The sequence below is a fragment of the Strongylocentrotus purpuratus genome, unplaced genomic scaffold (assembly GCF_000002235.5).
Source record: "Strongylocentrotus purpuratus isolate Spur 01 unplaced genomic scaffold, Spur_5.0 spur5_scaffold_14, whole genome shotgun sequence".
Classification (NCBI taxonomy): Eukaryota; Metazoa; Echinodermata; class Echinoidea; order Camarodonta; family Strongylocentrotidae; genus Strongylocentrotus; species Strongylocentrotus purpuratus.
Genome location: NW_022145599.1, coordinates 18,248,119 through 18,320,207, shown reverse-complemented (window position 1 = coordinate 18,320,207; position 72,089 = coordinate 18,248,119). Strand labels below are relative to the sequence as shown.

The window sequence follows — 72,089 nt, the reverse complement described above, 5'->3', positions numbered from 1 at the left end:
AATAGGAGGGGAAACGAGGGATGCATTGGTATCAGTGTTTAAGTAAGGGATCAACGATTTTAAAGATGAAGTTGAGTTCTGGTCATGCGATTGCATTGTGAAATAAACGGTGTGGAACCGACCAGAAAAGGTTGATCATCTAGCATATAAGAATTTGTGTGTATTGCAAGGTTGTGGAATCATCAAAATGATAAGAAATGTGGCCAAGTCTTGGTAAAGTTACAAACACTTGCACAGAAAGATGTATATGGGACTACACGAACACGTGGCGTAAAAAGCCGGCCCCCCGATTTTTACGATGTTACATGCATATTTAGAATATGAAGGCATTTGAAGAGCCAAGCTTTGTCTTAACTGATGTTCTTCCACACTTGCATAATAAGAATGAGTAATGCTCACAAATTATTTTTCACCTCTTCCCAGAACCCAAACTTTTCTTTAAACCCACAACATGCATGAACAATGAAAGAAGAACCCTGAAGAATGCGAACTTTAATTGATGTGGTTGGATCGGTATGTGTCGGCATTGTGAAAATGGCTCCTGGCCGGAATACTCCAAAGGGAGTGGAGCGTGTTAGCACTATAATCTGCGATTCAACAATTTAATCGAACGACTGACTGAGGTAATATTATTTGAAATGTTAAACGTTTAGAAACGTAGAATTAGCTTCTACGGAAGTGTGGTTACTATTGGTATTATCATGGAGGTACCAAACCTTTAGTTACTCCATGGTATTATTGTTATTAATTTGATTTATAGTATTTTAGTTATTACTATTATTATTATTATTATTATCATTATTACTACTACTATTATTATTATAATCTTGTTTTCTAAGCGTAAGAGTCCCATAGACACTAAACAAACTTGTGTTAATCAGTAACTACATAATGAAGTCAGCTCATGCTTAACATCTTTTTAGAAAATCTACGAATGAATACATTCGGAAGACAATACCATCCACTGCAATTAGCTAGCTCACACTAGAATATATTCATCCGCTGACAGATCATTGTCAAGATCGCCCTCCCCCCCCCCCCTCTCTCTCTCTCCCTTGCTTTCTCTCTCTATCCCTCTCTCTCTCCCTTGCTTTTTCTCTCTCTCTCTGTCTCCCTCTTGCTTTCTCTCTCTCTCTTGCTTTCTCTCTCTCTATCTCTCTTTCTCTCTTGCTTCCTATTTCTCTATCTATCTATCTCTCTCTATCGCTCTTTCTCCCTCTCTCTTGCTTTCTCTCTCTATCTCTCTCTCTCTCTTGCTTCCTCTCTCTCTATCTATCTCTCTTTCTCTCTCTCTCTTTCTCTCTTGCTCTCTCCCTCTCTCTATCTATCTCTTTTCTCTCTCTCTTGCTCTCCCCTCTCTCCCTCTCTCTCTCCTCTCTCTCTCTCTCTCTATCGCTCCCTCTCTATCTCTCTATCTACCTCTCTTTCTCTCTCTCTCTCTCTCTTGCTCTCCCTCTCTCTCTATCTATCTCTTTTTCTCTCTCTCTCTTGCTCTCCCCTCTCTTCCTCTCTCTCTCTCTCTATCGCTCCCTCTCTATCTCTCTATCTATCTCTCTTTCTCTCTCTCTTGCTCTCCCTCTTTCTCTATCTAACTCTTTTTCTCTCTCTCTTGCTCTCCCCTCTCTCCCTCTCTCTCTCCCTCTCTCTCTCTCTCTATCGCTCCCTCTCTATCTCTCTATCTACCTCTCTTTCTCTCTCTCTCTCTCTTGCTCTCCCTCTCTCTCTATCGCTCCCTCTCTATCTCTCTATGTATCTCTCTTTCTCTCTCTCTTGCTCTCCCTCTTTCTCTATCTCTTGTTCTCTCTCTCTTGCTCTCCCCCTCTTTCCCTCTCTCTCCCTCTCTTCCCTTTTCTCTCTTTCTCTCCTGCTATCTCTCCCTTTATATCCCTCACTCTCTCCCTCTCTCTTGCTCTTTTGCTCTCTTTCAATGCGACGCTCTTAAAATTTCATATAATTTGATCACAGGCAGTATTCATTGTTATTACTACATTAAGTATTCATGAAAGCAATATACCTTAAGATTCATGTGAGTATCTGACGCCAGGCTTAAACAATGACTATCATAAACATAATCATCGTAAATTACAAACTGCGACACCATGACGTTCTACAAAGAACACAATAGCAACTGCTTCTGAAAAATCAACCTTTAATCAGGCAATTTCGATAGCCTTGTGCGTCACCTATTGAAAGGTGTGTGTATTTCTAATACGAATCACGTATAGCGAAATTGATTTCTATACAATAGGGCATTCAAACTGCCCTTGAGTTGATTTTTCGAAGTTATTGGCTACCCTCATAGAGTGTTTCCTTGTCGGAGCACTGTTATGTTTAGAGATATATTCAGATTGTTATCAAATAGTCGAAGGTTCGAATCTCTGACCCCCTTTTGCCCTTAGACTAGGCATGTTACCCACATTTATCACATGTTTGCGCATCGATCCACAAGGGTTAGAATAATGATTTCCAAACTAAGATGCGAGCGTTTCGGGAAATTATATCACAATATGCTATGCACCATGTGTTTTCTTCATTTCATTTTTTTAAATATCCAAACATAAGATTTTAAAAATGTAAAATGAAAACATGTGCATGGCATGGTTGATAATTACAAAATATAAACATTACAATGAATAAATGTACAATATTACATGGATCATAAAGAATCAACGATTACGTAAATCTTCAATAATGTAAAACAATTTGCATAATTCGATTTTTTTTTTTAAAATCACCAAACACCTGAACAAAACAAGGCAAGAAAACAAGAAAAGATGATTGGAAACGCAAAGGCCGACATGGAAGCCAGAGTAATGTACTTTGATGACCCCTGACAAAATAACAAACTTTCTCGCAACACACACCCACACGAACCATTATAAACATAATACATGATGCAAAAGCACTGTACGGCGGAGAAAGAGGAACTGGAAAGGAGAAACAGGGTGAGGGGCGTGGGGTGGGGCGGTGGGGTTGCCTGGCATGTCTCGCTCATTCCGGTCGATCCGCACATAAGTGAATAGAGGATGTATAATACAAAAGAAAAACAGTAAAGAAATAGTCGTTTCCTTATGTAAACATTGTTTATTCTACTCCCCTAATTATTTTTCTTTACACTTCAGTATTTTGTCAATGACCTCTTATCACTCTCGTTTGGAGTAACATCAATGTCGTTTTGTTGGTTTGAGGTCACTCAATATTAAATTGTCATACTATTCAAGTGCTGGCTATTTAAAGGCAACACATTAAAGTCACGTGTTTCAGTTGTTGACGATGGTCATAATAAAGAGATCGAAATTGTGAGAACTCGCAAACAAGGCTATTGTCGGAGTTTTCTGTTCGGTACTGTATGTATGTCTGTATGAAACATCAGTGGCAACATAGGAAACATTCATCTTTCATATTCATGTTTGCTTGAATGTTTATCAATAAAAGTTGAAGAAAACGCTTACATTGCATGTTAGTAATTTTCAAGTAGTGTAAGTAAAAACCATCACTTGGGATAGTTTGACCAACGGCTATATTTGTTCGATAAATTTGTAAAAATAGTGATGAAATAGTTCAATCATATTAGTGCGGTATGGTATGAAATCCCGTAGGATTTTTGTGCCAAAGTTGATTTTTTTTGTTGCTGTTTTGGCTTCAAAAGGGTCCCAATTGGCCAAAAATGATGGGGTTCAAATTTTCAGACCCCTCTTTCATTTCCATGGGGGTCCATATTGGGCCTCAAAATGGCTTATATAACGCGCAATAGGGAGATTTGGTGTCTTCGGGAAAATTTAAACCCCATCAATTTCTGATAGCTTGGACACCAATGGATCCAAAAATGCAAAAAAAAAAGATCAACTTTGGCACAAAAATCCTACGGGAGCTGTTTCAGTGACATACCGTACCACACTATGTCAAAACGCTGATATATAAACAAACGTTCAGTAAATGGGGGCAGGAAGGTGAACAGAACTCCCGGAGCATCAAGAATATTTATTGGACTAAATTAAGGGATTTATTCGTGATTCAAAAGAGAAGCTTTATTGACGACAACATGAAGTGGAAACTTCATGTAATATGCTGAGAGTGAGAAAAGTGTTCGGATGAAGAAGGCATCACAGTTGTAGGGGCTACCTTGAAAATTAAGGACCGAATCTCCCCGTCTCCAACAAACCACAAAGATATTTTTTTTTAGTTTCAGCCTATTTTATCTTATTCATGCATGTTTTGTTTTGTTTTTGTCAAAAAGAGGGGAAAAGGGCAGAATATGGAATATACCCTTTAAACTTTTCTTCGCCCCTTGACAAGAAGTAGATTATTTTTCAAATACCATAACTACTTCATGAAATGTGATGAAATAAAGCGATGAAGAGGGTTAGTTATATTTATGCTTAGATTGGTATTTACCAGGGTGTCTGCAAACTCTGTAGGTGTGAGGTCTTCCTGGTGTACCCTCTCTTGAAGGGCATCTAGCACTGATGTTTAGAGATATGAGCTTCGGGATGGTCTGTACCATGCTGCCATTAGAGTGCTTTCTTTCCCTACACTCTTTAAACATTGGTAGTGTGTAGTTCAAGCCAAGTCCTTCCGTACAAGATGAATTTGCCCTGTCGATCCCTTCAGATGACACCAGTAAGACTGCGAGTGAGATTTTTCAAAAAGAAAAGAAAATAGTAAAATCATTCGTAACTGTGAACATCTGATAAGAAATAAGGAGGTTAATAGCATGATTTAAGTTTTATTCAAGCGAAATCAAATCAACAACCCCCTGAAGCACCTTTCATTATTATAGGTTTTCCCGCCCAATTTCATCAGAGTTGCATCCGATTTAACGATGCGATCATTCAATTTCGAGCGAATTTGAATGATTACCGAGATCAACATTCAAAAAGCTAATTAGTTCATTCAATTTGATTGTATAAGCATGCGATTTCATGATTTTCTCACATAAACGTGTAAAAAGCGCGTTCAAATTAAAAAAGCAAGTTAATGCATTCAAATTCGCACCTGCACCGCCGTGATGAACGTTAAGGTATTCAAATTCACGAAAAGGCAATCATTTATAGCATTTGGGAAGTCTTTTTTGTTTAATGTATATGTTCTTTGCAATCTGCATCTTTTTGAATAAATTATGCAAACTTTATGTACCTTGAAATGGGACCTTTGGCTTATATTGAAATAGCTCATTCCTCTGACAAACCGTATTCGAAGCAAGAGCTCGTATAACTCCACTTTCATATTATACGCATACATTCATTTATACATGACTATAATATTATGGCTGTGGCTCAAGGAGCGTACATGAATTTCTCGAATACGGACAGAGCTACCTCAGCTAGGTATATAAAATATGATTAAAATAAACATTATGAAACTTTAAAAATGAAAATGAAATTATATAATTAAAAACAATGAAAAAGGGTAAATATGATGTGACAATATTGCGGTAAGAATTACATAGAACTACAGAACTTGTTTATGTTAATTTAATTCGAACTTTCAAAGTTCGAAGGTGTGTGCCTATAAATGAAATTGAAAGTGGTATTAAGGACGAAATTGAACGTCTATCCAGCTGGCGCGAAATTGAATGACAACTTCGCGTCATTAAATTGAATGGATTTCTCTCTAAATTGAATGAAATAAAATTCAAAAGGAATGATAAAAAACGAAATTGAAAGCTCAAAGAATGAAAATGAACCATGAGAGCAGAGAGTTGACGAAAATCGTTCGAACTTGAACGCTTATTCATAAAATTCGAATGCAACTCTGATGAAATTGGGCGGGAAAACCTATATTATTATTACTATTGATATTATTATTATCATCATCATCATCATCATCATCATCATTATCATTAATCCTATCCGAGTCATTATTATATATTATCATCATCATACGTGGTATCAAATGTGATTTCTTCCATACAGAATGTATGTTATACCACAACAGACATGAGATTTTCAAGCATGCGAAGGACCGAAACACTGTTCAAAACTTATCAGGGGCAAAAACCCCGAAATAGTTTATTTTATAGTAAAGTAGTACGTACCGATTAACAAACACGTTGTAATACGGTTTAATATCTTCAAACTAGTCATCTGTTCCATATTCTGTATGTAAAAGGAAAAAAATAAAAGTAATGATCAAATCATGATTATTGTCAGTCTTTTTTGTATCATTGAAAATGTCGTAGCATCCACTGTTTGTTTTTATCTTTACTTCGACAAGATTGGCCCCTTTTCAAGTTCGATGTATTATAGGAACTTTAACAATTTTCAGAGCCTAATACAAGCTTCAATACGAGACGGAAGACGGAATTCTTAAAAAGCATAGGCTTCTGTCGGGTATATTCTCACCATTCTCCTGTAAGCCCAAATTTCAAAAGATGTGGTTTTCTTTTCCATAACCTTGGTTAATGTCCATGGTTCTGCTCCATGCAATCGAACAGACATAGCAGTTTATCAGTTTCATTCCAAGTTTAAATTTCACTTTTCTTGCTGTAAATAACTTTAAGCATTCACTATTTGAATTAAATTGTTGAAAGTTAATTGTTTAGGTTTTTTTTTTTAGGGTGGGGGGGGGGGGTAATTGTATTTGATTAAAGCTGGCAGTCTGCTATAACTCACCATTTTGGTCAAGCTAAACAAAAATCATTAGGAGTCTTCGATGAGATCCAATAGCGATCAGTCCTCCCGGATATTTTCCTTTCTTCAATCGATAGGAAAAATGATGAAAATACAAAATAGTGTTGCTTTCTGATATACACGAGGATGTCGACATGAAAAGTTGGCAATACAAAATATCATTGCTATCCAATATACTCGAGGAAAATAAGCTCATTATTGAAAAATGAAATCATTCTTCAAAAATATCCGAACGCACTCATGATGTTCAATTTATTAATCGAAATGAATCGCTCGAATGTTAGTGAAGCAATTTTGGTAAGTAAATATCTTTGCCTTCACTCAGAGACAATCTTCAATGAGAGTCAGATTACCATAAGCAAATATAACGGGCCAAACAGGCCAATGATTCGTACACCTATACAGTGCGTCCCAATAAAAACTATACACTTTTGAAATGGCTGCTGAATAAATAATATATGATTCTGGGGGGAAAAGTTTTATATGTATGGAAAGCTCATAAACTCAACTTTTATATGACACCAAAAGGTCCGAAAATAATTCATGCTTGGGTGAACACTGCTCACTTTTGCAAAGGGTATGAAAATTAGGTTGCGCAGGAAGTAGCCTTCCAATTTGTGAGAGGTAAATCCTTTGGAGCCTACGGAATTGAGGATGATATGACCAATTTATGATCAATTGTGATGAGTTTGGGATTGCTGAATGAAATTTGTGGTTTATGGGATTAACATTTTATGCATGAGTGAACAGGAATTGCATTTGTTATTACCGTATAACAATGTAAGTTTCCATGGTAGACTCAGTGGTGTGTTCATGGAAGTCAGGACGGGGTGATGGTACATGGTGCAGGGGAGGTGAAATGTAGGGTAGGACTTTGTTGGGTAGATGGGATAAGGGTCAAGAGGACATGTATGCCCCCTCTCTTTCTCTCTCTCTCTCTCTCTCTGACTGGGTGTGCTTGTGCATATCTTGACAATTCATTAGACAATCAACATTCAGCTACCAATCTAATCAACAATGTATCACTCAATCTATCACCCATCTAACCTGAAGAATAAGTAGCCAACATCTGCGACATTCTTTTTGTCAACAAACCGTATTTGAAAAATCAATTTACATAATCCCCATCTGGTTATTAAGTAAATCAATGAGATGTTCAACTAATCTTACAATAACTTAAATGTGGGGTGAAGGTTTTTATTCAAGTCACAGATGTAAAAAAAAAAAAAAAAAAAAGTTGGTAACATGGAAATTACAACATGTACCATCACCCCCAACCTGAATCCCATGAACACACCACTGAGTCTACCAGGGAAAGTTACATTGCTATACGGTAATAACAAATGCAATTCATGTTCACTCATGCATAAAAGTTTGGTTAATAAACCATGAAATTCACTCAGCAAATCATGAACGTATCACAATTGATCATAAATTGGTCATATCATCCTCAATTCCGTAGGCTCCAAAGGATTTACCTCTCACAAATAGGAAGGCTAATTCCTGCGCGACCTAATTTTCATACCCTTTGCAAAAGTGAGCAGTGTTCACCCAAGCATGAATTATTTTCGGACCTTTTGGTGTCATATAAAAGTTGAGTTTATGAGCTTTCCATACATATAAAACTTTTCCCCCCAGAATCATATATTATTTATTCAGCAGCCATTTCAAAAGTGTATAGTTTTTTTTGGGACGCACTGTACAACTATACAGCTATCGAATGTATGTATAGTTTTAACCAATCAGAACGAAAGAAACTGTACGTCTATAACGGGCGGAAAATGCGATATTCATAATAGTCTATAATAGTAATACGCTAAGGCTCCGCGGGGGGCGCGACGTCTCCGCCAGCCTTTGTATTCTATCGTTTTTTAATGAGATCGCCGACCCAAGTTGGTGCGGCTATCTCCTCCTGAACCCTCCCCTCGGGGTACCGGTGACCGGTGCCGTCGTCCGCGGGAGAGTCTACTCTAGCGAATTGGCTATACTCCGCCCGAGGTCCTCCTCCGTGTCGACGTCCAGGGCGAAAACAGACGCGACATGCATAATGCAGGATATGCGTGACGACAGAGATACCTCATGCATATTCAACATGACATCCGTAGACACACGACCGATGACCATCCACTCACATTAAGTTGCGTATTAAATGCACTATGCACAGGGTCGGGCACAAGCCACAGAGATACACACGAAGCTTCCCGTCCACGTCCAAACTTAGAGACCTATTTCCATCATTATTGCCGCGATTTGTATATAGTTTTCGTGAATGTAGGTATGAAATGAAAGCTTATTTTGTGATTATTACGGCAATGTATACTAAAATTTGATTATCATTTTCTAAAGGAAAGTTTTCACAAGAAAACCATTGGACTGACAGTTCCGTCGCAAGCTGCCTTCAGTCAACACAAAGTGCAGTGCTGATGTGTAGTGTGTGTGAGTTGCGATGAGCTTGCAGTAAGCTCCAACACCGCGCACCGTAGGCGTCCGACGCCTGCGGCGCCGGTGTTGAGCTCAAGGAGTTACGCTGCAGTGTGTGTGAGTTCACCTAAGCTTGAGTCGAAGAGATTTGACACTTTGAAATTGTTATCTGTTGGTTTGCATCATTATTGCCGCGATTTTAATATAGTTTCGTGAATAGATTTACGAAACCTGAGCTTAGAATTAGTAAAAGTATTACTAATGTCTACGTTTTTAAACGACTGTCAGATTTTCTTGTGAAAATTTTACTTTGAAAAATGATTATCGAAATTAATGGTCAGAAATATTCACAATCTAGGTTCTATTAGGGTATGTTAAAGTTCTTGCATCACATCAATGCATGAAAACTTAGTTATTGAACTAGAAAAATGTTTTTTTTTTTAAATAGGCAATTATGAAGAAGGAAGCCTGAAACCTTAGCCTACTGAACAAATCTCAACAAAGTATAGGCCTATCGTTTTTTATGAATTAATGAAAAAGTAGCCCCAGAAAAAAGAGCCCCCGAAAGTTGAAAAAGTAGCCCCCGAAAATTTCCCAAAAATTTGAAATGGAGCCCCCGAAATGAAAAACTTAATTTTTTGCCTGCGCCCCCCTCTAGAATCCCGCGGATTTCCACGGGTCCTGAGTTGCGTGTATATATAATATAGGCGTGGGGTCCACGGGTTTCAAGGGGCCATAAACCCCCAAAAGCTCGGAGGTTACGTTCTTCAAAAATGGGGGGGGGGGGGGGGAGAGATCAGATCGCAGCGAGTTGAGTATATATATAATATAGGCGTGGGGTCCACGGGTTTCAAGGGGCCATAAACCCCCAAAAGCTCGGGGGTTTTAGGCGTTTAATTAGGGTCAGATGAGCATATTTTTAATACTTTATTTGTGACACTTGCGGGTCACTAATTGGCGTGGGGTCAATACGTAGAGTTGCGTAGTGTTGCGTACCAACTACGCTGGCCTACGTCACTATATGCTGAGGGACGGAAAGGGGTACGCAAGGTGAACGAAAACAATTCAACATGTTTAATTTTTTTTGCGTACTTTCGGCGTAGAAACTTGACGCAGAAAGTACGCCTTTTTACGCAACACTACGCTACATGCCTACGCAACAGTACGCTACCCTACGCCAGATCGACTAAGCAGTAAAAGCTTTCCACACAGTAAGCAACCATAAGCAAACCTGTACGCCAGCCTACGCATAACCTACGCAGGGACTATTTTCCCATTAATACGCAGCCTAATTTCTGCGTAGTCGGTACGCCACACTACGGAACTCTACGCAGTTCCAGTGGCTTAAAGAATAAATACCGGTACAGTTGGATTGTTTTTTTAAATTTAATGTAAGGCCAAATTTAAAAAAAAACATGCTTATAGCGTCCTGCTTTTTTTAAAAATGGGAAGGAGGAGGAGGCGCTTTTTTTTTTTTTCTTTCTTTCAAAATGGCCGCTCCGTACATTTTCCCTAGCATTCGGGCTATTTTTCAAGATGGCGGCCGACAATTTTTTTTTTTTTTTTTTAAAAATCAAAAATACATTTTAGCAGTGCTTTTCATGTTTTTTTTCTTTCAAAACAAATTAAAAAAAAAAAAAAAAAAAAAAAAAAAAAAAAAAATAGGAGGCGGCCCCCAAAAAGGAAGCAGGCGGGGACGCTAAACATGTATATTTTTTAATGGCCTGAATGGCAAATAACGTTCTTGGTGGTTTTAATTTAGACATTCTCTATATATCTATTTACACCGCCCTCCCCCTCTAGAATCCCGCGGATTTCCGCGGGTCCTGCTAGTCTATATAAGTAATACGCTAAGGCTCCGCGGGGGGCGCGACGTCTCCGCGAGTCTTTGTATTCTATTGTTTTTTAATGAGATCGCCGACCCAAGTTGGTAGAGCTATCTCCTCCTGAACCCTGCCCTCGGGGTACCCGTGCCCGGTGCCATCGTCCGCGGGAGAGTCTACTCTGTGGAATTGGCTATACTCCGCCCGAGGTCCTCCTCCGTGTCGACGTCCAGGGCGAAAACAGACGCGACATGCATAATGCAGGATATGCGTGACGACAGAGATACCTCATGGATATTCAACATAACATCCGTAGACACACGACCGATGACCATCCACTCACATTAAGTTGCGTATTAAATGCACGACGCACAGGCTCGGGCTTACCCGAGTAAAGCATCTTTCTATAGGATATCCTTTGTATAGTAGCTGCACAAGCCACAGAGATGCACATAAAGCTTCCCGTCCACATCCAAACTTAGGGACCTATTTCCATCATGATTGCCGCGATTTGTATATAGTTTTCGTGAATGGAGGTATGACATCAAAGCTTATTTTGTGATTATTACGGCCATGCTACTACATTTTGATTATCATTTTCTAAAGGAAAGTTTTCACAAGAAAACCATTGGACTGACAGTTCTGTCGCAAGCTGCCTTCCATCCTCACACATACAGAACACACAGTGCAGTGTAACACCGGCACCACGCACCGCAGGCGTCCGAGGCCGGCGGCGTCGGTGTTCGAGCTGTCTGGAGTTACGCTGGAGTGTGTGTGAGTTGAGCTGAGCTCGAGTCGAAGAGATTTGACACTTTGAAATTGTTATCTGTTGGTTTGCATCATTATTGCCGCGATTTCAATATAGTTTCGTGAATAGATTTACGAAACCTGAGCTTAGAATTAGTAAAAGTATTACTAATGTCTACGTTTTTAAACGACTGTCTGATTTTCTTGTGAAAATTTTACTTTGAAAAATGATTATCGAAATTCATGGTCAGAAATAATCACAATCTAGGGTCTATTAATTATGTTACAGTTCTTGCATCAAATCAATGCATGAAAACTTAGTTATTGAACTAGAAAAATGTTTTTTTTTTTAAATAGGCAATTAGACCTAGGTCTATGAAGTATTAAGCCTGAAACCTTCGCCTACTAAACAAATCTCAACAAAGTGTAGGCCTATCCTTTTATGAATTAATGAAAAAGTAGCCCCAGAAAAAAGAGCCCCCGAAAGTTGAAAAAGTAGCCCTCGAAAATTTCCCAAAAATTTGAAATTGAGCCCCCGAAATGAAAAAACTTAATTTTTTGCCTGCGCCCCCCCCCCCTCTAGAATCCCGCGGATTTCCGCGGGTCCTGAGTTGAGTGTATATATAATATAGATCTAGGCGTGGGGTCCACGGGTTTCAAGGGGCCAAAAACCCCAAAAAGCTCGGGGGTTACGTTCTTCAAAGTTGGGGGGGGGGGGGAGAGATCAGATCACGGCGAGTTGAGTGTATATACAATATAGGCGTGGGGTCCACAGGTTTCAAGGGGCCATAAACCCCCGAAAGCTTGGGGGGTTTAGGCGTTTAATTAGGGTCAGATGAGCATAGTTTTAATACTTTATTTGTGACACTTGCGGGTCACTAATTGGCGTGGGGTCAATATGTAGAGTTGCGTAGTGTTGCGTACCAACTACGCTGGCCTACGTTACTATATGCTGAGGGACGGAAAGAGGTACGCAAGATGAACGAAAACAATTCAACATGTTTAATTTTTTTCGCGTAGTTTCGGCGTAGAAACTTGACGCAGAAAGTACGCCTTTTTACGCAACACTACGCTACTTGACTACACAACAGTACGCTACCCTACGCCAGATCGTCAAAGCAGTAAAAGCTTTCTACACAGTAAGCAACCATAAGCAAACCTGTACGCCAGCCTACGCATAACCTACGCAGGGACTATTTTCCCATTAATACGCAGCCTAATTTCTGCGTAGTCGGTACGCCACACTACGGAACTCTACGCAGTTCCAGTGGCTTATAGAATAACTACAGGTACAGTTGGATCGTTTTTTTGTTTTTTTTATATAAGGCCAAATTAAAAAAAAAACATGTTTAGCGTCCTGTTTTTTCGAAAAATGGGAAGGAGGAGGCCCTTTTTTTTTTTTTTTTTTCTTTCAAAATGGCCGCTCCGTACATTTTCCCTGACAGTCTGGCTATTTTTCAAGATGGCGGCCGACAATTTTTTTTTTCTTTTTTAAAATCAGAAATAAATTTTAGCAGTGCTTTTCATGTTTTTTTTCTTTCAAAAAATAAAAAAATAAAAATGAAAAAAAAAAAAAAAAAAAAATAATAATAGGAGGCGGCCCCCAAAAGGAAGCAGGCGGGGACGCTGTTTTTTTTCCTTGCAAAAAAAAAATAAATAATAATATTCAACAATTCCAAATTTTTTTAAAAATTAAAAAAAAAATAAAAAAAATAAAAAAAAAATAAAAAAAAATAGGAAGCGGCTTCCAAAAAGGAAGCAGGCGGGGACGCTGTTTTTTTTTTCTTTCAAAAAAAAAAAAAAAAAAAAATTCAAAAAAAATTCAAAAAAATTTCAAAAAAAAAAAAATAGGAGGCGGCCCCCAAAAAGGAAGCGGGCGGGGACGCTAAACATGTATATTTTTATAATGGCCTGAATGGCAAATAAAGTTCTTGGTGGTTTTAATTTAGGCAGTCTCTATATATCTATTTACCCCCCCGCCCCCCTCTAGAATCCCGCGGATTTCCGCGGGTCCTGCTAGTCTTCTATAATAGTAATACGCTAAGGCTCCGCGGGGGCGCGACGTCTCCGCCGGCCTTTGTATTCTATTGTTTTTTAATGAGATCGCCGACCCAAGTTGGTGCGGCTATCTCCTCCTGAACCCTCCCCTCGGGGTACCGGTGCCCGGTGCCGTCGTCCGCGGGAGAGTCTACTCTAGCGAATTGGCTATACTCCGCCCGAGGTCCTCCTCCGTGTCGACGTCCAGGGCGAAAACAGACGCGACATGCATAATGCAGGATATGCGTGACGACAGAGATACCTCATGGATATTCAACATGACATCCGTAGACACACGACCGATGACCATCCACTCACATTAAGTTGCGTATTAAATGCACGATGTACAGGGTCGGGGATATCCTTTGTAGTAGCGCTGCACAAGCCAGAGAGATACCATGATACACGGGGCTTCCCGTCGACGTCCAAACTTAGAGACATATTTCCATCATGATTGCCGCGATTTGTATATAGTTTTTGTGAATGGAGGTATGAAATCAAAGCTTATTTTGTGAATATTACGGCCATGCTTACTGAATTTTGATCATCATTTTCTAAAGGAAAGTTTTCACAAGAAAACCAGTGGACTGACAGTTCAGTCGCAAGCTGCCTTCAGTCTACACACACATACATACAGTACACACAGTGCTGCTGCGCTGTGTCGGCCGTGGGTAGCGTACGAAGGTGCGAAGTAACGCTAGGCTAGCGGCCTCATGAATAAACATGAGCACTTTGGCTGAGTGAGGTAGAGTCGAAGAGTATGGGGGGCCAAGCAGGCCAATAATCGTACAACTATACAATTACACATACGTACGTCTATCCATCCATCGAAGAACCCGTCAACACAACAGCGTGCGGGCCGAAGTGCCATAATTTTGTACACCTATACAGCTATACAACTATACGACTCTCAGCTATACAACTATACGACTCTACGCCTACTCAGCCATCGGAGAATAATATCTACAGTAAATTAAAAGAAAATTTAAACAAGGTTATGAATTGTACATTTACATATTAATAGTTCAATATCAACCAGACAGAAGTATGTGACTTCATGCATTGCAAAACAGTCTGTTGCGTAATGAGTAAAATCGTTTGAGTGAGGGGGGGGGGGGGGAGTGCTGAAAAAAAATCTGCATCACCTTGCACCATTCTTACATGTTACATGCAGACTCCAAGAAACGTTTTTCAAAGTGGGGGGGGGGGGGGTCAGTTAGATCGCAGCGAGTTGAGTGTTTATAGGTGTGGGGTCTACGGGTTTCAAGGGGCCATAAACCCCCGAAAGCTCACGGGTTTTAGGCATTCTAGGGTTAGATCGCAGCGAGCTGAGTGTTTATAGGCGTGGGTCCACGGGTTTCAAGGGGCCATAAACCCCCGAAAGCTCACAGCTAGGTTTTAGGCATTTAATTAGGGTCAGACGAGCATATTTTTAATACTTTATTTGTGACACTGGCAGGTCACTAATTGGCGTGGGGTCCATACGTAGATTTGCGTAGTGTTGCGTACCAAATACTCTGGACTACGTTACTACATGCTGATGGACGCAAACAATTCAACATGCTTAATTTTTTCCGCGTACTTTCGGCGTAGAAACTTGACGCAGAAAGTACGCCTTTTTACGCAATACTACGCTACATGCCTACCCAACAGTACGCTACCCTATGCCAGATCGACAAAGCAGTAAAAGCTTTCCACACAGTAAGCAACCATAAGCAAACCTGTACGCCAGCCTACGCATAACCTACGCAGGGACTATTTTCAAATTAATACGCAGCCTAATTTCTTCGTAGACAATACGCCACACTACGGAACTCTACGCAGTTCCAGTTGCTTATAGAATAACTACCGGTACAGTTGGATCGTTTTTTTAATTTTTATATAGGGCCAAATAAAAAAAAAACATGTTTAGCGTCCTGTTTTTTGGAAAAATAGGAAGGAGGCCCTTTTTTTCTTCTTTTTTTTTTCTTTCAAAATGGCCGCTCTGTACATTTTCCCTGACATTTTTCAAGAATTTTTTTTTTTTTTTTTTTTTTTTTTTTAAATTAAAAAAATAAATAAATAGGAGGCGGCCCCCAAAAAGGAAGCGGGCGGGACGCTAAACATGTATATTTTTTTAATGGCCTAAATGGAAAATAAAGTTCTTGGTGGTTTTAAATTAGACAGTCTCTATATATCTATTTACACCCCCGCCCCCCTCTAGAATCCCGCGGATTTCCGCGGGTCCTGCTAGTAATAATAATAAAAGCCTAATAGTCCACTCCAAATTTTATTAAACCGAAACGGAAATTCTTTTTTGCCCAATTGATCGTGAGCCCGGCAGCCACTGAGCAGCGCCAGATCGACGTTGCTCTATCCCTTATTGTTGAACGCCAAACAAGGTAGCAACAACTCCCATCTTTTAACGTCTTTTGGTATGACGCGGCCGGGTTGTGAGGCGGACGCTCTACTGGCTGAGCCAACACTCCGGTACATGACAATCAGAACGCAGGAAACTATAAAACTATACTAGTATACGACTATACAACTATACAGCTACTAGTATACGACTTTACGGCTATGGATGTATATTTGTATAGTTGTCATGAAACTGGCACGTTCCGCCCGCTATTAGCGTCTACCAATGTAACCTTTACTTGATAAAGCAATGGACAAATAGTAATTACTTAACTATATGTCTAGAAACGTGTCTATGCTTAAAATAACCCGGCTCGGGTGTTCTGTGTTGTACCGTTGATCGTTCGCGATTTCTAAATAAGTACTTGGTTTTGAGCTTGAATCTTTATTTTTTTTAGATATTTTTAATGCAGATCGGAAGCATTAGATGTCGTTAAAATTTCAAATACAATATATCCATACCGTTTACAAAGCATTTTTCTCAAAGTAAATTTGAGCAGAAAAATTAGAGAAACCAATCAAAAAAAGTTTGAGCAAAATCGGATAACTAATAAGAAAGTTATGAATTTTTAATGACATGAAAAACTTTGAAAATCACAAGACAAATTGGCAACTCACTCATGAGTCTGTGACGTCATTGCCTCACTATCCACTCATTGTTTTCTTTATATTGATAATATTAATTTCCGATTTTCTCCCTAAAAATCTGATTTCCTCACACCAGCATCCATGTCATATTGATAGTAATATGTTTTTGTGTGGATGCACCAATATAGAATAATTTCTTTCCAGTTAAATCACTTAAAATGTGAATTTTGATAAATTATTTATATAAAAATCAATGATTATGAATATACAGTATTCAGAAGGAAAAAAAAAAATCTTCAAAGTTCATAAAAGATTTTGTGAAATGTCATGCACGCAATATGATACAAATCATATAACATGGGCTAAGGCATATTGGGGAAATATGTGGGGGAACGATTTAAGAATGAGTGACAGCTCTTGATGAAAAAAAATGTGATTTTCAATATGTCACTTTTTTCTTTACAGGTCAGCATAATCCTCACTTTCTGAAGAGTCTTGGATCTCACTTCCCATCAATAAGTAGCTGTGGATCCAAATCAGACTTTAATCGAAACATTAAAAAGGAACGCAGCTGCATGGAGTTCTGATGATAACTCCAAACATAATTGTCAATAGTTCACCGGTCTTCTCTCGTAGTTCTTTTCTAAAAGTCCTTTCGCAATAGGCAAGTACAGTGAAACCTGTCCTTAAAGCGGCACACAAGGGAGACAAAAAGTGGTCTTTATAGGCAGGTAGTCTTTATGTACAGGTTCCTATAGTACACGTTTCAAAGAGAAACCATTTTCAAGGGAAACAAAATATGTGGTCTTTGTAGACAGGTGGTCTTTCTATATAGGTGGTCACTAAAGGTGTGGCTGTACAACCTAATCATGACTAGACATTAAGGTATTTTAATAATGACATTTCAATTTTCATTTTTCATTTTTCATTTTTTAAAGAAGTGTTTCAATATTTCGACGACAACGTAATGAAGAAAATGACCGAGGCATTTCCAACAGACGATCACTTTAATCTTCTTTGCGTGGGTGTAAGGGAAAGTACGTTACCTTTTCATCTGCCATTTCTTTTTTCAGTTCCATAAACTTCCATCAATGACATGCGATGGATGTGAGGGAAATATAAAATAGGCATAAAGTCTGTGTCGTATTCAATTACAATTGACTGGTTTATATCCCCTTTTTTCTTCTGCAAACATATGACTTTATATCGAACATCTTCGTTTGTATCGAACATCTTCGTGTCAAAGAACTTCGTAGCTTCGTAGCGAGCTTCGTAGCGAACTTGGCATTACCTTTAAATGTAATGTTAATTGTTATTGTATAATTGTTTCAAATGGGGGCACGCTACAAGATTTGTTAATTGTTATTGTATAATTGTTTTAAATGGGCGCACGCTACAAGAGTCCTATCTCGCACCCCGGGGCAACGTGTCTGACACGGCCGGTTGTAGCAACTACTCCGAAGATCAAGATTTAATCTTGATTTAAGAAGACATGAACGAACGAACGATGACAACTCAATAAGTTTGATAATATGAGTTCTCTTCATAATTTCACCCTTCCTTTACAGGTCATCATGGACTTCGCTTTCTGAAGAGTTTTGGATCTCACTTCACGTCAATATAAAATGTATCCGTGGAGCCAATTCTTAGCTTACTCGAAACAAATGCAGCTGCATGCAGGGACGTCGCTAGAGCTTTTTCAGTGGGGGGGGGGGGGGGGGGGGGGGGGGGGGGTGTAGTAGAGGCCAACGATTGCCGACAAAACTAGCCACCAATTACCGACAAAATTAAATGTCCCAATATCTACATAATTAACCCTATAAACCCGGGGCCGAAGGCTAAATTGCTTTTCCTATGGACTATCTATAGTACTTGCGTATGCGCAAACTGTCATTTTCCTCGACGACATGAATATACGAATTATTTCGTCAACTTAGTCAGCATCGTAGCTATATATTTTAATGCAGGCGCGGAGATAGGATCTCATTTTAGGGAGGGGCGGTAGTAAGCAAGCGAATCACCGAAAGATCGCGCAAAGCGCGCTCATTAGGGGGTGTGGGGTGACAGGCCCCCGTTCGAAGCGCGGAAGCTTAGACGTTTCCTTAAATTATTAGGAAAAGAAGACGATTTATTGTACCGTTCTGGACTGTTAATCCTTGTCTGAATGAAGTTCCCCCCTTCCACGCGAAGCGCGAAAGCTTTGACGTTTTATTAAATTATTAGAGACAGAAGACGATTTGTTGTACCGTTTTCGACTCTTAATAAGCCCTTATTTTCTGAATTCAGTTCTCCCCTCTCGCGCGAAGCGCGGAAGCTTTGAAGTTTCCTTAAATTATTGGAGAAAGCAGACGATTCGTTGTACCGTTTGCGACTCTTAACCCTAATTTGTCTGAATTCAGTTTTCCTCCTTCCGCGCGAACCGCGGAAGCTTTGACGTTTCCTTAAATTATGAGAAAAAGCAAAACGATTCGTTGATAATCCTCATCTGAATTCAATTCCTCCTCCCCCCCCCCCCCTCCCGCGCGAATCGCGGAAGCTTAGACGTTTCCTTAAAATATTAGAGAAAGAAGACGATTCGTTGTACCGTTCTCGACTCGTATAAATGAAGTTTTGCCCTCCCGCGCGAAGCGCGGAATTTTTGGTGTCTCATCAAAATATAGAGAAAGGAAGACGATTCGTCGCATTGTTGACTCTTAATCCTTTTTTGAATGTAGTTTCCCCGAAAATGTTAAACCTCCGATTTCTTTAGCTGATATCAGGCGCGTACACAGGGGGGGGGGGGGGGGGGGGGGGGATGGGGGGTTAAACCCCCTTTTGGTATTTTTATGTGTGTAACCCCCCCCCCCCCCCAGCACCCCCACTATACCCCCCCCCCCTTATTCAGCCGTCGGCTGAGTCGTTGCAATTTTTTTGGGACCAAAAAAAAAAAAAGTGTCCTCTCTCTTTACTCCAACTCCTCCTCTCTCAGGCTCTTACCTCCCCTCTCTCGCCTCTCTTTCATCCCCCGTTCTTTTGTTTCCCTTTTCTCTTTTTTCTTATCTTTTTCCTCTTCTTTCTTTTCTTTCTCTTCCTTTCTTTCCTTTCTTTTCCTTTTATTTTCTTTCCCTTTCCCTCTCTTTTTTACCCTCCCCCTTTTTCTTTTTTCCCGACAATATCCTGACAGGTGGGGGGGGGGGGGGGGGGGGGGAGGTGTCAAGTTCAATTGCTCGACTGATGAAATGATAGGAGGCAATAAGACAACGATTATTAAAAATATCCCAATTGTTTATTCAAACATCACATAAGCAACTTGGCGCAAGTCGATTTTTGCACTCTCGCAAATGACAATGCCTCCTGTTCATTCAAGCGTGAACACATACCACATAAAAATGGTACCAAATGATTTGGGATAAATCGTTCTTTCATAAGATGTATAATAATTTACTGTTCATAGATGATTTTAAAAAATAATTAGCAAATTTCTAGGTGTAAACTTTTTATTTTACTCACACGGTATATACATTATGTCAGAAGAAGTGATTTAGGAATCGTTCATGGTTTGTATTGTAATTCTATTATGGTTTTTATTCATCACTGTATGGTACAGAATGTGAAAGTAAGGTTGAGAATAGGAAATTATCTTATTTTAGAAAAGAGCAATTTTGATATAAATATACATTGTACAAGGAATACTGATATAGTTCCCCATTATATTTCTAAATTTGTTCATGAATAATTTTGTATCTTTTGTATCAATGTAATTTTAATCGAGAATGAAATAAATGCGAATTCAATTCAATATCAATTTATCTATGTTTTGTAGTAGAATTGTGTGAATATATACACTGTATATCTAATTCTAACACAGGATGCGAGTACATCATTTGATTTTGAAAAAGTGACCCATGTAGCTAAAGGTGTAGAGAGAAGATGGTTATATCTAATAATTACATGTATAATACATGTAATTCATAGATTATAAAGATGAAATCTCTGTGACCTTTCAGCCAAAATTGGCGTGTTTCAAGGATTTTTTTAGTAAAAAGAAAACAAAAGGATAGTAGACTGCAAATAATCATTTGTTGAAAATATTTATGAAGTGCACAGAGGTAATTGTGCTGAGTTTGATTCCCATTTTGTCAGTGTGTTTCAGTTATAGAGCTAAATTCACAAGAGCTATACCGGTATTGAGGAATCGTACATGTAAATACAGAAGAGTATTGAGTATCCAGACAAGAGGATCGGAGTGTGCGATGGAGGCGCGATAGCTCAGTCGGTAGAGCAGTGGTCTTGTAAGCCCGGGTTCGAAACCAAGGCGATGCGCTAGTGCCCTTTGGTAAGGCATTAATCCTCATTACCAGGTCCCTCGGAGAGGACCTAAAGCCGTCGGCCGTCTGGTTGCTTACTTACAAGCATTTATGCTTTCTTAGCATTGAGGTAAAATAACCACCACCACCACCATATAGAAACACATTGCGTTTAAATATATAAAAACAAAGAATGTACAGTGTGTATTGATGAAATAGTATGATTTATATAAAAGAATCATTCGAACGAAGACAAAGAAGACAGAAATTCCTTTAAAGGTAATACACAGTTTTGGGAAATTTGAAAATTGGATGGATAGTGATTCTTTACAATTTTGATATATTTGGATGCCCCTGTGGATGTATTACAAGCACTAGAAAATTTAGCCCCTAAAACACTTCTGCTTTCGAGAAAAATTGAATATAAAAATTTACCAGGGCTCCCGGTAAATTTTGATAAATTTCAAATAGCACCTACGGCCGTACAATAGTGAGCTGCAACCATTACAATCTCTGAACATGTAGTTGTGATATAGAGTTTCCGAACGGGAATAGCTAGTGGGTCGATTTTAGTCAATAAACATTGTTTTATAGCTGAATTAATATCTTGACCTTCAGAGGGGGCTATACAGCATAAAGACTTAATTATTTATAATTTCATAACTTTAGACTCGATTTCAACCGCGACAACGATCACTGAATATTGTAGGATCGCATATGCTTCCAATATGTTCATTTGAACGAAATTCATGACCCCATACCAAAACTTTGCATTACCTTTAAGATAATAGGAATAGGAATGACTTATTTGCTTTGTATACAGGTGATCGAAATGTTTAGATTATCGGCCTGGTTATTTTTAATTATCGTAGGTGTTTGATGTCTCTACGCCAAAGTAATTTAATTTGTTGTTTTGATAGTAATTTCTATATTAATTGCTGAAATAAGAAGGTTTCTTTATCAAAGGTTGTTATCGATGAATTACATGTCAAAGAATTTACTTTGAAATGATGGGTTTCTTGTAGTAGCTCTGCTATTCTGTCAACTCCTGCACATTTCACGGTTTGTTCTTTTCTTGTCTGTGTAAAATCCTTTAACATGATAATAGTTGTGAAACATATTTGGTGATATAGAATTGTGTGGTCTGATTGATTAGTCTTTGATGTATGTTTTGTTATCTGTATTGAATCTGTGTATGAAATATGAAACCAATAAACTCAAACTCAAAGTCGAACAAAAATATAGGGCATGATTTTACTTGCACGTCACTATTTCATTATATAATGCAATTTCCGTTGTTGTCAACACCATCACCTGTTGTCACAACACATCCCATCCAAGTTTAGCTGAGAGAAGCTGTTTCAGGGATTACCTCATCAAGGTTCACGAGTGATAATAGCGACTTTTAGATTTGCGTGGACTGATACGTGTGACGTCCATTCAAGGCAGTGCATTAAAAGGACGTCGATCGTAGCAATCCACATTGTCTTCGTGCGAATCTAAAAGTCCCTATTGTGATAGGATATGGGTACATGGTTATGGCGCGCTATTTGACCGATAACCCCGATAAACACTGTTTATCGCCGAAAAACAATGTTTATCGAGCGAAAAAACATTGTTTATCGAGCGATAAACATTGTTTATCGTGAGAAACTCTGTATATCGACTGATAAACACAGTTTCTCTCGATAAACACTGTTTATCGACAATAAACACTGTTTTTTGGTGATAAACATAGTTTATCGCTCGCTATTTGCTAAATAATTCAGATAACAATAAACAATGTTAATCAACGATAAACAGTGTTTTTCGGCGATATACAAGGTTAATCGAAAAACACAGTTATTCGTATTTCGTCAGCAGTGGGCGCGTTTTATAAGTTGCACCCAGCTCAGAGCACTGCTCCGCACGTGCGCTTTACACCGTAGAATATACTAACACTTGATCGCGCTCATGACCACGATCGACATTTTCTGAGTGGAGGTATGGCGTAGTATTCTTAATTCCAGGGTTTTTCCCAATTTTTGGAATGTTATGTTTATATATCTCTCTCTAGCTCTCTCTCTCTCTCTCTTTCAAACTTTCTAGGCTTTCCTCTTCTCTTATCTCTCTCACTCTCTATCTCTCCCTCACTCTCCCCCTTTTTTTCTCTCACTCTCTCTTTCTTCTACCCTCTCAATATAACCCTTCTGTCTTTCCTTCTCTTTCTTCTAATTCTCTCTTTCCCTTTCTCTTTCCTTTTTCTTTCTCTGCACTCCCTCTCTGCCTCCTCCCCTTTTATCTATTACCCCCGATATGAGAAATAGGGTAGAGATATATGGTTGGAGAGAGAGGAGAGATAGAGAGATAGAGAGATAGAGCAGGGGAAAAGGAGAGATAGATCTATGTTTATCAGTCAATAAACATAGTTTCTCTCGATGAACAATGTTTATCGCCGAAAAACAGTGTTTATCGAGAGAAACTGTGTTTATCAGTCGATATACAGAGTTTCTCACGATAAACATTGTTTATCGGGGTTATTGGTCAAATGGTACGCCATACATGGTTGCAATGAATTTCTGCAGCGTGGTTATATTTAGGTCATTACATGCTCTGATTCTCGGCTGGTGTAAGTAGGGCATGTAATAGTAGTCGGCCAAGAGAAAAGTCCATGTATTAAAGTTGTTTTTTTAGATCTCACCTCGATGGGTGGTGTGAATCAAATGTTATCATCATAAAAAGTTAAATTTTCAGAAAGACTAGTTGTGAAGAAGACTTGTATAATGTTGAATTTCATTACTTTTAATAGAAAGCTAAATTGGTTCAAGGACAACATGGTTGATTACCTAAGGCGAAATATTTTCAAGAAAATTTAGATATAGGTGCATATTTGCAACTTCATATTATCTTCGTAAAGTATATAGTTGAGTATTGGAAGGAAAAAAAAGGTATGCTCATTTGGAGTGTCTGCTTGGGACATATGATTTATTTTATTAATTGAAATCACTCAAACACTAAGATGAATCGGAAGCTAGTTAGTTTCATAGTTCATAGAGATTAATTCTTCTCAGTTGTATATGACGTGGTCTTATGAATATTTAAATAAATTTCCAGCAAGTTTTCTATTTTGTTGTGTGTGTTGAGGAATGTTCTGCATGATACACTTTTCGAAAAGCAAGCATTCAACCCTACTTTCTTTCGCAATATACCAGAACTCACAATCACCATCCGTTATCATCAAGACACACGACAGCTACTTCACTTTATGAAGTACATCATAACTATGATTCTAAGTTTACAGACAAATTAGTAACATATGGTAAATGTAAATTCAGTGTCTAGGGAAGCTAATGAAAATTGTTTAAAGGGGACGGGGCTGCTCCATTCTTTGGGGAAAAAACATGCAATTCTTTATGTCAGCTTTCAGCTAGGAAAAGTGCCTAAAACGTGACACACTAAAATGCCAGTTTAACCTTGCCAAAGGTGAGAAGTTAGCAAATAAGTATGTGTGTGTGGGTATGTGTCCGCGTGTGTGTGCGTATCTTTGTGTTTAGGGCTATTTGTGTGAGACATTGCAGTTTTCAAAATTTACTTTTTTTTTCCGGCACCCCTATTCACGGTTAAAGGTACAGACCAGTTTTGGAAACGCCCCCCTCTCAAAAAATGAAATGGAAGCTCTTATTACTAATCATGTAAAAGAATATGTTTTGACAATGACTAATACGTGATGATAAAAATTTTGCCGAGAAACCGCCTAATTGATATAATTGGTAAATTATCATATCTATTTGGACCTGATAGATATCGCGCACGGGTCGCGTAGTCCCATATTTCTGTGTACAGTGCTTGTAACTTTACCAAGACTGGGCCAAATTTCTTATCATTTTGATGATTCCAGAACCTTGCAGTACACACCAATACTTATATGCTAAATAATCAACCATTTTTGATCGATTCCACCACGTTTCTTTCACAATGCAATCGCATGACCATAACTGGCCTTTATACGCGTGACGGTTTTCCATTCAAGCAGTTGTGTTGAACGCATCAATAGGTGACGTACACGTCTATTGTATAAGTCTTTGCTATCATGTAATTATAAATAAAGTACAGATAGATAATAATGATAATAAACTAATAATATACAAATAAACTTGAGTTCTGGTAAAAAAAGAAAATGAATTCTCACAGAATCTAACGAAACTTACACTGAATGTTCAAGATTACAAATAAATGTCATGTGCCAAACAATTTTGGAAGAAAATGTATACTGGCTGAGTAATGAGCATAGAAAGATAAGGACATCGGGGTAGTACTGGCAGTACTGGTAGTACTGTGTTGTCCCATATACATCTATCTGTGTAAGTGATTGTTACTTTACCAAGACTCTGCCAAATTTATGATGATTTCGATGACTCTAGAACCTTGCATTACACACCATTACTTACATGATATATGATCAACTTTTTTGATTCATTCCACATCTTTTCTTTCACAATGCAATCGCATTACCAGTACTCAAGTTTATCTTTAAGATTTGAAAAGAAAAAAAAAATCAATTCAAAAAAAAAAAAATTCACATTTTTTTTCAACTCCCAAATAGTACCTCCCAAATAGTACTCTCATATAGTACTTTTTAAAAATAGTTCAAATATTTCTGGTCATGTGACGAGCTCTCAACCAATCAAAAGCCAACAAATTTTTGATGCAGGATATAATGACATATAATCAGAAAATAAGAAAGACACATGTATCAACTCAATGCCTTTGAGTGTATCAGTCATTACGCATGTGAGGACAACAGAGAATAATAGACCAAACAATAATCTTCTTGCAATGAATATATAATGTTTTAATGAAAGAATTGTTAAATACAGGGGGTTGGAGAGTTTGCTCAGTTACATAAGCATGTACGTTTGAGATGAACCTCTACAAATACAAATTAAAGAATGGTATCATCTATATAGCAAAAATATCACCACGATAAAACCGTGTTTATAAAACTGTATTTTAGATGAAGGTTAAACAAAACAGAAAGAAATGGCAAAAAAAAAGGAGGAGAGCGGGGGAGAGACAGAAAAAACGGGGAGGTTTAGGAGAGCTTGTTAGCGATTTTTGAGACATGTGCTCCCCACCCCATATGGCTTGAGAATACTGAGTAATAGTTTTCTTTCTCACTCTCTATCTCTCTCTTAATAAAGGCTCGTTCAGATATGAAACGGTAAAACATAGAAGAACATTTTTTTTTAAATGCTGCGCGTTTTTACTGAGCTACGTGTAATGAGATACAGAAAAGTGACGCTTATTACATTTTACGTCATCATAAAGACCACCTGGTTTTGCCGCGTCATTTCTGAACGAGGCCTAATGAAGATGGTTTCTCTTCAAAGGAATTAAGTTTTGGGTTAAAGCAGTTAGCACAGTGGTAAGAAACCTAGGTTAGTAGAATTTAGACAATCCATCATTTTGGGGGTATAGACTCGGGGACGGCCCTGGAATACCACTTCTCTCAAAATGTGTCGAATCTTTATTCGCAGTGGTATCACTGTCATTGGCATCGTGTGCGGGACATGTTAATTCGAAATTTTGCGTAAAATGGGTATTTGCGAGAATGTTCGCGGATTTGAAAAAAAGAAAGGGATTTTCGTTTAAGAGCATAAAATTTGATGAAAAGGGGGTGATGTCTGGTCGCAATAATGTGAATGCATCTTTTTATGACTGTGTACTCGATAAGTTTAACATAATTATTTCATCTAGAGCCTAATATTTGTACCACCTCTTTGTTCAATAGGGATCATGTTTTCTATATTGTTGAGGAATTTTTTTTGAAAGTATGCAAAAATAAGGGGAAATTTTCAAATTGGCTGTAACGATCACGCGTCACACCTTTCAATATGAAGTGACACCACAAGTAGTCTCGGCTCGTCCAAACCCAACCGTGAATAAATAAACGGCCGAGCGAACGTGCAGGAAAAACGCTCTATGTTATATCTTAGCTCCCGGTCCGCCCCAAGTTCAGTGTGTCCGCTGCCTTATATCATCTATTTGTCCTCGAGATAGACCAGTAGATCAACTAGAGCCTCGAGGACAGCTTTCTTCTTCAAGTCAGAATCCATTTTGTCATTGGATCGTTCTTCAGCAGCCACCTGTGTGTAAGAAAATAAAACACGAGGATGACGATGATGATGAAAAAGATGATGATGATGATGAAAAAGATGATGATACTCTGCCAGCGTGAGCAAAGCACACTAAGAGGTTACGCTTCAACATCTTTGTGAGGGTCTTTGGCACCGTGCAAGCTCAATCAGCGAACTCACTAGCAGTCGAATATAACACATAACCATATGTACCATATGTACGAAGTACTTACATGACTTGTAAAATGGGACCAATGGGACCATTAACAAAACGACGCCGTCAAATTCAAAATACTGCAATCAATTATTCACACATATATTGTTTTTCTATTTATCATCTTCTCTGACCTGACCTGATACAGGACAGCTTGATAGTAGTTGCGATTTCGCATTGGACAAATTTGAATCAGTGTAAATATGTAAACACCAACGAGAAGTTGGCGTTTAGGATCTATGTAGCTGTATTGTAACTGAAGGACAGGACAGAACCGATGGTCCAGGTCTATCCAGGGACATGGGCTGACGATCAGACAATTAAGTCGTTGTCAGGATACTCAAGAAGCAAGAGAAACCCACATAAAAGACATAGCTAAGGATTTACATTTATCATTGAATCGTATTAATCTTGGGTTTAAGATTCATGTCCAATAATACCCTATTCATAATATTTCTGCCACGGGTGACTATAGCGTCTTTGTTGTCTGAATCGCCTTGTAATAAGTCTGGGATAATGGAACGAATGTGGGTCAGGCCGTATGCATATAATTCTTTGGTCTTATATCCTCTTAAAAGTTACATAATGCCTCGTGCTTTCAACAGTGCTTCATTGTTCAAAATGCGGCGATTAGCTTAGGCTTTCACAGAGCCTTGTTTCGATCTAAAGGATAACCTTAAATGATTTAGGAAAGCCTACTAACTTCCTGTCTCATGATATTTAAGTTCTCTCTGCTCATTTTCCGTTGCGGCAGTTCACACGCATAAGGAGCATAACGTTTTGATCTCGAATAGCGAATGAAAAGTCATAGGTTACTACCAAACCCAATTGTAAGAAAAAACACATATACGACGATAAGTATCAACGAAACTGACAGTAAACTTTCATTACAAAGATAACATACTAAATAAACTTTATCTATTATGTTTTCACCCAATTAAAAGGGTTACCTTAAACAAGGGTTGCGAATAAAGTCAAGATTGTAATCATCATAGTGAAGTAATTATCATGGATTTAGCTTGTAATTGGCATTTGCTTCAGTTTAAGGTGGTATTAACACCTTTTCCTTTCAACTGCATTATAGCATGGACCTATGCTTATAGTCAGTGAATGTCGATGCAAATAAATGAGCAATTGTTTTGGAATGAGATAACACACACATAATGGCTTTTGACCCACATTAACTTGGTACAGGAAGATTTTGACAATACTTTTTTTGTTTAAGTCTGCTGCTCAGTTATCCGTGGCAGCATAGAGTATCATTAGACAGCGTATTTGTTATTACCCCTTACCATTAAATATAATTCAATGCCAAATAGGTTACAACTTTTGAATTAGAAGCCACCACAATTGATCACTGCACGTACTGTATATATATAAACATACACACACAACATGGTGCATTTACTGCATGCAGTTGAAAGCAAAACATCATTATTGTTCACATCCATTCTTATCTGTCTTTGAAGATGATCCTTACCTTTTCTTCTTCTGTCATGTCTCCTTTTTCATAAAACTCCAAATCTTCCATTTTCCTTTTCTTATCTGATGAAATATTTACAGAAAAAGGGAGATTAAAAAACGTTTTCAATTCATTCCTGTTGCATTATTTATACTTAAAACAAGATTCTATTCTCTCATCGAATATGCATAACGCCTGCGTCTAAATGAGAACTACTTTCCGTCAATAGTGATCAGATGGTAATTTTTGTTTTACCTAAGTCTTTTTTGTACTCATCAATAACTTCTACATACCGTTTAGCAATCACTGTACTAATACATATGCTTAAAATGTCTAGCCAGGCAATCTCAGCTTTGATGACAATAACAATAATTCTAGAATTGAAATTTAAAATTCACATTATCGCAAGGTTAAAGAGAAAAAAACGATAAACAAAACACTATGTAAAAAACAACAACATATTGAAAAGTTGCAAAAACAAACAAATACGAACGTACCTCCTAATATTTATCCGAAAAAATTTATCAAATGTGTTAGTTGAAATATGATTTACATTTTATAATACTTTTGTTTTCATGAAAGGCAGTTATCAGATAGAACATATAATGGCTGTATTTTTCATTTTTTGTTGTTGTATTTGTTGAATTACAGGTAGCTAGAACGGCGAGTCGTTATTATCATTTTTTTATTGAGTGCATTAATCTCACGGCCGCATTTTTCTTCAGATAATAAATTGTTCTTGCTTGAATTTAGATAAGGTGATCGGTACACTTACCCTTTAGAATATAATGAATGCTATCAGAATAAGCTTTAAAGGAATGTTTATTTCGAGTCATATGTTAGGTGCGCAGACATAGGCAGTCAGACAAAACTTCGGAAAAGCAAACAGTAAGATACTTCGAAAATAGCAAATAACGCAAAGTAAATTAAGTGCCATCATCGTGCAATGCGTGGCAGTATTTTCCCCAGTCAACCTGCCGTTATAACGTATATTTTTTAACAAATGATGTTGTGTATACATTGATTACATTTAGGAGGGTACATTTACATGAACATATTTCAGGAAATTGGAGGCAATTGACCTACAGTCACTACAGTCAATGTAAAATCATCGTGCGGTCAGTAAATATTTTTAGAAAAATATTTACTGACCGCACGATGATTTTACATAATCTCCCTTATGCCTTTTATACGCATTGCCTCGTTGAGGGCTTCATATTCATCGTGCGATAATCGCCGTTTTTAATGTTCTCCATTTTCCCATTATAAATATTTCCTTCCAATGATCGCTTCCCGTCACCTCTTTATATATAATTCATTCCGTCTCCCATCTGTTATTATTTTCGTTTCTTAGCTGTCTGTAAATTATTTATTCACCGGGCATATCCACAACAAGCCTTGCTTTAACGTAGGCCCCTCCACTATACGCTTTAAAAATGATAAAGTGTTTAAACCTATTTGTACAAGCATTGCTTTTTAGTGGACCCCTCTGTTTCCAATATGTATTCGTTAATTTGTGTAAATAAATGTTTATAATTGATTTGTAATGTTTTGTTGAAACCAGAAATAAATTGAATTGAATTGAATTGAATTGAATTGAATTGGATTAAATTCATTATGATTTAGTTGACTTGCATGCTTTAGTATTATCATGACAATACTATTAAGACAACACCATTTGTATCGTTTGTTAGGAAAGTCTGTACAAAGAGGTTATGTTATGTCTATATGAAACATAAATACAAATATGTGGAAAATTAATGAACTTGAACTTGAACCTATTTGGCTGCAAAGGTTTACTGATTTTTTGTCTAAATGGTTGCCGTTGGGGTCCCTGTCATGAACATACCTGACTCTAGACACTGGACTTCGGCGTCTTTTTCGTGGGTGCAGGAGGAAGGAATCCCGGTAGAGCCGGCCGGACAGTCCATGATTGAGGCCTCTTCGCCCGTACAAGCAACATCGGCAAGTAGAGTCGATCCAGTTCCTGAGCCAAAGAACTTCCATACAGAATCATAGTGTAAAAAGGCCGGGTCAGTGAAGCCCAACTGCTTGCAAACGACATTGGAGTCCTCTTGCGACCATCCAATGCCACACACTGTTCCCCACTGTCCATCGAGGTAGACCTCGACTACGCCGTGTCCTAGATCGTCTTGCTTATTTACTCCTCCAAGCCGGACGACTGCATGGAAGGGATGTAATGATGACGAAGAAGGTAATGACGATAATTTTGATAATAATATTAACAACAATACTACTACCACTAAATAGTATGAAGTTATTATTAACATCGATTATTAATAACGAACCCAAACTTTCATTCCCTCGTGAAGGTACCGCACTACATTGTGAGTCAAAAAAAGTTTACACCTAGAAAATTGCTAATTATTTAAAAATCATCTATGAACAGTAAATTATTATAGATTTTATGAAAGAGTGTTTTATTCCGAATCATTTAGTATCATTTTGTGTGGTAGGCCTATGTGCTCACGCTTTGATGAACAGGAGGCATTTTTAGCGAGAGTGCAAAATTCGACTTGCGCCAAAGTTGCTTATGTGATTTTTGAATAAAACAATTGGGATAAGGGTATTAATTCGGTCTTTGCAGATCCAAATAACATCCCTAACAAAATCAATCATGCCACACATATCAAATATCAACGAACATTTGTGCGCGCATGCGTGTGTGCGTGACTTTGCTTCTGCAAAAAGCATATGCAATGCATTTCATTTGATAAATTCATTCTCTCACTCCGCTAATCCCAACATAATACATACTGTAGGCATCACTTTGGCGCAAGTTGATTTTTGCACTCTCGCAAACAATGCCTCCTGCTCATCCAAGCGTGAAAACATACCACACAAAAATGATACCAAAGGATTTGGGATAAAACACTCTTTCATAAGATGTATAATGATTTACAGTTCATAGATGATTTTTAAAATAATTAGCAATTTTCTAGGTGTAAACTTTTTTTTGACTCACACGGTATAGAACCAACTCCCCCATTTAGTGTTAGACAGGCCCAGTCTAAACAGTCGTTTGCAAATCTGTACTGGAGAAAATTACATTTTTAATATAAGAAATATCAGAGATTGTTCTTTTCAGTAATAACAAACCAAAAAAGTGTTAAAGCTTTCCCGCTTTAGTTTTCTATTACTCGATTTGAAAGGACGTATATTTTAATTGTATAAGCTGGAAAACGACTATTTTTTCGTGTTGATATCATGGTGTATAAACAAAAATGATGATAATAATCCATGATAGATATGTAAGTAATTAAAATTACAAAAGAGGACTGCAAAGCAAGATCTATACCAAGGCTGACAGATGCATCAAGACTGGCTGCGGACAGAAAAACTTTGCATACCATCACCATACAGAAGCCATCACGAGGCCCCTGGCCTGCGTGGACGGCATCGGTCAAAGTAAGTCAAAATAAAATTACTTCAATTTAATTTTTTTTTAAACCTATAATTTGTATAGGGCCTCCATGGAAAAACAGTTTTAATACTGAGGTAAGGGGGGGGGGTAAAGGCCGAAGATAATAAGCATGAGCTAATGACCTCGTTTCTTCTTTTCTTTTTTCTGTCTTTGTTGCTCTTCACATAATTTTAGAACTTGTGCCCGTCCCATCCTTTTGCAAGAGAACCCATGATCCGCTGCTAATAATATTATTGGAAAGTTCTCATGCATGAGGTTCATTCTGGCTGATTGTCAGAAGAGCTAGAGAAGAAAGACTATTTTTGTTCAACCCCCTCCCCGGTATTTCCCCTGGGAGCAGAAGGATGGGAGGGATAATTGAGTTTTCATTTATATTTTAGCCTATAACATGAGCGTATTTAACTTTTCACAATATTAAGTAGGTAAAATAAAATATTCTCACCTGCTGGTTCAGAAGTTGCACCATTATCTTGCACTGTGGAATGTGAAAAATAAATTTATCTTTTATCGTTGATTTTGATTTCGCATAATATTTACAGTTAAGCAATCAGTTTTTTTATATTAGTTTTTTAAAATTTTATTTCATTTAGTTTTCTACTCAAATATCCAACATAAAAATAACACATATACAGCATACATACAGTATTGACTGGGCTTGAGGGATATATCAGAAATATTGACCAATCTAAGATCATATTGCCCTGAGTCGAAGACAAGGGCATTATGGTCTTAGCACGGTCAATATTTCTGATGTACCCCGAAAGAAGCCCTGTCAATATAATTATTATTACCTATACAAGGCATTTTTTAAGTATCTATACGATACAAAATAAGTTTACGAAGTAGATTTAAGTTTTAGGATAAAACATTTCATATTTGCGTGATTTAACTTAGAGGAAAACAAGGGGAATTTCAGAAAAGCAAGGCTTGTTGAGCGAGGTTCCCAGTATAAATTAGATACTAAACCATCGTCAGCGTGCATCAAATCTTGCGCGTGCCTGCTCCCAGAGAGACCCACAACGTGCGAATGCACCCGCCCGCGTCAGATCCCTGGGTCTTCCCCGCCGAGGCTTATTCCGCATAGATCAGTCGGCTTGTCCGACCTAGCAACCAGCAGTATAAACTATTGCAGATTGAGGTGTCATATAAAAGGGCAGAAAATGAACTTTCTAGAAATATGATTTCTCTCTTTGAATTTTAGACACGGTTCGCCACATGACTTTTTGGTACACTTTCTTCAATCATCCATGCGTGAAATATACATCATATGAGTTGATTAAGTTATGATAAAACATCGTTAGTTCTCGGTTTCATTTTTACTGGGACGCACTGCATATATATATATATAGATATATATAACACACTTTTCCCATTGCTCATTATGTGGGTTAATTGAACGACCCATCCAGGGCGACAATTGTTCCTTGGTCCATATCCCGTACTAACCGAATGTCTAACTTCGAATCCGGACAAAACACAAAAACTTCACCCTATAAGTATAAACGTATCCATAAAACCCTTTCTCAAACCCTAACTTTCATTCTATGTCTATCAAGGCGTGGTTCTAGAAGATTTAATTTTGTTAATCTTTTGGACGGGGTGAGGCCTTGGGGGCCAAGGGGCTCTTACATTGATTGTCTGTACGTCCTATGCTTTAATTCATTATAATAGATTTGATTTGGGTTGGGTGAGGTCAAGTGCTTGAAGATTTGTATTTATTAATTTGTATTTGTTTAGAAGCGGGGGGGGGGGATTTGAGCCCCCTGAACCCCCCCCCCCCCAATCAGATTCGCTTCTGCCGTGATGACGAAAGCACGGAAGAAAAAGTATTGGAGCAGGAGCAAAAGCAAGATTTTGTTTGGAGATTTAGGTGATTTACCCTGACATATCACTCCAGCATCCTCCTCATGATCGCAGTTGTGCCACCCGTTTTTGTTCCGCGGACAGTCCTTGATTGAAAATTCGTCGCCTTCACACGCCACATTGTCCATGAAGATCTTTCCTGAGCCTTCACCGAAAGTCTCGGCCTCTACCGTAAAGTTAGAAGCTCCAAGGAAGCCCAACTGCCTGCACACTACATTAGCGTCCTCAAGCCCCCAAGAATCGTCGCATACTGTTCCCCATTCCCCGTTGGCATAGACCTCGACTCGTCCTTGATTGGCGGAGCTACCTGATCCGGCAAGTCGTACCTCTGAAAGGGATATTTGCATTGAATATATGAAATTAAATCATTCTGCAATGGTCATGAAAAACGGTTTATAATTGTTTTTAAAAGCATTGTTCAACAATGCCAATATCTGATATGCATGCATGGCCCTACGTGCTATCAGCGTCTGTAATGTGGTGTAATATTGAAACCCTAAAAAAATTGCGCTTCAAAATGATCTTGAAGTGCCTCCAAGAAGTAAAAATCTTTGAGTGGTTTTTTTTTGTTGTTGGACGGGGTGAGGCCTTGGGGGACAAGATGCTCTTACAGTGATTGTCTGTACGTCCTTTGCTTTAATTCTTTATAATCGATTTGATTTGGGTTGGGCGAGGTTGAGTGCTTGATGATTTGTATTTATTAATTTGTATTTGTTTAGAAGCGGGGGATTTGAGCCCCCTGAACCCCCCCCCCCCCCATCAGATTCGTTTCTGCCGTGATGACGAAACCAAGCACGGAAGAAGAAAAAATCGGAGCAGGACCAAAAGTAAGTTTTTTTTTTATAGATTTAGGTGATTTACCGTGACATACAACTCCAGCATCGCTCCGATGACCGCAGTTGTGGTTCCCGATTTCGTTCTGCGGACAGTCCATGATTGACGTTTCGTCGCCTACACACGCCACATTGTCCAGGTTGATCTGTCCTGAGCCTTCGCCGAAAGGCCATGCCATTGCCGTATATTCAGAAGCTCCAGGGAAGCCCAACTGCCTGCACACTACATTAGCGTCCTGTAGCCCCCAAAGATCGTCGCATACTGTTCCCCAATCCCCATTGGCATAGACCTCGAGTCGACCTTGACTGGAGGAGCTACCTTCGCCGGCAAGTCGCAATTCTGAAAGGGATATTTGAATTGAATATATGAAATAAAATAATTCTGCAATGGTCATTAAAAACGGTTTATAATTATGCTTAAAAGCATTGTTCAACAATGCCAATATCGAATATGCATGGCCCTACGTGTTATCAGCGTCTGTGAACAAAAAAATTGGCCCCACCCCCTATTGCTGCCGGCTGGATCCGCCCCAGGTCACAGATGGGTCGTTACTGTTACATTATATGGACAGATTGGATAGATGTGTAAATCATTGAAATTTTAACCAGTAGACGATGCAAACTTTCGGATACCAACCTGGTTCGTGCGTGAGATTTGGTTATTATTTTGGTGAGTCCAGAACGCAATAACGCAACTTTCACCGACTTTGCTCTACAAAACAAATCTGCCATATGTTAGAGGAAGAGATGATACGGTACTCGCTTGTATTATATTTTAAACAGAAATTGTATTTTCACCTATAAAATGTACTTATGAAAATAAATGTTCAACATCGCTACCCTCTACCTGATCGTAAATACTGTAGCCCCCCACTTTGATACACGTTCCACGTAACGGGGCCTGTGTATACATCATACACGCATAAAACACTGATCTTTATGATGCCTTTAACGTGACAAAGCTTCTTTTCCCCTTTCAAACGAGAAAGAAAACAAGGTCATTAAAAGGATTAAGCGACATAATGATTGTGATTCAAATTGATGCAAATATTTGTTTGAATAAGCACTGCTATTCACCAGAATCTTCTTAGTAAAAACAACTTTTACAAATCTCAGCCATGCTTACTGAGTTGAGACGTTCCATTCAATTTAAAATACTCATCAAAGAATACACTTCTCCTAATCTGAAAGTGATCTTACAGCACAGTGGCAGACAGAATTGCATGGCTGAGATTTGTAAAAGTCGTTTTCACAAAGAAGATTCTGGTGAAAAGCATTGCTTATTCAAAAAAAAATCTTTGCTTATTTGTCGCATGATCCTTTTATTAAACAAACTTTTTTTTGCCGGGTAGAAGAAGCTATGTCACCGTTAAGAAATCATAAAGATCAGGGTTTTTTTTTTCTTCTTTATAAAGATCAGTTGTATTATGCGTATAAACATATGAATACAGAACAAAATGTTGATTATCAGAATGTCATTTTGGAATACCTTGATAAAAAATACCCGATCTTACTGTGCCGATACCACATTGTCTTTAGCCCGTATCAGCAGCGCTCAAAATACACGGGGGCGGTGGGCGATTCGCCCCCGTGAGCTACATAATCGCCCCCGCCCCCCCCCCCCCCACTCAGTTTTATTTAGGGTACGCATATGCTCGTTCCCTCTTTTTGAAAGCACCCCCTATCTGAGGACTGCCAACATTTCCGACCCCCCCCCTTTCGCGGGCTTTTCCTGCCTTGGAGACCCCCCTAAATCAGGAAAAATGCTCAATGTACCCCCCTAAATTCGGAACAATTTCTCAGGAGTTCAAAGAGATGAGAGAAAAAAAGAAAAAACACCCCCTTTTAAAAGAAATCTCCGGGTGAAAAGTCAAATATACCCCTTTTTTTACAATTCTCGGGCCGGACTTTGTCGCACGAAAAGTACCCCTTTACCGGACATTTTGGCAACACGCATGCGGTCATTCCGACCCATGAGTGGGGGGGGGGGCCGGGAATCGCCCGCGTCAGGTTGCTCACGGGGGCGATTGCAAAATTAAAAATCGCCCCCGTGGAATTATAAAATAAAGATTATCTTTTCTGTTATAACTTTAACACAATATTGAGTTTCAATTTTCAAACCTTAAACCAATGAAATGGAACTTCGATAAGCGTGCAAAATTTCTCGTTTTATGAGTAGGCCTATTATTACCGATTCAGCTCGCAGTGCAGTGCCGCCGTCAGCAGTGGTTATAGGCCTACTGCACCGTTAGTAACAGTACGTGTGCACGCTGCCGCGCCATGTCTGCTGGAGCTGGAGGCGATCACGCAAGGGCAGAAACATGAAATGGAGAAGTTTTTCGTTGTGAAAGCGTTAACCCGCTGAAATCTGGTGATTTCAAATGACCAGCAAATAATGAACCTCGACCAGTAAATCAAAATTAGGGACTTTTAGATTTGCACGATGAGAACGTGGACTGCAACGTGTGACCTCCTTTTAAGGCAGTGCCAGTGCTTAAAAGGACGTCACATGTGACTGCCAGTGCCTTAAAAGGACGTAACACGTCCACGCAAATCTAAAAGTCCCTATTGAGAAGAAGAGGAAGACCAAGATGTCGTGGAATGATATGGTAACATGGGCAGATCTACGGGGGGTGGGGTTAGGGGGTTTAACCCCCTCCTCCCACCCCGGCCCCCTTGGGCTGCCAAGTAAAAATGTGATATTAAAGCGGGGGGGGGGGGGGATGCTGGAGAGGAGGACTACTAATCTATTTTATTTTTTTCAGGGGGGGGGGGGGTAAGTGAAGCGCCGTTTTTAGCACGACTTTCTTTTTAACTCTTACTTTCACCTATCTCAGATAACCCTAAGTTTTTGGTTGCTGCTTTATATGTAGTTGATAATGCATGATTAAAATAAAGAGAGAGAGAGAGAGAGAACCACCATCATTTTGCAATGGTTCAGGGTTCGTGTAATGTACATTTGAAACCATTTCTTAGCGTCTCAACCCTAAAAAATAGCGAAACTTTTTTTGAGGAAAAGCATTATACTGAACTGAATAAAGAATTATAACTTTATATTAGCTAATACAAATACTGATACGCAGGGCTCAAATTGATTTTTTGTCCACGGGGGCTCTTCCCCCCAAAAAAGAGCCCCCGTGAGCCTTCTCACGGGGGCTCTTTTAGTACTGGGGCTCTTTTTTATACAAATATCCATTGAATTGGTACCAATGATACTCCTCAATTATTTGCTATTTCATCATTATCATTTCAATCAGCATTTTCCCTCTTACAAATTTACAAGCTACATAGCTGTTACTGGCCTGTGTATAATATATACGCATACAACACTGATCTTTATGATGTCTTTAACGTGACATATCTTCTTCTCCCCTTGCAAACGAGAAAGAAAACAAGGTCATTAAAAGGGATTAAGCGACAAATAATGATTGTGATTCAAATTGATGCGAATATTCGTTTGAATAAGCACTGCTATTCACCCGAATCTTCTTTGTAAAAACAACTTTTACAAATCTTTTACAAATCCCCCGCTTATTTACCGGCCGGCTGAGTCGGCACAAAAATGTTCCCCAAAAACTGGACCCCCCAAAAAAAACATATGTGTTCTTACCCCCCCCCCCCCCCCCCCCCCCCCCTCATTCGCCGTTCGGTTGCCTGATTCACCGCTAAATATTTTCTAAAGATTTGCCCCCCCCCCCCCCTATTGTCGCCGGCTGGATCCGCCGCTGGATACAGGTAATTGTATAACAAAACTGTAACTTATTTCATAATGATTTATTCACTCCAGATACCCTCAAATATGGATTATCATCATTTATTTGGTATTTTTTGTTTCGGACGTTACATTTGTTTCGGACGTTACAACTGTTAACGGAAAATTGGTTTTAACTATAAAATAGTATTGTAATGATGTATTACAAATTTATTTTTTGGTGGGTAGCCGCCATGAAATGTTTAAAAAATGTTACGAAAGATAGGTCCTGCAGTTCATATATTTTCTGCTACTTCAAATTGAAAGTTGTTTCGGACGTTACAAAATTGTTTACGGAAAATGAGACAACTTTTTCAAATTTTGAATATATTTCTCATATAAGCGCTACTACAATAAAATTATATTTTCTTTTAATTTAATGACTTGGAGTAACTAATAAGCTTATTCAAACCATAAACAATCTCATTAATTGATTGTTCTAGTGGGTTAAATGAGGGTCTACATTGTTTACAGAAAATGTAACGTCCGAAACACCATTTTCAATTGCACTGTTCCATCAAAATACAAGAGTTAATTCAGATTACTGTTAACTTTCTTTAAGATCCACCCATGCTCATTAATCATCAATAGAAAAAAAACATATTGTTTGTGGGTATATATTTGTTTCGGCTCCAACCAAAGAGGTATGTCAATTTTGTTACAAAATTCCGTAAACAATTGGCTGTTCAGGGATACCTAATGCACATAAAGCAACGCTGAACATTTTTCGTTAAGCTATGGGAGGTTAACCTAGGTCCATGCTACAAGAAAAAGTTGTAACTAATTTCGAATTCTTTATCTTTGTAAAGTTTCAGGCTGTCAAAGGGTCATTTAGCTTTTTGGTCATAGTTAAAACAAACCAGTGCCACAAGTCCTTTCTCCGGGTGCGTTATTATTTAACTTCGGAAACAGAACGACACGTAAACTTTACTCAAGTGCCAATAACTCAAACAGAGAGTGCTATTGCTGAAATCTATTGTAATTATATGTTACTTGATAACGTACACATTGTAAGTTTCTCTTCGAATTTTTCAAATTTTGTAAAAGCTATGGTACTTTTGTTTTTAGCGCTCCTCAATAAGCGATAGTATGAGTAGTCGTAATAGTAGCGTTTCAAAGATTCAAATTCATTCAAAATGTTCTAGGTTAGTGCAAATCCCAAACTACTTATTTGTTATTCAATGATTTTTCTTAATGATTCTTAATGATACATTTAATGTAATAGATCATAGAGTTTTTAATGGGGCCAAACTTGACTAGTAACATAACAATGTCAACATTTATTGCATTAGCAATAAGATTACGAAGGACTTATTGATTTTAATTTTTAAACGGATCCATAACCTAGCAACACCATCTCTTTGTTCGAAAATAACTGTTAAGGAAAGTTCTTATTCATTACGCAACCACAAATGTATTCTTCACTTGGACACACCTCGGACAAGATTTCTTGAAAATAGTTCATTTTATATTGGTATCAAACTGTTTAATGAACTCCCAGAATCAATCCGTGTAATAGCAAGTAACTTAAATATTTTCAGCAGATTGATATCTCAATTATACCCCCACCCTTTCTAATTATACAGTGCGACCCAGAAAAAACAAAACCGAGAATTATCGATTTAATTATAATTAATAAATGACACATATTTGTAAAGTTTAGAGTGCATGAGTGATTTAAAGCAATTTGAAGGAAGGAAACCCAAAATTCATTTGGTGGGCGGTATCAATCGAAGGAAAATTCACATTTCTAGAGAGTTCATTTTCTGCTCTTTCATATGACACCACAATCAGGAAAAATTAGCCAGGAATAACAAAGTTCTGTTTGTTTAAAGTAAACATCGATAATTCTCGGTTCATTTTTTCTGGTTCGCACTGTATACATGATTTTGTTTCCTTTTTCTTCTTCTTCTGTTGTTTAACTTGCATTATATAGATTTTTTTAAATATGTATTTTTTTGTTTGACATTTACATATTTTGAAATTATGTATTTGTTATTATTTAATCATGTGTTGTATCTGTTTATGCATATGTATTTTAATGTACCATGTACGGACATGCTGAAAAACAGCTATGCTAAGTTGTATTTAAATAAATAAACAAACAAACTTTTGCTATTGGCCCCAAATTGTATAGTTATTGTCTTGATGCTGAAATGAAACGTATCTAAAATGTTGGCAGTGAATGGATGAATGAAAAGTGAATTAAAGAAATGTATACCTTACCATTAGGGATGGCGCTTGCAACACTGAGGCAGAGAAGAAGCGAGAGTATAGTGTAGCCTTCCATCATAGCACGATTCAACCAGGACCTTCAGGTAGGATGTATCGATGAAAAGTGTTGCTAGTTCTTGAATGAGGTGCGTTTTTATAGTGACATGATAACAAAGGGAACATCTCCTTCAGAGATTTGAAAGGATTCGAAATATCTATCCCCCCTTTCACGTAAACCAGCTGACCATGGTGGCTGTAACAAAACTGTTTCGAAGAATACGTACCTGAGCCCTGTTATTATAAAACTTTTTATCAATAATTACAAGTGTCACATTTCTACAACAAATTTGCTCACAGCCATTCAAATGCAACGATGATAAACAAGTTAAATAAACTAGACCGAGATGATAAATGGATTGTAGCGACACATTCATTTCTCTGAAGTGGTGACCCCGTGTTCTATTTGGAAGCTTGGTTGTACGATTGTATTATTCCCTGACTTTTTGGACTAGCTAACAATGTTCTATAAAATGTATTCATTCTGGATTGTGTATCGAATGTTTTTATGCTCTTGCATTTATACACGTTTATTCGATGCATACCATACATGCCAATGCCATTACTCACTGTTCTATTTATGGCAACTATAAACAGCCGTTCACATACCATGCTTGTTTATTACATTCTTCAACATGCCATGCTTGTATTTTTCTTAGGCTGCTTTAAATTACTACAAACAGGGGCGGATCCAGGAATTTCTTCCTGGGGGGGGGGGGGCACACAGGGGGTAAGAGAACATATATATTTTTGTTTTAGTCCCCCCAAAAATCGCAACGACTCAGCTAGTCGCTGAATAAGCGGGGGGGGGGGGGGGGGGGTAAGAGGACACCTTTTTAGCCGTAGGTCAAGCCATAATGTTTGTCCAACCTGGCAACAACTAATGTATGCAGTTTGGATTATGTCTATTGAGATACTATTATTTTTACCAGGTAAATTAAATAATTTGTATTGAGGCACTTCACAAAGACTTATGCATTAAATTTGGCTACATTACGAAAATGGCCTATTGCGCCATGTCCTTTGATTAATATTCAATACATTACAGAGGAATCAGATTTAACATTCCATCTCGTTCAGCAATAGCAGACACGCCCTTTATACCGGACACAAGTAAAACTGTGTGGAATGTTACTTATTATATTCCTTTTACTGCACTAACCCTCTAACATGCAAACAATCCTGAATAAATCTCTAGCCATTTTTACCTTTTTTGCTCCAGTGATCTCGAGCCTCGAGGCAGCAGACAGCAAGAAATGTAGTAAATTAAAATTTAGAAATTAAGAAAAGTCCACATGAGTGGTTGTTAGAAGCTTAAACTACATAAAACTCATATTTTCTCCTAAGGACGATTTTTTTTTTTAGAATAAGCTCTGCTTTTCACCAGAATATTGTTTTTAAAAACAGCTTTTACAAATCTCAGCCATGCTTACTGAGTTGAGACGTTCCATTCAATTTAAAATACTCTTCAAAGAATACACTATCCACCATTATTGGAAACCAATCCGCCTGAGGTCCCCTGGATAGCCATTGTGAGTGATAAAAACTATAATTCATCCCTTGCACTTTTAATCGCACTGCCCCCATTGTGTGCTCCTTTCAAAGAGCACAAAAGCCCTGAGATGTAACACTCCATCTCATTCAGTAATAGCAGACACGCCCTTTATACCCGACACAAGAAATAATGTATGAAATGTTACTTATTATATTCCTTTTACTGTACCATGGACCCTACTACAGATGGACTAATAATGAGAGTCTTTCTTTGATCATATCATGACCACCGCCACCTGATAATGTGTATGTTGATGAGAACATTCATTTGACGCGACAATGCTGATTATGTAATCACGCATCATCACAGACAAAAGAACCTTTTACATTTCCCCAGATTCTTTTCGCTGGGCCAGGGCCCAGAGTGTAGTTTCAGGAAAAGTATCGTGATTTAAGACCAGTTAGAGGAGCAGTGAACCCCAAATTATGACAATTTGTGTGATATTAGATTGATGATTAAAAAAGTGGACAAATTGATACCAAACTTTGAAAAATACATATTCTTTACTGTCCTATTACCTTCTATTCCTTGGAAATGGATAGGATATGTTTTAAAATGAAGTTTGAAATTATTGTGTTTCAGCCAAATTTACAGGTTTCGCTTGTAAACTACTTCTAATTTCCTATTGAAAACTTCATATACGTCAATATTTATATGTACGCCACAACTGCACATGCATTTCCGTGATTTTAAGCGATTCAGTTTCTTTTGCGCAGGCATTTGGTAGATTCTTCAAGGCACAGTTCTGTTTTTTTATGGCTGACTGGCGGCGGTCGTGATGAGATCAAAGCTTGGAAGCATGTTTGGAATGTCATTATGATACTTTTGACAGAGTCAGGTGTATGAATATATTATGGTACCGTTCGTGTCTATTTGTAGTAGGTCCATGACTGTACTAACCCTCTAACATGCAAACAATCCTGAAACAAATTCTCAAGCCACAAAGATATTTATGGATTTCTTTGAAGGCATCACTGTGCAACACTCTCTAACAGAAAATTCTCCCAACCATATTTGAATTTTCCCAACCGTTTTTCCATGAAAATTAGTCATAAGACAGGTTTTTGTTTTTAATCTTTCAACACTTACATGTCTGGAATGGCATATAGAGCCAATTCATGCACTTTGTGAAGATTTAAATTCACCTGAATTATAATTAAATTGATATAATATAGTTGAGAGAATTAAGGAATCGATAAAATCAGTTTTTCTAAATTGTTATCATTAATAATGGTCTGTTTTTCTCTTAATTATCTTAATTTCTCTTAATTAATCTTTAATTATATAATAGCATCGAAATCACTACCTTAGCACCATTTTCTCTAAAATGAACAATGCTACCAAGTCCCTTTTAAACGGAATGTATCACGATTGTGCTATTTACCCCCCCCCCCCCTTCCGCATAATCACCGGCTAGCTGTTTCGCCGCTCAATATTTTCTCACGAATTGGGCCCCCTCTTTGGGCCCCCTCCCCTTCCGCCGCCTGGAACCGCGCCTGACGCCCCCCCCCCCTCCCGTTACTAGTAACTACCACTACGATTATGTAATATTCTATACGGTAGATCAAGTCAGTCAACTAAAGTATATCGGCCTCCACCCATACCCCCTGTATGGGCGTTTATCATATCTATGACTTGCTATGCATACGGCCTATATACTTTACTAGTCCTTTGAAATGCGTTCCAAAGTGCGGTTTCCGTTTCCAAGTCGCCAGCAAGTATGATTTTGACAATAACCATTAACGATATAGCGTCATTCTTTTTTTCTTTCTTACTCTCCCTCTCTCTTTCTCTTCTTTTCATTCTTTGTACCCATACTTTGTCCACAAAAAAGTGGGTGTGTGTGTTTGGGGGGGGGGGGGGGCCGAGCCCGGCCGTTCTGCGGACCCTGCTGTAGGTGCTAATTCCGCTTTTACTAATGATACCAGCAAAAGTTGTTATTCTTTTTAGACCGTTTATGTCATTTTGAAAGGTCTATTTGACTTTCAAGAGACCTTTCATTTAATTTTAGAAATAATTTTTCTCTTAAAAATTAAATAAACTCGGGAGAATCGTGAGGCTCCACCCGGAACCCCTGGGGCCGTATTCTGAACCCTGTGTTATCTCTAATATTGTTGTATCATCAATATTAATACTGTTCTCCCTGCATGCCCCGAGGGGTCTGGGATCAGACGATACCCGGCTTTACCAATGCTACTACCACAAGACGCTCAAGCAACAAAGAATTTCTTTCCTACAGGTTAATGTAGTGCCGCACAGGGACTCGGACTGCAAATCTTGTCAGTACAGCGAAGTTTACTTCATGGGAAAAACTGCTTACCTCAACTTGTCAAGCGAAATAGCCATGCCATGGCGAATTAACGCCAAAAGAAGCTTTTCAGAATCTAATAAACAATTCAGCAAAATAATTGAAGGGATAGACCAGGGCGATGTTTCATCAACTAAAATCAATTTCGATTTTAAAAATCAATTTTAAGGCCGAATCAGTTTTAGCTTAAAACCAATACTTGTGAGCTGTTTCATCAAATCGATTTTAAGCTAAAATAGATTGTAAGGTGTCTGCAATCAAGGCTAGTCAATTTAGGATAAATCGATCACAAAATTGCATTACTAAATTACTGCCAGAGAGTCCTTGAAAAAGTAAGTAAATTCCGTTTTTTTGTTGAAAATATTGATTCTGTTGATAACAGTGATGCCTTCAGTATGTATTATGTTGGGATTAGCGGAGTGAGAGAATGGATTGAATGTATCAAATGAAATGCATGGCATAATTTTGCAAAGGGCAAAGTCACACACACCCACACACACGCGCACAAATGTTCGTTGATATTTGATATTTGATATGTGTGGCATAATTAATTTTGTTAGGGGTGTTATTTGGATCTACAAAGACCGAATCAATACCCAAATCCCAATTGTTTTATTCAAACATCACATACAAAAATTAGGCAACTTTGGCGCAAGTCGATTTTTGCACTCTCGCAAACAATGTCTCCTGTTCATCCAAGCGTGAACACATACCACACAAAAATGGTACCAAATGATTTGGGATAAAACACTCTTTCATAAGACATATAACAGTTTAATGTTCATCGATTATTTTTTTTAATAACTAGCAATTTTCTAGGTGTAAACTTTTTTTCGACTCACACTGTATAGTGAGGACATGACGTCACAAATGATAGCCAAATTGGCAATTCGTATAGCGATTTCCATTGTTCCATAGTTTGACATACTTTTTCAAAAATCAGAACTTTCTTAATAGTTATCAGATTTTGCTCAAACTTTGTTTGATTGGTTTGTCTGATTGTTCTGCTTCCATTGAAAGTGAGCTATTTTTGGGAGTAAACGTGTACTTCAATCCTTATCATCCAAATACATAACGTTTTTAATCAGTCTGAGATGGAAGATAATACCTAAGCGAAATGCAAAGGAGACGTCTAGACATAAAGGTCGAATCTCAACTTTCTTTTCTTATTCATATTCTTCTTATTCTTCTTTTACATTTCGAAGCGTTTTAGCTTGATCGATTTGTTTTGAAGCATTTTCTTCCAAGACCCGGTAAGCTTATTCTGTATTATCCATATAAATAACGTCTAAAACCACTGAGATGGAAAATAATGTCAATACGAAACGCATTAAGCAACTTCTAGACATAAAGGTCGAATCTCAACGTGATTGTTCTTATTCTTCTTTTACATTTCGAAGCTTTCATGGGATCTTAATCCTGTTTTTTTTTCTACATACATCAATGCCCCTATTTAAGCGTACTTTGAATCTAGTCACGTTTCGCAAAGTTTGTGGCCTAGAATTTTGTTTTTGTTGATGATCAAATAAAGAAAGCACCCTATGTAGATCAGGGAGAGTATTAAAAATAGCTCACAATATGGGCAGTGCCATTTAAATATCAAGGGGTGGATAAGAGTTTATTTCTAAAATGTAATGAAAGGGCTATTTGATTTTTAAGAGTCCTTTCATTTCACTTTATAGATAACCTCTCTTTCTCTCTTAAAGACAATTTCATTCTTGAAATTTAAATAAACTCGTGACCATCCTGGGGCTCCGCCCCGGAACCCCCGACAGGGGCTCTGCCAGGCCCCTCAAGCTCTAGCTGCCAAATTGTACGGATTCATTAGAAAGCAAATTAAGCCCCCTAAATAATTTATATATATCTATATGTATATATATACATATATATATTTATATATTTATATATATAAGCGCTTTGTATCTACTTGTAGAAAAGGCGCTATACAAATGTTCATTATTATTATTATTATTATTATATATATTTATATATATATATATATTTATATATATATATATATATATATATATATATATATATATATATATATAGATATGAAAAAAAAATCAATTTTATGGCCGAATCAGTTTTAGCTTAAAACCGATACTTGTGAGCTGTTTCATCAAATCGATTTTAAGCTAAAATAGATTGTTAGGTGTCTGCAATCAAGGCTAGTCAATTTGGGGGTAAATCGATCACAAAATTGCATTGCTAAACTACTGCCAGAGAGTCCTTGAAAAAGTAAGTAAATTCCGTTTAAAAAAAAAAAAATATTGATTCTGTTGATAACAGTGATGCCTTCAGTATGTATTATGTTGGGATTAGCGGAGTGAGAGAATAGATTGAATGTATCAAATGAAATGCATTGCATAGTTTTGCAAAGGGCAAAGTCACACACACCCACACACACGCGCACAAATGTTCGTTGATATTTGATATTTGATATGTGTGGCATAATTAATTTTGTTAGGGGTGTTATTTGGATCTACAAAGACCGAATTAATACCCAAATCCCAATTGTTTTATTCAAACATCACATACAAAAATTAGGCAACTTTGGCGCAAGTCGATTTTTGCACTCTCGCAAACAATGTCTCCTGTTCATCCAAGCGTGAACACATACCACACAAAAATGGTACCAAATGATTTGGGATAAAACACTCTTTCATAAGACATATAACAGTTTAATGTTCATCGATTATTTTTTTTAATAACTAGCAATTTTCTAGGTGTAAACTTTTTTTCGACTCACACTGTATAGTGAGGACATGACGTCACAAATGATAGCCAAATTGGCAATTCGTGTAGCGATTTCCATTGTTCCATAGTTTGACATACTTTTTCAAAAATCAGAACTTTCTTAATAGTTATCAGATTTTGCTCAAACTTTGTTTGATTGGTTTGTCTGATTGTTCTGCTTCCATTGAAAGTGAGCTATTTTTGGGAGTAAACGTGTACTTCAATCCTTATCATCCAAATACATAACGTTTTTAATCAGTCTGAGATGGAAGATAATACCTAAGCGAAATGCAAAGGAGACGTCTAGACATAAAGGTCGAATCTCAACTTTCTTTTCTTATTCATATTCTTCTTATTCTTCTTTTACATTTCGAAGCGTTTTAGCTTGATCGATTTGTTTTGAAGCATTTTCTTCCAAGACCCGGTAAGCTTAATCTGTATTATCCATATAAATAACGTCTAAAACCACTGAGATGGAAAATAATGTCAATACGAAACGCATTAAGCAACTTCTAGACATAAAGGTCGAATCTCAACGTGATTGTTCTTATTCTTCTTTTACATTTCGAAGCTTTCATGGGATCTTAATCCTGTTTTTTTTCTACATACATCAATGCCCCTATTTAAGCGTACTTTGAATCTAGTCACGTTTCGCAAAGTTTGTGGCCTAGAATTTTGTTTTTGTTGATGATCAAATAAAGAAAGCACCCTATGTAGATCAGGGAGAGTATTAAAAATAGCTCACAATATGGGCAGTGCCATTTAAATATCAAGGGGTGGATAAGAGTTTATTTCTAAAATGTAATGAAAGGGCTATTTGATTTTTAAGAGTCCTTTCATTTCATTTTAGAGATAACCTCTCTTTCTCTCTTAAAGACAATTTCATTCTTGAAATTTAAATAAACTCGTGACCATCCTGGGGCTCCGCCCCGGAACCCCCGACAGGGGCTCTGCCAGGCCCCTCAAGCTCTAGCTGCCAAATTGTACGGATTCATTAGAAAGCAAATTAAGCCCCCTAAATAATTTATATATATCTTTATGTATATATATATATATATATATATATATATATATATATATATATATATATATATATATAGGTATAGATAGTTCTCTTATGCGAACTTTCCTCTGTGAAACGTATAATATAATTTGTATTCGATGGTTGGCAATGAAAATAGAATAAACAGTAGAAACAGGAGCAGTGCAATTTTAATATCAAGGGATGGATTAGAGTTAGGAAACGAGGTCAGTAGCTCATGCTTATTATCTTCGGCCTTTACCCCCCCCCCCCCTCCTTCAGTATTAAAACTGTTTTGCCATGGAGGCCCCGTACAAATTATAGGTTTAAGAAAAAAGAGATTAAATGGAACAAATTTTAATTACATACATATCATATCATGGATTATTATCATCCTTTTTTTTATACACCATGCTATCAACACAAAAATAGTCGTTTTCCAGCTTATACAATTATAATATACGTCCTTTCAAATCGAGTAATAGAAAACTAAACGGGAAAGCTTTAATACTTCTTTGGTTTGTTATTACTGAAAAGAAGAGTCTCTGATATTTCTTATATTAAAAATGTAGTTTTCTCCAGTACAGATTTGCAAATGACTGTAGACTGGGCCTGTCTAACACTAAATGGGGGAGTTGGTTTTATAGTGCGGCACCTTCATGAGGGAATGAAAATTTGGGTTCGTTATTAATAATCGATGTTAATAATAACTTTATTACTATTTAGTCGAAGTAGTAGTAGTAGCAGTATTGTTGTTAATAATATTATCAACATTATCATCATTACCTTCTTCATCTTCTTCATCATCATTTCATCCCTTCCAGTCGTCCGGTCGTCCGGCTTGGAGGAGTAGATAAGCAAGACAATCTAGGGTGGGGATTAGTCAAGGTCTACCGCGATGGAGAGTGGGGAACAGTGTGTGGCATTGGATGGTCGCAAGAGGACGCTAATGTCGTCTGCAAGCAGTTGGGCTTCACTGACTTAGCCTTTTACCACTTTGATGTTTCCGAATTGAAGTTCTTTGGCTCAGGAACTGGATCGACTCTGCTTGCCGATGTTGCTTGTACGGGCGAAGAGGCCTCAATCATGGACTGTCCGGCCCGCTCCACCGGGATTCCTTCCTCCTGCACCCACGAAAAAGACGCCGAAGTCCAGTGTCTAGAGTCAGTTATGTTCATGACAGGGACCCCCCACGACAACCATTCAGAAAAAAATTCGGTAAACCTTTATAGCCAAATAGGTTCAAGTTCAAGTTCATTAATTTTCCACATATTTGTATTTATTTTTTTATACACTACCCCATTAAGATGAAGCCAAGATCATACATTTTGGGTAGGAAATTTTAATTCTAGTGGTATTTGTGTAAGACATTGCAGTTAGCAAAATTTGCTTTTTTCGGCACTCCCTATTCACGGTTAAAGCAGGGAGAAATATACGCGTGACGGTTTTCCATTCAATCAGCTGTATTGAACGCATCAACAGGTGACGCACAAGTCTATTGTATAAGTCTTTGCTATCATGTAATTATAAATAAAGTAAAGATAAATAATAATGATAATAAACAAATAATGACATATAATCAGAATATAAAAAGACACTTGTATCAACTCAATGCCTTTGAGTTTATCAGTCATTACGCATGTGAGGACAGCAGAGAATAATAAACCAAACAATTGTTCTTCTTGCAATGAATATATGTTTTAATGAAAGAATTCGTAAACACAGGGTAGGAGAGTTTGCTTAGTTAAATAAGCATGTGCGTTTGAGATGAACCTCTACAAACACAAATTAAAGAATGATATCATCTATATAGCAAAAATATCACCACGATAAAACCGTGTTTATACAACTGTATGATGAAGGTTTAAAAAAAAGAGAAAGAAACGGCGAAAGGATGAGAGAGAGAGAGAGAGAGAGAGAGACAGAAAGAACGTGGGAGCTAGCTTGTTAGCACTTTTTGAGACATGTGCTCCCCACCCCAGGTGGATTGAGAATACTGAGTAATAATTTCTTTCTCACTCTCCATCTCTCTTTTAATGAAGGCTCGTTCAGATATGATACGGTAAAAAAACAGCAAAAGTATCAAAATTGCTGCGCGTTTTTACGGAGTTACATGTAGGTGTTATGAGGTACAGAAAAGTGACGCTTATTTCTTATTTTACGTCATCATAAAGACCACCCGGTTTTGCCGCGTCGTTTGTGAACGAGGCCTAATGAAGATGATATCTCTTCAAAGAAAATAAGTTTTGGGTTAAAGAAGTTAGCACAGTGATATGAATTGAACCTAGGGTTAGAAGAATTTAGACAGTCCATCATTTTGGGGGTATAGACTCGGGGACGACCCTGGAATACCACTTCTGTCAAAATGTGTCGAATCTTTATACGCAGTGGTATCCCTCTCATTGGCATCGTGTGCGGGACATGGTAATTCCAAATTTTGCGTAAAATGGGTAATTTGAGAGAATATTCGGGGATTTTTTTTTTAAATTTATTTATTTATTTCGGTTTAAAAAGACATATAAATATACATGATTCAAAGGTCCAAGGACCAAAACTGTTCATGTTTACAAATTATACAATACGGTTATAAATACAGTAAATATACAATAGTGAGCCAAACGAAAGGTATGACAAGTACAATACGAAATAAAGATGACAAAAATAATACAATTCCATCAATATAATACCAAAATAAACTAAGAGAGAGTAGGGTCAAGATCATGAAATTACTAAACTGATATATGGTAATAGTAGCAGATAAACAGACAAAAATAATGTTGAGCAACCAAACAATCAAAGAAAAAAGGGGGGAAAATATTTTGAAGATAGGCAACGATCAAAGCCTTAAAACCTGAATTAACATAATTACGTTTGAGTTGATAAGATAACCACACAGAAATATATATATTACAAATTGGAATCGACTTTAAAAATTAGTTATAAAATGCCATTATTAAAATATAACATACACCAAATTGTGAATGTGTCAATTAAAAGATTCTGAGGAATAAGGCAAGAGGGAGAGAGAGATAGAGAGAGAGAGAGAGAAAGATGATAGAGATAGAGGGAGAGAGAGAGAGAGAGAGAGAGAGAATCAAGGCTTATTAATTGCATGAAGTGGAACAAAGGCATTATCGTTTAAGAGCATAACATTTGATAAAAAGGGGGTGATGTCTGGTCGCAATCATGTGAATGCGTCTTTTTATGACTTTGTACTCGATAGGTTTAACATAATTATTTTATCTAGAGCCTAATATGTGGGAGCACTGATGGTGAGCACAGAAAAAGATGTGAAAGCTAGTAAGTCAGCAGCATGGAGAGCGTGTAGCAAGCTTGGAAGAATCTGGAAATCTTCTCTTCCTAGGCAGTTCAAACAACGTTTGTTTGTTGCTACAGTTGAATCTGTGCTTCTATACGGCTGCGAAGCATGGGCAGTTACAACAAAGCTGGCAAAAGAATTAGATGGTTGCTACACCAGACTTCTTAGGACAGCATTCAACGTGCACTGGAGCCAGCATATGACCAATAAGGAGCTGTACGGGAATCTACCAAAAGTATCAGAAAAGATCAGGGAAAGAAGACTACGTTTTGCAGGCCACAGCTGTAGGAACATCAATGAACCAATATCTCAGCTTTTACTCTGGAAGCCTAAACACGGGAAGAAGAAACCTGGAAGACCTCAACTTACTTATACAGACCTACTCAAGAAGGATACGGGACTTGAACTGTGAGAGATAAAAGCAGCCATGCTGGACAGGAATGTGTGGATGGCCATCACAGCTCGGGCAGTTGACCCGACTTAACCAAGTAAGCAAGTAAGCAATATGTGTACCAACTCTCGTTCAATAGTGATCATGTTTTCTATATTGTTGAGGAAAATGTTTTTGAAAGTATGCAAAAATAAGGGGAAATTTTCAAATCGGCTTTAACGATCACGCGTCACACGTTTCAATATGAAGTGACACCACCTGTAGTCTCTGCTCGGCCAAACCCAACCGTGTATGAATAAACGGCCGAGCGAACGTGCAGAAAAAGCCTCTATATAATATCTTAGCTCCCAGTCCGCCCCAAGTTCAAAGTGTCCGCTGCATTATAATATCTATTTGTCCTTGAGTTCGGCCAGGAGATCAGCTAGAGCCTGGAGGACATCTTTCTTCTTCAAGTCAGAATCCATTTTGTCATTGGATCGTTCTTCAGCAGCCACCTGTTTGTAAGAAAATAAAACACGATGATAAGGATGATGATGATGATGATGAAATGAAAAGATGATGATACTCTGCCAGCGTGAGCAAAGCTCACTAAGAGCTTACGTTTCAACATCTTTTTGAGGGTCTTTGGCACCGTGCAAGCTCAATCCGTGAACTCACAAGCAGTCGAGTATAACACATAACCATATGTACCATATGTATGACGTACTTACATGACTTGTAAAATGGGACCAATTTATTAACAAAACAACGCGGTCAAATTCAAAATGTTGCAATCAATTATTCACACATATATCATTTTTCTATTTATCATCTTCTCTTCTCTGACAGCCTGATAATATCCGTGGCAGCATAGAGTATCATTAGACAGGGTATTTGTAACCCATTATCATTAAATATGATTAAATGTCACATAGGTTACAACTTTTGAATTGGAAGCTACTAAAATTGATCACACCTTTTTGATATGTACTGTACATATATACATACACACACAAACATGGTGCATTTACTACATGTAGTTGAAAGCAATACATCATTTTGTCACATCCATTCTTATCTGTCTTTGAGGATGATCCTTACCTTTTCTTCTTCTGTCATGTCTCCTTTTTCATAAAACTCCAAATCCTCCATTTTCCTGTTAAAACCTGATAAAATATTTACAGAAAAGGGGAGATTAAAAAACGTTTTCAATTCATTCCTGTTGCATTATTTATACTTAAAAAAAGATTTTATTCTTTCATCGAATATGCATAACGCCTGCGTCTGAATGAGAACTACTTTCCGTCTATAGTGATCAGTTGGTAATTGTTGTTTTACCTTAGTCTTTTTTGTTTTCATCAATACCTTCTACATACCCTATAGCAATCATTGTGTTTATTAAATGTCTAACCAGGCATCTCAGCTTTGATGACGATAAAACTAATTCTAGAATTGAATTTTAAAAACCACATTATCGCAAGGTTATAGAAAAAAAAAGACAAACAAAACAATATGTAAAAAACAACAACATATTATTGAAAAGTTGCAAAAACAGACAAATACGAACGCACTTCTAATATTGATCCGAAAAAAATTGTCAAAAATTTGTTAGAAAATAATGAATGCTTTCAGAGTAAGCTTTAAAGGAATGTTTATTTCGATTCATTTGTTAGGTGCGCAGCCATAGGCAGTCAGACAAAACTTCGGAAAAAGTCAACAGTAAAATACTTCGAAAATAGCGAATAACGCAAAGCAAATTAAGTGCCATCGTCGTTCAATGCGTGGCAGTATTTCCCCCAGTCAACCTGCTGTTAACGCATATTTTTAACAAATAATGTTGTGTATACATTGATTACATTTAGGAGGGTACTTTTAGATGAACATTTTTCAGGGAATTGGAGGCAATTGACCTACAGTATTTATTTTTCAAAAAATATTATTAAACCGCACGATGATTTTACATAATCTTCCTTATGCCTTTTGTACACATTGCCTCGTTGGGGGCTTCATATTCATGGTGCGATAATCGCCGTTTTTAAGGTATTTGTCTCGTAATGTTATCCATTTTTCCATTGTCATTATTTCCTTCCCATGATCGCTTCCCGCCACCTCTTTATATATATAATTCATTCTTCCTCCCATCTGTTATTATTTTCGTTTCTTAACTGTCTGTAAATTATTTATTCACCGGGCATATCCACAACAAGCCTTGCTTTACCGTAGGCCTCTCCACTATTATACGCTATTAAAAAAAAGAAGGATGAAGTGTACAAGTTTTGCTTTTTAGTGGACCCCTCTGTTTCCAATATGTATTCGTTAATTTGTGTAAATGTTTATAATTGATTTGTATTGTTTTGTTGAAACCAGAAACATATTGAATTCAATTGGATTAAATTCATTATGATTAAGTTGACTTGTATGCTTTAGTATTATCATGGCAATACTATTACGACAAAACCATTTGTATCGTTTTAGTTTGTTAGGCTAGTTTGTGCACAGAAGTTGTGTTATGTCTGTATCAAAAAATAAATACAAATATGTGGAAAATTAATGATCTTGAACTTGAACCTATTTGGCTGTAAAGGTTTACCGAATTTTTGTCTGAATGGTTGTCGTGTGGGTCCCTGTCATGAACATACCGTACTGTAAACACCGGACTTCGGCGTCTTTTTCGTGGGTGCAGGAGATAGGAATCTGGTTGGAGCGGGCAGGACAGTCCATGATTGAGGGCTCGTCGCCCGTACAAGCAACATCAGCGAGCAAAATCGATCCATTTCCTGAGCCAAAGAACTTCCATTCAGTACCATTAGAGTGGAAAAAGGCGGGGTCAGAAATGCCCAACTGCTTGCAGACGACATTAGCGTCCTCTTGCGACCATCCAATGCCACACACTGTTCCCCACTCTCCATCGCGGAAGACCTCGACTACGCCCCACCCTAGATCGTCGTCCTTACCTTCTCCTCCAAGCCGGACGACTACATGGAAGGGATGTAATGATGATAATGTTAATAATAATATTAACAACAATACTACTACTACTACCACTACTACTAATTAATAATAAAGTTATTATTAATATTGATTATTAATAACGAACCCAAACTTTCATTCCCTCATGAAGGTGCCGCACTACCATGTGAGTCCAAAAAAAATTACACTTAGAAAATTGCTAATTATTTTTAAAATCATCTATGAATAGTACATTATTATACATCTGATAAAAGAGTGTTTTATCCCAAATCATTTGGTATCATTTTTGTGTGGTATGTGTTCACGCTTGGATGAACAGGAGGCATTGTTTGCGAGAGTGCAAAAATCGACTTGCGCCAAAGTGATGCCTACAATATGTGTTGTGTAAGGATTAGCGGAGTGAGAGAATGAATTGAATGTATCAAATGAAATGCGTTACATATGCTTTTTGCAAAGGGCAAAGTCACACACACCCACGCATACGCGCACAAATGTTCGCTGATATTTGATGTTCGCCATTTGATATGTGTGGCATGATTAATTTTGTTAGGATGTTATTTGGATCTGTAAAGACCAAATTAATACCCAAATCCCAATTGTTTTATTCAAACATCACATAAGCAACTTTGGCGCAAGTCGATTGATGCACTCTCGCAAACAATGCCTTCTGTTCATCCAAGTGTGAAACATATCACACAAAAATGGTACCAAAAGATTTGGGATAAAACGCTCTTTCATAAGATGTATAATAATTTAATGTTCATAGACGATTTTTAAAATAATTTAGCAATTTTCTAGGTGTAATGTTTTTTTGGACTCACACTGTATAGAACCAACTCCCCATTAGTGTTAGACAGGCCCAGTCTAAACAGTCATTTGCAAATCTGTACTGGGAAAATTATATTTTTAATATAAGAAATATCAGAGACTGTTCTTTCAGTAATATCAAACCAAAAAAGTATTAAAGCTTTCCCGCTTTAGTTTTCTATTACTCGATTTGAAAGGACGTATATTATAGTTGTACAAGCTGGAAAACGACTATTTCCTTCGTGTTGATATCACGGTGTATAAACAAAATAATGATAATAATCCATGTTATATAACTCACTTAAGAAATCCAGCCATCTGATTGGTCGAAATTGCAGTCATTGTTTTAGCCATTCCCGTAAATAAACGAAAAATGCCATACCTATGTAATAGTTCTAGAGCAAATCAGTAATATCCCGGCAAAATCCCAGTTACCGGGAAAATGGTTCGATCTTGCTGAAATACCCATTGGTTCACGTGTTAAAATCTGGTTTGAGCGAGCGCGGATACCATACATTGTGTGTGTGTGCGATTGGTCGCTAGCATATAGCTCCGTTTAGTCTCATTCGAGAACGCCCCCTACGGAAGAGTCCAGCGGCCTAACATGTTCGTTAGCCTAAGGACTTTTACCCCACAAAAATCGTTAAAAAATAATTTGTTGTTTAAACGAAAAGCACATCCACCCCGACGTACGTTCTCAGTAGCTCTTTCATCGGAACCCTCATGTACCATTGACTTTTGAAAGTTCACCCACCGTAATTTCATCAAAATAGGTCGCAAGCTCGCCATTGCCTATATAACACATGTACAACAAGTCGAACTTTGGACTCAATTTACCACGCGATTGTAAAATTATAGGTCAAGCACACGAAGGATAAGAAGCATGAATTATCATAGATTAGTTTTGCTTGGTTCATTATGTCCGCTTCAGCCAACCCCCACCGTAATTTTTCCATTTAGTAAATGCAAACATTTTGCCGAGGTAAACAAAAACATGGACTATTCGATTATTAACAGAGGGGCGCAATTGTGCCCCACATCAAACTCCCCTACTTTCAGTCAAGTATTTCATTGTATTATGTAGTTTGGTAGGCTTATTTTACTAACTGTTTAATTATTACATATCAATGATAGTTTTAAGATATGGAAAAGGTTCTTGTATTTTATATTTAGAAAAGCAATCTGACATACAAAATCACTATCGTCTGATCCGCCGATTGCCTTCTGCTATACGTTCGAACTAGCTACGTTTATGCTGGCGGAAATGAGACAACCGGAGCAATATGATTAATTCTGCTGACAGCAAGAACACCAAAAGGGTATGTGAAATTCTCTAATACCCTACCATATTGTTATTCCCTTGCTGACGAAGTCGGAGGGGATATAGTAACGCTGCCGTCCGTCCTTCCGTGCTTCGTTCCGTGCGTGCGTCCATCCGTGCGTCCGTAACAAATTTGGTTTCCGATCGATAACTTCAGTAATGTTTGACGGATTTTAATAAAATTTGATATGAAGGTACATGATTTCATAATACAGTTTAATTTCGATTTTGGAGTATGTAGGTCAAAGGTCAAAGGTCATAGGTCATTAAATATGCGAAAATACACATCTGGTTTCCGATCGATAACTTCATGCATGGCTCATTGTCAACGAAAAGTTAAGTCTTTTGTCAAATCTGCTTTTTGCTACGGCAGGCAGCCAGTGAAAACGAATTCGTTTGCTAATATTATGAAAATGTAAGGGATACTTTACACAAACAGAACTTTGTCATTCCTTGCTCATTTTTCCTGATTGAGGTGTTATATGAATGGGCAGAAACCCAACTTTCTAGAAATGTGACTTCTTTTTGAAATTCAGATACCGCCCGCCAAATGACTTTTCGGTTTCCTCTCTTCAAATTGATTTTGATCATTCATTGGTGAAATATGAATCATATGAGTTGCATCAAATGACAGAGGATGATCTAAGCTTTCCAAATAAGTGTCATTTATTAATTGTAAATGTGACTAAGTTATGATAAAACATCGACAATTCTCGGTTTCGTGTTTTTTCTGGGACGCACTGTATAAATATATAAATAACACTTCCCCCATTGCTCATTATGTGGGTTAATTGAACGACCCATGCAGGGCGACAATTGTTCCTGGTCCATATCCTGTACTAACCAAATTTCTAACTTCGAATCCGGACAAAACACAAAATTTCACCCTATAAATAACAATGTATTAGGCGCGTTATAAGTGTGATTCATTATTATTATTATTATTATTATTATCATAGTATAAAGTATAAACGTATCCATTAAACCCTTTCTCAGATTTTGTTTTGAGATTAAGGTGATTTTACCGTGATCAACGAGACATATCACTCCAGCATCCTCCTCGTGAGTGCAGTCGTGCCTCCAAACTGAGTTCTTCCGACAATACATGATTGACAATTCGTCACCTACACACGCCACGTTGTCCAGGTGAATCTGTCCTGAGCCTCCGCCGAACGCGGACCCTGTCGTAAAGGCAGAAGCTCCAGGGAAGCCCAACTGCCTGCACACTACATTAGCGTCCTCAAGCCCCCAAGAATCGTCGCATACTGTTCCCCATTCACCGTTGGTATAGACCTCGACTCGACCTTGACTGGGGTAGCTACCTGATCCGGCAAGTCGAACCTCTGAAAGGGTTATTTGCATTGAATATATGAAATTAAATAATTCTGCAATGGTCATGAAAAGACGGTTTATAATTGTGCTTAAAAGCACTGTTTAACAATGCCAATATCTGATATGCACGGCCCTATGCGTTTTCAGCGTCTGTGATGTGGTGTAATATTGAAACCCTAAAAAATTTCGCTTCAAAAAGATCTTGAAGTGCCTCCAAAAATTAAAAATCTTTGAGTGATTTTTTTTGGACGGGATGAGGCCTTGGGGGCCAAGGGGCTCTTACATTGATTGTCTGTACGTCCTTTGCTTGCATTCTTTATAATCGATTTAATTTGGGTTGGGCGAAGTCAAGTGCTTGAAGATTTATATTTAACAGATTCGATTCTGCCGTGATGACGAAACCAAACACGGAAGAAGAAAACGAATCGGAGCAGGAGAAAAAGTAAGATTTTGTTCGGAGATTTAGGTGATTTACCGTGGCATATAACTCCAGCATCCTGCCAATGACCGCAGTTGGTTCTCCCGATTTCGTTCTGCGGACAGTCCATGATTGACGTTTCGTTGCCTACACACGCCACGTTGTCCAGGTGAATCTTTCCTGAGCCTTCGCCGAAAGTCTCAGCCTGTGTCGTAAAGTCAGAAGCTTCAGCGAATCCCAACTCCCTGCACACTACATTAGCGTCCTGAAGCCCCCAAAGATTGTCGCATACTGTTCCCCATTGCCCATTGGCATAGATCTCGACTCGACCTTGACCGCGGATCCAACCTGATCCGGCAAGTCGCAACTCTGAAAGGGATATTAGAAGTGAATAATAAATTAAATAATACTGCAATGGTCATGGAAACGGTTTATAATTGTGCTTAAAGGCATTGTTTAGCAATGTTAGATCTGATCAGCATGGCCCTACGTGTTTTCAGCGTCTGTGATGTGGTGTAATATTGAAGCCCTAAAAGAAATGCGCTTCAAAATGATCTTGAAGTGCCTCAAAAGAGTAAAAAATCTTTGAGTGACGGGTTTTACCATGGCCGTCTTCCCTATTAGCCTGTAGTGCTATTAAAAAAACGTAGGGAAAACAGTTTTTTAAATTTCGAATTCCAATAATAAATATCTTGATAACCAGACTGTCGATCGGCTTGTAAAGGTCATGGGATTCCTGACTGACCTGAAAGGTTTATAATTATGATTGCAGCATGAGCTAAATCCAGGATTTTGTTTAGAATCTTAGACAAAGATACACCATCCCTTCAATAATAACGCGACATAACGACTCGTATCACTGCGACGTACAAATAAAACCACGTAAACCAAGTAATTAGCAACTTCTAGAAGTGGGATCTGGTAATTACGTAATTAGATATACCTTAGCTTCATTTTTATCAATATTTCATCTTCTGCCCAGAGATGACAACAAGACTCATTTTTTGAAGGAGTTAGCAAGCCTCGTCCCATAGTCTATATCTGCTCATGGGCAGATACAGTTAATTGTAACAAAACTGTAAAACCCACAGCAACGATTACTGGATAGGTGTTCGTGAAAGTTGTGTAATCGTTTATGAATGCATCGGTGGTACCAGTGGCGTACCTGGGGTACTCCGTCAGGGGGGGGGGGGGCAAGCGACCGAAACAAACAAAAAAGGCGATGCTAATTTTCACTTCTGGCGAGCGAGCGAGCAAAAAAAAATCTTTAAGTAACGTTTGGTATATAAACTGGTATTGTTGCAAGTTGGGGGTGGGAACATTCACTTGTTAGCGACGTTAATTCCATTTTTTTGCAAAGGAGCGTAGCGAGCAAGAAAAAAATCACTTCTTTTTTAATAATTGCCACTTAAACTTGGTTCAATTGTCCCATGCAGGGCGCGGGAACAATATTGTGTTTAGGGTGATTTTATACCCATTTTAGCTTGCTAGCCAAAATACATCTTTCTCTCAATGAATTGCTATATAAAATTTGTTTCATTGTTGCAGGTCGGGGGCGGGCACAATCGTGTTTAAGGCAATGTCAATCCCATTTTGGCGGGCAGGCAACCCCGTACACTTCTCTTTTTAATGATATTGTAGCAGGTTAGTGGTGGGCACATAATTCCACGAGCTCGCGAGCATAGCGAGCGAGCGAAAAAAAATCACTTCTCTTTTATAGGGAAAATATGGTACATAAAACTTGGGTTCATTGTTCCATGTCAGGGAAGTGATTATTAAAAGCGGTGTTATTTCTATTTTAGCGAGCGAGCAAAAAAATCACTTCTCTTTTATAGGGAAAATATGGTACATAAACTTGGGTTCATTGTTCCATGTCAGGGACGTGATTATTAAAAGCGGTGTTATTTCTATTTTGGCGAGCGAGCGTAGCGAGCGAGCAAAATTTTTGTAATGATAATTGGTTCAGAAATTTCAGATTTTTTTGTTGCAGGGCAGGGCTTACACAATCATGTCTAAGGTGATGTTAATTCCGTTTTGGCGAGCACGAGCACACCAAAACTTCTTTGAATAACGTTTGGTACATAATTATTAACTGGTTGTTGCAGGTTGGGGCGGGCACGTTAGCGGTGTCAATTCCATTTTGGCGAGCGAGCATAGCGAGCAAGCAAAAAAAAAATTCTCTTTTGATAGAAATTAATAAATAAACTTGTTTTTATTGGTGCAGGTCAGGATGGACGCAGTCGCGTTTTACGCGATTCAATTTCTTTTTGGCGAGAGGGCGAAAAAACTCTTCCATTTTTAATGATATTGTTGCAGGTCAAGGGTGGGCACAATTATTTCCAAAGCAATATCCATTCATTTTATTCGCGAGCAAGTGTAGCGAGCGAGAAAAATGAATTACTTTCTTTTAGTAACATTTGGTACATACACTGTGTGTTATTGTTGCCATGGTTGCAGGTCGGGGCCAGTCGGGGCAGGCACAATTGTGTTCTAGGCAATGCTAATTCTTTTCTTTTTTCAGGGGGACGAGCAAGTGAAAACATTTAATACAAAATAGGCTAGCAAGCAGTTCGTGCCAGCGAAGAGTTTCGAATTTGTTATATCACTTATATTTTCCTATTTTCATTTGTCTTAATTTTTCAGGGCCGTATGCGGAATATTTTTCTGGTGGGGGAGGGGGAAAGATACGTTAAAAGTTTTCGAAGAATCTCAAAAGCAAAAGGAGTGAAGGGAGTTCGAGCGACCGAACTGGTCATGAGGGTACTTTTGCATTTTCAAAAGTAGAATTGAAGGATTTGGTATAGGCCTACACTACATTTTCAGGAAAAAAACTGTACGTTTTCAAAATATCTGGGGTCAACTGCCCCCCCCCCCCTGGTGCGTACGGCCATGGTCTTTTTTTTTTAATTTCCCAATTTTTTTCCTTTCCTTTTCTTTTCCCTTTTTCTTCCTTTTCTCTTCTTCTTCCTTTTTTCTTTCCTTTTTCTTTTTTTCCTTTTTTCTCTTTTTTTCCTTTTTTTCTTCCCTTTTCTTTTTTTCTATCCTTTCCTTTCTTTTCTTTTCTTTCCCCTTTTTTTTCCGCCTGGAGCCCGTCAGGGGGGGCACTCTGCCCCCCCCCCCCATAGGTACGCCAGTGGGTGGTACATTCTACAATACGCAGGTGGAATCATTATTTTTCAAGAGGGCAAAGAAAAGGTATTCATGAAGCGCTTCCATCACTTTGGCAGTGATTTTTAAATGCACAAAGTGGGACGTCTCCGTGCGTAAGAGATCTGTGGATATGGTGGGGTCATTTGTACAAGTCCTTTCTCCGGGTGCGTTATTATTTAACTTCGGAAACAAAATGACACGTAAACTTTACTCAAGTGCCAATATCTTTAAAAGAGAGTGCAATCGCCGAAATTTATTGTAATTATATGTTACTTGATAAAGTACAAATTACAAGTTTCTCTTCGAATTCTGCGATTTTGTAAGAGCTACGGTACTCTTGTTTTTAGGGCACCTAAATAAGCGATAATATAAGTAGTCGGATTAGTAGCGTTTCAAAGTTTCAAATTCATTCAAAATGTTCTAGGTTTAACTTAGTGCAAATCCCAAACTACTTATATTTTATTCAATGATTATTCTTAATGATCCTTAATGATTATTTCAATGTAATACACTGTTGGTCATAATAGTGGAATAATTATTTTTACCCCAGTTTAGGGAAGGGTTTTAAAAAATGATTTATTTCTAATAGATCTAGATAATGGCACACATTCTCAGATTTTATTGAATATTAATTTGCGAGTGTTTGTTTTGCGTGACTGCTAAATCATATGTGTGCTACTATACTAATCAGCTAAGGGACCTACGTCCTTAAGTCATAATTGACAGTAATGAGGATTAATGCCTCACAAAAGGTCACTAATATATAGCTGATCGACACGATTTTTATCCTGGGGCCTCACAGTAACGAGGCCATTGCTTAGCCCCTGAATCATGACTGTACGCAGTGATTGCTTGGGTACAAGGCCACCCCACAAATCCACCAAAACGAAGAAAATGCAATAAATTGTCAAAAATTTAATGCATTTTCCCCCGGCCTCACACAGGAAAATTCCCCTGTAGGGCCATGCATTATGTTTCAATAAATAAACAAACAAACTTTTGCTATTGGCCCCACATTGTATAGTTATTGTCTTGATGCTAAAATGAAACGTACCTAAAATGTTGGCAGTAAATGGATGAATGAAAAGTGGATGAAAGAAATGTATACCTTACCATAATAGAAGGCGCTTGCCACACTGAGGCAGAGAAGAAGCGAGAGTATAGTGTAGCCTTCCATCATAGCACGGTTCAACCAGGACCTTCAGGTAGGATGTATCGATGAAAAGTGTTGCTAGTTCTTGAATGAGGTGCGTTTTTATAGTGACATGATAACAAAGGGAACATCTCCTTCAGAGATTTGAAAGGATTCGAAATATCTATCCCCCCTTTCACGTAAACCAGCTGACCATGGTGGCTGTAACAAAACTGTTTCGAAGAATACGTACCTGAGCCCTCTTATTATAAAACTTTTTATCAATAATTACAAGTGTCACATTTCTACAACAAATTTGCTCACAGCCATTCAAATGCAGCGATGATAAACAAGTTAAATAAACTAGACCGAGATGATAAATGGATTGTAGCGACACATTCATTTCTCTAAAGTGGTGACCCCGTGTTCTATTTGGAAGCTTGGTTGTACGATTGTATTATTCCCTGACTTTTTGGACTAGCTAACAATGTTCTATAAAATGTATTCATTCTGGATTGTGTATCGAATGTTTTTATGCTCTTGCATTTATACACGTTTATTCGATGCATACCATACATGCCAATGCCATTACTCACTGTTCTATTTATGGCAACTAAACAGCCGTTCACATACCATGCTTGTTTATTACATTCTTTCAACATGCCATGCTTGTACTTTTCTTAGGCTGCTGTAAATTACTACATACAGGGGCGGATCCAGGAATTTCTTCCTGGGGGGGGGGGGGCACACGGGGGTAAGAGAACATATATATTTTTGTTTTAGTCCCCCCAAAAATCGCAACGACTCAGCTAGTCGCTGAATGAGCGGGGGGGGGGGGGGGGGGGGTAAGAGGACACATTTTTTAGCCGTAGGTCAAGCCATCATGTTTGTCCAACCTGGCAATAACTAATGTATGCAGTTTGGATTATGTCTATTGAGATACTATTATTCTTACCAGGTAAATGAAATAATTTGTATTGAGGCACTTCACAAAGACTTATGCATTAAATTTGGTTACATTACGAAAATGGCCTATTGCGCCATGTCCTTTGATTAATATTCAATACATTACAGAGGAATCATATTTAACATTCCATCTCGTTCAGCAATAGCAGACACGCCCTTTATACCGGACACAAGTAAAACTGTGTGGAATGTTACTTATTATATTCCTTTTACTGCACTAACCCTCTAACATGCAAACAATCCTGAATAAATCTCTAGCCATTTTTACCTTTTTTGCTCCAGTGATCTCGAGCCTCGAGGCAGCAGACAGCAAGAAATGTAGTAAATTAAAATTTAGAAATTAAGAAAAGTCCACAGGAGTGGTTGTTAGAAGCTTAAACTACATAAAACTCATATTTTCTCCTAAGGACGATTTTTTTTTTAGAATAAGCTCTGCTTTTCACCAGAATATTGTTTTTAAAAACAGCTTTTACAAATCTCAGCCATGCTTACTGAGTTGAGACGTTCCATTCAATTTAAAATACTCTTCAAAGAATACACTATCCACCATTATTGGAAACCAATCCGCCTGAGGTCCCCTGGATAGCCATTGTGAGTGATAAAAACTATAATTCATCCCTTGCATTTTTAATCGCACTGCCCCCATTGTGTGCTCCTTTCAAAGAGCACAAAAGCCCTGAGATGTAACACTCCATCTCATTCAGTAATAGCAGACACGCCCTTTATACCCGACACAAGAAATAATGTATGAAATGTTACTTATTATATTCCTTTTACTGTACCATGGACCCTACTACAGATGGACTAATAATGAGAGTCTTTCTTTGATCATATCATGACCACCGCCACCTGATAATGTGTATGTTGATGAGAACATTCATTTGACGCGACAATGCTGATTATGTAATCACGCATCATCACAGACAAAAGAACCTTTTACATTTCCCCAGATTCTTTTCGCTGGGCCAGGGCCCAGAGTGTATTTTTCAGGAAAAGTATCGTGATTTAAGACCAGTTAGAGGAGCAGTGAACCCCAAATTATGACAATTTGTGTGATATTAGATTGATGATTAAAGAAGTGGACACTGGTGGACATACATCTGGACTTTGGTACCAAACTTTGAAAAATACATATTCTTTACTGTCCTATTACCTTCTATTCCTTGGAAATGGATAGGATATGTTTTAAAATGAAGTTTGAAATCATTGTGTTTCAGCCAAATTTACAGGTTTCGCTTGTAAACTACTTCTAATTTCCTATTGAAAACTTCATATACGTCAATATTTATATGTACGCCACAACTGCACATGCATTTCCGTGATTTTAAGCGATTCAGTTTCTTTTGCGCAGGCATTTGGTAGATTCTTCAAGGCACAGTTCTGTTTTTCATGGCTAACTGGCGGCGGTCGTGATGAGATCAAAGCTTGGAAGCATGTTTGGAATGTCATTATGATACTTTTGACAGAGTCAGGTGTATGAATATATTATGGTACCGTTCGTGTCTATTTGTAGTAGGTCCATGACTGTACTAACCCTCTAACATGCAAACAATCCTGAAACAAATTCTCAAGCCACAAAGATATTTATGGATTTCTTTGAAGGCATCACTGTGCAACACTCTCTAACAGAAAATTCTCCCAACCATATTTGAATTTTCCCAACCGTTTTTCCATGAAAATTAGTCATAAGACAGGTTTTTGTTTTTAATCTTTCAACACTTACATGTCTGGAATGGCATATAGAGCCAATTCATGCACTTTGTGACGATTTAAATTCACCTGAATTATAATTAAATTGATATAATATAGTTGATAGAATTAAGGAATCGATAAAAATCAGTTTTTCTTAATTGTTATCATTAATAATGGCCTGTTTTTCTCTTAATTATCTTAATTTCTCTTAATTAATCTTTAATTATATAATAGCATCGAAATCACTACCTTAGCACCATTTTCTCTAAAATGAACAATGTTACCAAGTCCCTTTAAACGGAATGTATCACGATTATGCTATTTACCCCCCCCCCCCTTCCGCTTAATCACCGGCTGGCTGTTTCGCCGCTCAATATTTTCTCACGAATTGGGCCCCCTCTTTGGGCCCCCTCCCCTTCCGCCGCCTGGAACCGCGCCTGACGCCCCCCCCCCCCTCCCGTTACTAGTAACTACCACTACGATTATGTAATATTCTATACGGTAGATCAAGTCAGTCAACTAAAGTATATCGGCCTCCACCCATAACACCTGTATGGGCGTTTATCATATCTATGACTTGCACTGCATACGGCCTATATTAAGGATATATTGACTGCTTTGAGAGGCATAGTGGTTTCTATAGGGTCAAGGGAAACTCACAACCTGCTATGACCCCAAGGCGCTTGCGCCGCGGGGTCATAGCAGGTTGTGAGTTTCCCGAGACCCTATAGAAACAACTATGCCTCGAATATTAAAAGCAGTCAATATATATTTTATATACCGAAAAAAAGGAAAATGTTGACTCACCCATTTAGGTTTCCATCTCATCGCACAAAAGAAACTTATACGGTAACACGTAAACCAAAATGGGGATCGCAGCAAAATGACGTCACGTTTCACAGCCATGGAAAAAGTGCTATGAACAAGGGAAACGCTCTCGGCGGTCTCGCCTGCATAACGCAATTCAATATGATAAACCAGAATGTCAATGTGGAAGGGACATAATTTCATTTCATTTGCATAAAGTACCATAAATAATCAATGGAGCAAAATCTCACAATTCTGTGTAGAAGTTTATTGTTCCAAATTTAGCTCTACCAGATAAGGCAAAATCAGTCAAGAAATGAGGGAAAAGAAGCAATTTTTGTTATTTTTGGAATAAATTTGCATAAATTACCATAATTAATTAATGGAGAACAATTTCAAAATTCTGTGTAGAAGTTTAGTGTACCAAAGTTAGCTCTACGATATAAAGCAAACCAAATCAAAATCGGTCGAGAAATGAAGGAGAAGAAGCCTTTTTTGTGATTTCGAATAAATTTGCATAAATTAGCATAGATAATGAATTTCACGATTCTGTGTAGAAATTTTAAATCCCCTCCTAGCCCTATCATATGAAACAATCAGAATCAAAATCGGTTGAAAAATAACGAAGAAGAAGCATTTTGAAAATCTTAATGTTGATGCCACAACAAAGTCTAAATTTGTTGACCTTAAATGGCCTTTGACCTTAACTTAGTGACCTGAAATTCTACTCACATGATTGGGGAGACTTGATAACCCTATAGCCCAAATTTCATTGACTAAGAACTTATACTTTCAAAATTATATCAAAAATTCAAAAACTTAACCTTAGGTTAAGTTTTCGATGATGATGCTACAACATAGTCCAAGTCTGCTGACCTGAAATGACCTTTAACCTTCACTTTGTGATCTGAAATTCTACTCACATGATTGGGGATACTTGATTACCCTATAGTCAAAGTTTCATTGACTAAGAAATTATACTTTAAAAATTATACCAAAAATTCAAAAACTTAACCTTAGGTTAAGTTTTTGATGTTGACGCCGTCGCGTCGCCGTCGCCGCCGCCGTCACCGGAAAAGCGGCGCCTATGTCTCGCTTTTTGCTACGCAGGCGAGACAAAAATGGATATAAACCGGTAGAGCCGGGAAAAATGACTATGAATTTCAATTAGCGGGCATGGTTGGGGATCGCAGCAAAATGACGTCACGTTTCACAGCCATGGAAAAAGTGCTATGAAAAATGGATATAAACCGGTAGAGCCGGGAAAAATGACTATGAATTTCAATTAGCGGGCATGGTTAAGAACATGACTGCATTTTCAACCAATCAGAAGACAGGATTAGTAAAGAATCTTAAAATGAGGTATATAAACTTTACTAGTCCTTTGAAATGCGTTCCAAAGTGCGGTTTCCGTTTCCAAGTCGCCAGCAAGTATGATTTTGACAATGTAACCATTAACGATATAGCGTCATTCTTTTTTTCTTTCTTACTCTCCCTCTCTCTTTCTCTTCTTTTCATTCTTTGTACCCATTCTTTGTCCATAAAAGGTGTGTGTGTGTGTGTGTTGGGGGGGGGGGGGGTTCCCCGAAACCGGCCGTTCTGCGGACCCTGCTGTAGCGTGGTAATTCCGCTTTTAATAATCGATACCAGCAAAGGTTGTTATTCTTTTTAGACTGTTTATGTCATTTTGAAAGGGCTATACACAGTAAAAACGCTGTTTAAAAAAGTGATGTTCACTTACAGTTGTACACTATCTTAAACAACAGTTGATCAAATTGTAAACAATGTTGCTCGAAACAGAAGTAATTTTGTTAAACATTCGTTGTTTAAAATTTAATGACTGCTATATTTACTATACGAGAGCTTTTAGACAGTGTTGTTTACAAATGACGTCATGTGTCTCGTGCCAGTTAAGTGCGTGTTGGCTAAAGGCTTTATTTCACATTGTTATGTTTAGAAACAGGTTCCTTGAAACTAACATGCAATTGAAATTGACATGCCACTTAGAAATGCAGTGCAGCTGTTAAGGCACAGCTCAATGTTATTCATATTAGATGCATACACACAATGCAAGTGTATGCAAGGGTCTTTTGCTGACTACACAGATTGATACATATGTAAAAGCACATGGACATTGAGTCTGGATTAAACTACCAAAGCAACCACACGTGTTTCTGCAGGCTCCATTTTGTTTGTCTCTATACTTACATTTATTTAGCTTAATAGTTATTACTTTCCAACCCACAACACAACATCATGGCCGACCAAGCTACCGACGCGCTTCTAAGTGACTGGGGATTCAATGGCTTAATTGAAATCACTTTTCTATTAACTACTTTGAAGTTTTTAGCGTAAGTTCACAGTTAAAATTTTCGGTATCTGTACGCAAATGTCAGAATACAGGTAGACTTAAAATCGTCGCGTCATGCAGTGCGGCACTGATCGCGCACTCGGTTATAACGTGTGCTAAATTCCTTGCCATAGGGATTGCATGCATCCCTATATATATGCAGTTTATACGTGCGTGCATGCGCGCTCATGTTTTGGCGCTAATTCATGAATTGCAGAATTACCCTAGTCTTCATATACCTATATAGAGACCCAGAAGTAGTGGTGCACTTATTCAGAGTATCAAACCCAAATTATACCCCATTATACAACCCTTTTGTTGTAAACAACCCCCACTGAACAACAGCTCCTTTTTAAACAACTTTCTTTAAACAACCCAGTTGGTTTAAACAACCCCAACTGAACAACAGCTCCATTTTAAACAACTTTCTTTAAGCAACCCAGTTGGTGTAAACAACCCCCACTGAACAACAGCTTCTTTTTAAACAACTTTCTTTAAACAACCCAGTTGGTGTAAACAACCCCCACTGAACAACAGCTCCGTTTTAAACAACTTTCTTTAAACAACCCAGTTGGTGTAAACAACCCCCACTGAACAACAGCTCCTTTTTAAACAACTTTCTTTAAACAACCCAGTTGGTGTAAACAACCTCCACTGAACAACAGCTCCGTTTTAAACAACCGTCTTTAAACAACACCGGTTGTTTAAATTGTGATTTTAAACAAGTTGTTCAAAATGTTGATCAACTAAGTGTTTAAACTTTAAACAACTCGAGTTGCTTAACATTTTAAACAACTCTTAGATCAGGTCACCCGTTAATCAAGAGTTGTTTAAACTTTTAAACAACTTGTTCACAAAAATTTTAACTGTGTATGACTTTCAAGAGTCCTTTCATTTAATTTTAGAAATAACCTCTCTTTCTCTTTTAAAGACAATTTTTCTCTTGAAAGTTAAATAAACTCAAGAGAATCCTGAGGCTCCACCCGGATCCCCCGGTATAGGGGCTCTGCCAGGCCCCTCAAGCTCTAGCTGCCATATTGTGCGGATTCATTAGAAAGCAAAATAATCCCACTATATAATTCATATACATATATATATATATATATATATATATATATATAATTCTTTCATGGTAACTTACCTCTGTGAAATGCATAATAAATTTGTTTTCGAGGGTGAGCAATTAAAAAAGAATAAACAGTAGAAACATACCCTGAATAAAGAAGGAAACAGTTCGGTAGATTTGTTTTGAAGCATTATCTTCCAAGACCCGGACAGCTTAATCCTTATTATCCATATAAATATCCTCTATAATCACTCTGAGATGGAAGGTAATACCAATACATAATGCATTATGCAACGTCTAGACATAAAGGTCGAATCTAAACTTTTTTCTTATTCTTCTTTTACATTTCGAAGCGTTTAATGGGATCTTAATCCTGTTTTTTCTACATACATCAATGCCCCCATTTAAGCATACTTTAAATCTGGTCACGCCTTGAAAAGTTCGTGGCCTAGAATTGTGTTTCGGTTTATGATCAAATAAAGAAAGCACCCTTTATAGATCAGGGAGAGTTTGAAAAAAGCACACTATAGGAGCAGTGCAATTTTGATATCAAGGGATGGATTAGATTTTATTTCTAAAATAAAATGAAAGGGCTATTTGACTTTCGAGAGTCCTTTCATTTCAGAGATAAACTCTCTTTCTCTCTTAATAAAAAAAGTCAAATAAACTCGAGAGCATCCTGGGGCTCCGCCCCGGAACCCCCAGCATGGGCTCTGTCAGGCCCCTCAAGCTCTGCCATATTGTACGGATGCATTAGAAAGCAAAATAAACCCACTAAATACTTCATATATATCTATAACTCACTTGTAACTCACTTGATCCAGGATTATTCAGTCTTTAGACTGTTGTTCCTATCCATGGTTTCGTTTGGTTGGGGTTGTCATCATATTTATCTGGGGCATCTTTCCACCATTTCAAAACGTCTTTTGGTAAAAAAAGAATAACGACCATTAGTTGACGAATTGACTTTAGTGATTGCAATCAATTTAGCTATAGTCTGATTTTCAGACCCTTGTACTGAATGGCCGTACTTCTGTTGCTGCGCTAGTTCCGATCAAGTTAATTTTGGCCATTACAAGAAGTGGGTTGATATTTTGAGCCAAAATTACGACAAGTATTTGCATAACTTATTAAACAAACTAATATTCGTAAGCCAACGTTTACTATACGTTGACGTTTCGAGAATTGTTTCCTTTTGTATAAGGTTCATGAGGCTAAATATTCGAACAAAAAGACAACTTCAATAAAGCTCTTTCGAGTCAACAGAAAAAAATAAACAGGCAAAAAGAATATATAAAAAAGAAAGACCGTTCATGCATTCAATTAACATACATGTATATGAGTAAAACGCAAAGACCATAAATGATACGGGTGTCAATATTAATGTATTGTATTATTAGTAGTAGTATTAGTCAGTTTAGTAGTAGTAATACTTATTAATATTATTGATAATTATTTTTATTGAGAGTTTCGTCATCATCATAACATTATAAATGCCCTAATTACATAACAGGTGGTTTTGTCCATCGTATTCAAACAATCTTTTTTATCAACTTAGTTCACTTTCTCCAAAAACTGGAAAAAGCCAGTTCTTCAAAGTGTCCAATCATGCCAAATAACCGTCTCATTATTTTCAGTGCATGCCATTTTCTGTATTCTAAACAAGGCAGTCGCCACTCGATACCAAATCACGTTACATTCTACGACCAGTCCTACTCTTGTGTACATGTGTATGTGGGTTTGGATGTGTTAACTTACTCATTTAGTATATGTGTGTGCGGGTTGTGCGGGGTGTGCGGGGGAGGGGGCTTTGTGCAGATTCTCCCGAAAAAATATGAAATTACCAGAACTGTATTGGACGAGACATTAATCACCTGATG

At 37.9% G+C, this 72,089-nt stretch overlaps 1 protein-coding gene across 2 annotated transcripts; it reads right to left on the bottom strand.

Annotated features, from left to right (window-relative positions):
• Nucleotides 1-25,736: 25,736 nt before the first annotated feature.
• LOC578206 (neurotrypsin) lies at nucleotides 25,737-63,573 on the bottom strand. 2 transcript variants are annotated; one of them, XM_030984355.1, is made up of 9 exons: nucleotides 63,310-63,573; nucleotides 59,104-59,415; nucleotides 58,502-58,639; nucleotides 34,893-35,066; nucleotides 34,048-34,359; nucleotides 32,611-32,643; nucleotides 30,573-30,905; nucleotides 28,742-28,806; nucleotides 25,737-27,056 (listed from the first exon to the last, which is right to left on the bottom strand). In XM_030984355.1, exons 1-9 carry the CDS (start codon nucleotides 63,374-63,376, stop codon nucleotides 26,952-26,954), a joined length of 1,539 nt encoding a protein of 512 aa, XP_030840215.1. In that variant the 5' UTR covers nucleotides 63,377-63,573; the 3' UTR covers nucleotides 25,737-26,951. The 2 variants fall into 2 exon arrangements, with proteins under 2 accessions (XP_030840215.1, XP_030840216.1); XM_030984356.1 differs by lacking the exons at nucleotides 58,502-58,639; nucleotides 59,104-59,415; nucleotides 63,310-63,573 and adding an exon at nucleotides 40,842-41,260 and having other exon boundaries at nucleotides 34,893-35,204.
• Between the last annotated feature and the right edge of the window lie 8,516 nt (nucleotides 63,574-72,089).

Excerpts from the sequence above, each read along its gene's own strand:
- LOC578206 (XM_030984355.1), bottom strand. The coding sequence starts at position 63,376 with ATGATGGAAGGCTACACTATACTCTCGCTTCTTCTCTGCCTCAGTGTG. Across the intron at positions 58,640-59,103 it reads TGCTGGAGTTATATGCCACG|AGGTTCGACTTGCCGGATCA; the intron begins GTAAATCACCTA and ends TAACCCTTTCAG. Across the intron at positions 27,057-28,741 it reads ACATGACAGAAGAAGAAAAG|GTGGCTGCTGAAGAACGATC; the intron begins GTAAGGATCATC and ends TCTTACACACAG.